Source organism: Candoia aspera, chromosome 8 (assembly GCF_035149785.1).
Source record: "Candoia aspera isolate rCanAsp1 chromosome 8, rCanAsp1.hap2, whole genome shotgun sequence".
NCBI classification, from domain to species: Eukaryota; Metazoa; Chordata; class Lepidosauria; order Squamata; family Boidae; genus Candoia; species Candoia aspera.
Window position 1 is genome coordinate 13,749,277 of NC_086160.1, and position 71,241 is coordinate 13,820,517.

At 42.3% G+C, this 71,241-nt stretch overlaps 3 protein-coding genes across 4 annotated transcripts in view; 2 read left to right on the forward strand and 1 right to left on the reverse strand.

Moving 5' to 3' along the window:
* The first annotated feature begins 12,136 nt into the window (after positions 1–12,136).
* TMEM33 (transmembrane protein 33) lies at positions 12,137–20,212 on the forward strand. Its single transcript, XM_063309789.1, has 7 exons — positions 12,137–12,339; positions 13,847–13,941; positions 14,614–14,801; positions 15,519–15,586; positions 16,252–16,385; positions 17,698–17,781; positions 19,350–20,212. Exons 1-7 carry the CDS (start codon positions 12,283–12,285, stop codon positions 19,477–19,479), a joined length of 756 nt encoding a protein of 251 aa, XP_063165859.1. The 5' UTR covers positions 12,137–12,282; the 3' UTR covers positions 19,480–20,212.
* Positions 20,213–29,729: 9,517 nt separating this feature from the next.
* On the forward strand, positions 29,730–54,496 carry SLC30A9 (solute carrier family 30 member 9). Of its 2 annotated transcripts, XM_063310612.1 has the most exons (18): positions 29,730–29,995; positions 30,694–30,867; positions 33,998–34,051; positions 34,933–35,032; positions 36,860–36,952; positions 37,845–37,927; positions 40,088–40,146; positions 41,310–41,377; positions 42,258–42,360; positions 43,264–43,319; positions 44,176–44,311; positions 45,623–45,662; positions 47,464–47,535; positions 47,797–47,904; positions 49,697–49,862; positions 50,073–50,202; positions 52,197–52,310; positions 53,361–54,496. In XM_063310612.1, exons 1-18 carry the CDS (start codon positions 29,899–29,901, stop codon positions 53,403–53,405), a joined length of 1,698 nt encoding a protein of 565 aa, XP_063166682.1. In that variant the 5' UTR covers positions 29,730–29,898; the 3' UTR covers positions 53,406–54,496. The 2 variants fall into 2 exon arrangements, with proteins under 2 accessions (XP_063166682.1, XP_063166683.1); XM_063310613.1 differs by lacking the exons at positions 33,998–34,051; positions 34,933–35,032; positions 36,860–36,952; positions 37,845–37,927 and having other exon boundaries at positions 29,733–29,995.
* A 13,578-nt stretch (positions 54,497–68,074) lies between these two features.
* Positions 68,075–71,241, reverse strand: part of BEND4 (BEN domain containing 4) — a 26,827-nt gene continuing 23,660 nt past the window's right edge. The window contains exon 5 of the mRNA XM_063310526.1: positions 68,075–68,292. Within this exon, the coding sequence (XP_063166596.1) occupies positions 68,075–68,292 (218 nt within the window). The remainder of the gene's footprint in view (positions 68,293–71,241) is intronic.

Below are 71,241 nucleotides of genomic sequence, written 5' to 3' on the forward strand. Positions count from 1 at the left end.
CTGCTTCTCAAAGGGAAAGCCATTTTTGCCACCTACTGATCTTCTCACATTCACACAACCTCTTCCTCACCCCTTCCTTTATCTGGCTGAGAAGCCACGCGGAGGCTTCTGCCTCGTTGCGCCCTTCGTCCCTGCGACAGTTCCTTCCATCCACCTTTCCTTCGGAAGCTGAGAGCTGAGCTAAATGGAGACTCTTAATCTGGTTTCTAAATTAACAGGCTTTCTGGGATAGCAAGATAACTAGGATGTACCCACTGCGCTGGGTTCACAACCGCTAAGCCATCAAAAAACTAACCAACCAAGGTTAGAACTACCAATCTTAGGGGGTCTGCATATTCAGCTGCTAGTCTGGTTAAACGCCATCGTGTCTGGCTGTCTCCAGGCATCTTGGATTTCAAGTCCCATAAATCCCAGCCAGCAAGGCCACAGCTGTGGCTTAGACTTCATCTCCCCGTTATCTGGGAACGTTGGGAGTTGGAAGCCCAGAGGTCATGCTGGTTGGGGGTTAATAGAATCCAAGACGCTTGAAGAACATCCGGCTGGGGTGGACTTCGAAGATTTTTCTTGGGTTGGCATACACGGGGGGTCGTGGAAAAGCGACATCAACATTTCCGGCTACGGCTGTCTCATCCTAACACCGTACGCTTCTTCACGGGCAGGACGTACTCCGCTATGTGAGCGCGCACACACACACCTTTGCATTGCGGCGAATTGGACCGTGTAGGCGTTCTTTTGGGGCGGAAGGTGGGGAGAGATGCGTGTGCCTGTGAACAGGCCCTTGCGTTACGTCTCCCACCCATCATCCTCGGTGGGACCTCGCGTTAAGTCCTTGCCGGGGTGGGGGACGCCTTTCTGACCGCCACGCCGGAGGACTTCGGAACCCCCCCGGGGGGGGCGGAGGGGAGCGGCCGGGAGGGAGCGCGGATCGTTGTTGCGCGTAGGGTGAGGCCCGGAAAGGCCCAAGGAAGGAGCTTGGCGCCCCGCCGGAGCGCAGATGAGCGCGGTTGGATTGCCCGGTCGGGAGCCTCCTGCCAGCCTGCACATCTTCCGACGGTCGGCGAGTCCCATAGTCCTCGGCTAGCGGGTGCCTGGCCGGCGAAGGAGGCTGGTGGGGAGGTTTGGTTTGTCGCGGAGGCAAAGCGACAGGCTCGGCGGAGCCGGGAGGGGCGGCCTGAAGACAACCACCAGTGGCCTTGCCCATAAGGCTGGGCAAGCCCGAGGCGGCCGCTTCGGAGGAACGAGCTGGGGCTTGCGGGGAGAGCCGGCCGGGAGAGCCTTCCGGAAGAAGCAGGGAAGCGGGAGGCGGGGGCGGCAGGGCGGATGGGTCTCTCCGGCCGGTCGGGTTTGGCTGCGGGAGCGCGTGCATTGCAGCCTCATTCGGGACTAGTCGCTTTACACCTCAGCGCGAACACGGAGCGGGCAATCGGAATCCTCAGCTCTCCTTTGATGCTAAGGAAGATTCTCAGCCGCTGGCAGAAAGTTGGCCTTGGAAGAGCAGCCGGCTCTTCCTGGCCATAGATAAATAAATAAGGTCCCCGCCCAGGGGTGGTCAGAGGTCAGAAAAGTCAAGGTAATGGCGGGTTTTTATTTATGTGTGATGCCGTCCGGCGGCGGTTCCTTGAAACAGGCGGGCTTCGATCACTCCCTCGTTGCCGCCACCTTGACTTTTTTGACCAGACCCTGCGAACGTCCTTGCCCTCATCGATAAGTTAACCTCTGAAGTGGAAGATCCGCCGGAGGGTGGCCTTGCCTCCAGCGCTCGGGCGGGCAGTTGGCCTGGTTCGGGGGCGGCGTCCCTGGCTGAGATTTGCACCCTGGGCCGGGCTGCCTTCCTCGGAAGGGAAGGGAGCCAAGCGGCTCGGCGAGGGACTGAAGGGGAAGGAGAGGAAAAGGGGAGGAAGAGGGGAAAAGAAAAGTCGGGGTGGCCTGCGAACGTGCCCATCTTGCGCCGGCTTCACCCCGGCTCGCTCTCTTGCGCCTTCGCGGGCTCTGCGGGCCCTGCTGCCGCGCTGCCTGGACGGGCTCCACTTCTGAGCCACCGGGAGGCCGCCAAGGGGCCGAGGCCGCACTCGAGGCTTCCGGGCGACCGCCGCCCGTCCTTTCCTTCAGGCGGGCGGCGGCCAATTTCCACCGGGCGCTCCCGAAGTCCCCTTTGGCCTAGGGGCCCCTCCGCCGGTCTCTCGTCGACCCCCAAACTTCGACTAGCCCCATTGCAGAGCTTGCGGGAAATGGGTTGCAACTTCCCCGAAAAACGGTCGGGGTCCTCTGGGCAGCCGAGGAGCCCCGTCCTCCTCGCCAGAAACGCGGAGATCTCCGCAGTGCCGGTGCCCAGCTGCAGAGCCAGATTTTTCTCTTTCCTTCCCCCCTCCTCAATATTTGACTTCCCGTGGGAATGGTGATTTAGGGTCTTTTTTCTATTCTTCCGAAACTGGGGAGGGGGTGCGTTTTTTCTTTCAATACCTGTTTTCCAGAATGGGGAAAGCCGAGTAGCTTAATACTTTGCTGATATTTGGGAGAAAGGAGATGGTAGAAAGAGGAGGCGAGACTCTTAACTAGGATACTGAATCAACCAAATTTCTGGGTTTCTGTAATTGAGGCTACACCGCCGGGAAGAACCCCAAACGAATCCTAACGAAGCTTAGCTGTCGTTCGAGAGCATCCGCTCAATTGCATAGCCAGACCTGGATAAACGCGTTGTGTGAACGCAGCCGCGTAATCCTCCGTTTCTCCCTGATGCTCTTTCCCTTTACGCGTCCCGCGGCCGTTTCTTTTCACGGGGATCCGCCCGAAGACATTTTTCCCCTGCGACCGTGCGAAAACACATCGAAAGCCCGCACCTGCCCACCTTTTCTTTTTTAGCCCGGGTTTTAAAAGCAAGAACAAGTCGCGGGAGGTGAACGAGGTTGCTCCTCGCTGATTTCTTGGGGGATTAAAAACTGCAAAGCCGCGAGACGTGTAGAATCCGTGTGGAAGGGTGCTCGCTGCGTTTTGCACAAATGCCGGCAACTCAGAAGGGCGAAATAAACGGGGAGGATACAAAACTCAGCGACCGGCCGAGTCCCCTGAGCTGAGTTCCTGCCCTGCAAGAAGCTTAGGGCCGGAACAAGCTGGAGCTTCGGGCGGACCGGCTTCGTTGAGCCTGGGCAAAATTGGCCACAGATTAGAATTAGCGCCAGAAAGGAGTCAGAGGGGATATTTCTCCGTATTTCCAAGGAAAGCCGCCTTTTTGAATATACCCGGAGACGCCTCTCTTTAAAATAAACCCATTTGTTTCCTTCCTTCGGGCGGTCAATCCAGCCTACGCTCGATTTGGGAGAGAAATTTTGTTTTGTTTTTTGTAATTGTTATAATGTACGACTCGGGATCTTGCGGGGGGGAGGTGAAAAATGCGGAAATGGGAACGGGTGGAGAGAGAGAGAGAAAGGAAAAAAGATGGGGGAGGAGATGCCGGCTCCAAAGAAGGGATGGGGTCGGGTCGCTTTGGGGTGCCTCGAAACTAATGGCGATTTCAACCAGCGCCCATCCCGCCTTGACCGAGGTCGGACCACTCTCTGCCCGTCTGAAAAAAAGACCCCCCCGGGTGGTCTCTAGGTCCCTTCCAACGAACTTCCGAAAAGGAACTAAGTGCCAACGGATAGCCGGAGCCCCAAACTCTCGGGAGCCCTTCACGTTGATCCGCCCTTGACCGACTGTAATCTGGGAGGGACGAAGTGGAGGGGGGGAGGGAGAGAGTCAGGAAGGATCTCCTAGATCCCCGCTTGGTCGGTCTTTTTCCCTCCCGGGGGAGAGAAGGCGAGAAGCTTAGGTCCAGCCCGCTGGAATCTCTCAGACTTCAGATCTGTTTGCGACGGGGTTTGCTCCCGAGTCGCCCTGCAAAAGACCCCCGGCGCCCAATTCTCCAAAGCGGGGGCTCTTTGCTTGGCAGGGAAGTCGGAAACGACTCGGATTCCTGCCTCGCCGTCGTGGGAAGCGAAATCCGGCGCGACTTACCCCGAGAAGCGCCCGGGCGGCGGCGGGCTTGGAAGAACGCGAGCGGCGGGACCCGAACAGCCTGAGCGCCGCGCCCTCGCTGCTGCCTGCGCTTAGACATTTCTTCCCCAACCAAACAAGTGGAACATTTTGCATCCTACCGCACCATTTTATACATGATGAGCCGTCAGTAATAGGATTATTAAACAAAAACCGTCTCAGGCGCTGGCGTTAACCTTTTTTTTTTAAATGGCTAATTAGGTTTTGCACAGGAAAAAATTAGATTTAACGTTGCTTACACTGCCTGCATTTTCAGTGGATGCTACAATAATTTGGGGGGCCAGGACTGGTAAAGCCAATTCCGAGAGATAATAAAAAAAATTAACCGTTTTAACATATATTACGGGATCCCTATCCTAGGATAAGGCAAAAGAATATTTTCATGATCGAATATTATATACATAAAACTAATTATCCGGAGCTTCTGCCTTGATCAATTTACAGGCCAGAAGGGAGGCGAGCGGTGCCCTCTAGCGGTTGAACGGATGGAATCAGCCTGGAATCTAGTAAGCGGTTTTGCAGAAGCGAAGTTCAAACGAAAAGACTCGGTTGTTGGCAGGACAGGAGTCTGCAATGGACAGAATCGAACCCTTTTCTTATTATTTCATACCGAGAGGGCAAAATACTCCAATGATCCTTGCGTTCACAACATAGGGACATATGGAAAGAGATCTTGTCAATACCGCTTCCATTTGGAGGCGTCTTAACCAGCTACAGAGCATGGATCGATAGAAATGTGGCTAATTTATTACCGGCCTTTGGGGCTGTTATATATGGGAGCTGCTACAAAAACGCACAGAAGAAAGGGGAAAAAATCCTATTAAAACCAAAACAAATCTCGGGGGAAAATAATGTTAAACTTGTGCATGTCAAATCCAGAACTTCCTGGAGACTTTGACATGAATTTGTAGCCTTGAAAAAATACAAATTTGAAAAAACAAATAAAATAAATATGGGAGGAATCCAACCAACTCAACCCCAACAATGCATGTCTAAAATTTCTATTTTTAATAGCATTAAGAAACCCCTCTCCATTTATACATCAATTTTAAAATAAATGCAATTGAAGTAGATGGAATTTATTTTCAGGGAAATAGGCTGTTGGTTGGAATCTTACACATTTTTACCTGGAAGCACATTATATTAAATACAATATGATTACTTATTCATACAGTAAATTAATAAATTAAGGAGAGACTACCTTGCATGCTCACATCCCTGCTGGGAAACCCAAAGCAGGTTTACTCTGAAGTAAGACCTGTTGAATTCAAAACGATTTTGCTCTGCCCCAATTGGGTGTGGTTTGCTTTAAAAAATCAGAATCGTTTGGGAGTAAAGCCCTTTCAACTCAGGGCGTGCACCTGAGAAAGCCGCACCATGAAGAACTGGTATGTTTGTTCTGTAATGAGATTGTTGGATTGCTAAAGATTATAAGAAAGATATTAAAAATACAGGATGAATGCAAAATCCTAATGCAAAATTAGGACTGCTATAAGCCCAATAAGATGTGGTGTGCGAGGAAAGGAGCATCTGGGCTTTTTTCAGTTTAAATAAATGGCATTCTGCTGCAGGAAGGGTTCTTTTAGGATTTAAACCAGATTTTCAAGTTGGAGCTGGGTACACCTGCTGTCTGTTGTCACTGGTAGATGGCAAGGATGGGAAGAGAAAAGGTGTGGTGTGCATTTCCTAGGCAGCAGGATGCCTCTTGGAATGGGAGGACCACAATTACATTTCACTGGGTGTGCCTTGATCTTTAAAGGTCTAAAGACAGATCAAAATGGCAAGCATCTGTCTGCGCAGGAGTCAAAGTGACTTAATGGTGCATCAGTAATTTAATACGGGTTTTAGATTGCCTTTTCCTTTTTTGTGATCAACGGGACTGCCGTTCCTTCTAGAGCCAAATACTGTTCTTTGTTTGTTGATAGAGATAAAGATAAATAGAGAGATAGTCTCTGTGTTTAATATATATACATGGATGCACAGCTACTGACCACTGTCTCATCCTGAATTAACCTTCATTATAAATGCAGCTGATAGAGACAGCCAACAGCGAATCTGTCTTGCTTATTATTGTCTCATCTGATTTTAGGCCACCTTGAGTGTCCTCTGTATAGACAGGTGGGGCATAAATCAAATCAATAAGTAATAACAATAAACACCCATCACTATTTTTCTGTTTTCTGTTTTGGCCTGGTGGAATTAAATTCCTTTGAAAAACAGACATGCTGCTTGGTGAGTATGGGTTCTCCCATTATAAATATGGATGTTAAATTTCTTTCTTTCTCATGACTGACATGCTTTCTATTTGAGGTTTCAGCTTTTTGCCAGACTGGCTCCATAAACCTTTTATCTCACTAGCATGTTAGGGATCAAATGGGAGGTCAGGTATACACAGTGCTAAGCTCCATCATGTTTAGTATTGGCTGCATACAAACCAGCCCTTTTGACTGGAACTATCACTTGAATATCCTGATCATTTAAAGCATATTATTTTTAGAGGCTTTTCTACTGAATTATTTGCTTTATTTATTTACTATAAATTGTTTGTGTTGTTTCCTACCTTGGGGTTTACCCTGAGAAGACTATTTAATTTATATTTGAAATATATTTAAATATGCACTTTAAAAATCATATAAAATAAATAACAATATCAATCATATTTTAAATGAGTGGGTATATCAGAGCATAGTTATTTTGAGGGGGATTGTCTAATCCACCCCAATGTAATAATTACCTCCTAGTATTCATTTTCCAACCTCTCCCATTCCAGCCTGGATTTTTCATTTAATCCCTTCCCTTCCCTTTCTTCTTAAAAGGGTTTAGATCTATGTGGACCCACTGAAACAAAAACTGCCAGGAGACAAAGCATTGCTGTTTTCCTTCTCTTCAAGTTTGAGATGCCAACATTTGCCCACTTTTGATTTCCTTGATCTGCCCATGCAACTAGCAAAACCAGGTTGAATGCTTAGTTTTTTAAATCGGGGCCAGGGGCGGGGGGATTCACACCCCTTTGGAGGTTATGCAAAAAGAGCTGCTTTATCATTTGTGCAACTTTCTGCCTATTCTCAATGAATGTGGGCAACACCTGTGACCCTAAGATAGGGCTGAATGAGAATTCCCAGCCAATCCAACCAGTAAGGGGCGGTGGGGGGACAGAAGCTGGCAGTTTTGGTCTGAAAAGCTATCAATTTCCCAGACCTGCTTTAGATATTTTCAGGAAATCTTTAATTGTAATTTAAGCTTGGTATTACTTGGAACCTGCGAAGTATCCACACTTTTCATAGGATGCAAATAAAAGGATGTTGGCTTTTTAGATTGCTGGAGCAGTGAAGTCATTGGAGGTGACAGTGGATGTAGGCGGGCAAAGGAGCAGTTGCAATTCCCACTTCCAGAGGCTAAGAAATAATCCTTACAGGATTTTACCTTGACTCAAAAACCTCTTTATCTTGTAAATTTGTTTGTTTAAATAATATGTAGTATTATATATTGAAATAGTAATCTGCCTATCTATGAAAGTCAATACGGTGTGGTGGTTAAGGTTCCGGACTAAGAGTGGGGAAACCCAAGTAAGTCCTTCCTTCGGCATGGAAGCCACATTCATTAAGCTCCGCCTCATTTTTTGACATATGTGAGGAGAGGTGGGGCTTCAGTGGCATGGTTGTAGCCCCCATCTTGACTTTTTCGACCTTCTCCTGCCAACACCCTGGTTTCGCCTGTGGTTGCATGAACAGAACCATCAGCTTAGTGGGAACCCAGCCGGCTGTGACTTTCTCAAGAGATGAAGGTTAAAACACATCACAGTTTTGGGCAATGTGTAAACCCAGTTAGTATGTCAGTGTGATCTCCCTCCTGCAACAGTGATATCCAGGGAGTGGTTAACAGGGACAACAGTGATATCCTGAAAGGAGAAGCAGAAATCTCACTGTCCTGTATGGGCAGCACAAACTTGAGAGCCTTTGGAGGATTATTTTTTTTAAGTGGCTATTTTCAGAGGTGCAGTCCACCTAAAAAAAATAGGTGGGGCTTTGATTACACCGTCGTGGTCACCATCTTGACTTTTTTGTGGACACCTGTGCCCTTTCCCATCAAACCTGCGACTAGGTAGTGCACCTTTCCCTAACTTTGCAACCTCCAGGTGTCTGGGAACTACACCTCCCAGAATCCCCACCCCCTCTCCCATGGATTGGGTCCTATGGGTGCGTTAGTCCCGACACACCTCAAGGGGTTGCGTTGGGGCAGGCTGTCAAAAGGCTGTTCTGCAGTTTGAAGAAATGGGGTGTTGGGAGTCCAGGCCTGTAAAAGCAGCACTGACTTTTTGCCTTCAGCAGCAAGAGACTGCTTTTTTGGGGGGGGGTCTGTTTTGTTCCAGGCAGGAGCACGTGCACCCCAAGCTTTAGCTGCACATCACTGTCCACCCCTTTGTGTTGTGTCCCCGGCTCTTTTCTCCCCTTATTTCATCTCTTCTGGCAGGGGAGCCATTAGCTTCAGCTTCACTTCCTCTAATTGACAGGCAGCTTTGTTTGTGCCTTGAAGCCTCTTCTTGGCCTTTCTCCCGGGGTTTGACATGAACCTCTGAGAGTTTTCTTGAGGTTGTTCCCCGCTGCTTTTGTTTCCCTTTTCTCTCTCTGCCCCAACCCCCATCCACCTCAAACAGAAGGGTGCATCAGGACTTTTGCAGGCCACTCCGAATGGGAAGTTCCTGACCTTGCCCAGGAGGGCCAAGGGGGGCATCCAGATGCCAAGGAGAAGAGCGACCCTGGCACTCCAGTGGCTGGGCAGGTGGAGAGTTCGCCAGGGGCAGCCTTTTCTCTCCCCGGCATGACAAATTGCACTACCCCAGATCCCATCTTCACGCTGCAATTAAAACATCCAGGCTGCTATGACCTGGGTTAACCTGCTGAGTTAAGTGACATTCATTCTACCTGCTTTTTTTAAAAATTGGGGATGAAAAAAGGGGCACGCAGAAGCAATGTCGTTGGCCTGAGATGTGGCGTTTGACAGGACAGCTGGTTGTCTGGGATGGTCTGAAGATTCCTGCACTGGGCGGCGGGGTGGACTAGAAGACCTTCCAGCGCTATGATGCTATGACCATTCTGAGGTGTCAGACTCCAATTCTGCAGTGTTGCATCAGAAGCCACGCTACGTAGGTTTGCTTTGGGGGGAAGAGAACTGACCCCAGAAAGATGGAATCACAAAAATATATACAGGCCCTCTGGCTGCCCAGTCAAGCCAATATGTTGTATACGAACATTTTAGACCAGTGCTTCTCAACGTTGGCATCTTTAAGATGCGTGGACTTCAACTCCCAGAATTCCCCAGCCAGCCATGCTGGCTGGGGAATTCTGGGAGTTGAAGTCCACGCATCTTAAAGATGCCAACGTTGAGAAACACTGCTTTATACCCACTCAGGGAGGAGACACCAGACAGAAAAAAGTTGCTGTGCTAAAGTTCTACTTGTACCACTGGAACTGAAACTAAAAATGCTTATTTTTGGCCTTAAGAACAAGAGGAGGGCTGGTGTCTAGTAGATTAAGTAAATAGCACATACACGTCATGTTAGTAGAAGCCAGAAACAATGCATTTATTTATTTATGAGGCTTATAGGCTGCTGCAGTCATCTGAGTGGCACACAACTCCACAAAGCCTAATTTGGGAGTAAAAACAAACAGATAATCAAATGTAACACTCAAACTCTACATTGTAAATAACTCTATAAAACCAGGAAACAGCATTCAGTACCATAAACCAGTTCATCATCCAGAGGAATAGTCAAAGCAGCCGAGCCCCAAAGATTTGCTGGAATAACCGAGTGTTCTGCAAACCAGGACGGAGAGGACTGTCATTCCAGTACAGTATCTTCTGGAAATTGCAAGGCTAGAATTCCCTGGCTTTTATCCACATCCCTTCCTTTTGTTGTGACTTCTCCTAACCCAGTGTCAGAATTGTACTAGTGAAGGCAGCATGGCTTAGAAACCTAGATGGGGGAAAAGGCCTGGAACAGCCGTGGTAGAAATAGAAGCAGAAAAATGTCAGGCAGGAGAAAAATAACCCTTTTCCCCCCCTATCCATTGCCTCTCAGCTGCAAACGGACCTTCCTGGTGCTGTTTGGTAGAGGTGTGACATGAAGCAAGTGCGATTTGAAGCGCTCAATCTCATGAAGCGAAATGCTGAGCTGCAACTGAAAGCTGATTCATACTGTTGCCTCCTGGTTGGAGGAATCACTAACATGGCCCCCCTTTGTGGTTTCAGCAGGTACTGCTCGCAATCCTGCATGGGGGTCCTTCATTCTCCTTATCCTGTATTCTTGGTAAACAGAAATCTCTCACAACCCACTCCCCTCCCAGCAACATGGGCTGCCTTTGCCAGAGCAAACAAATCCTGCTGTTCTTTATGCCCTTTCCCTGGGCAGAGAATGGTGCATTTGGCTATGTATCTGGCTGGAAGTAGGAACTTCGGTTCACATGCAGAGCTATTAAGGCATTTACACTGATCCTCTACCCCATTACCTTGGAGGAACCCCACAACATTATCAGACATGTAGTATACAACTGTGAGAGTCAGTCTGGTGTAGTGGTTAAGGCATCAGGCTAGAAACCGGGAGACCGGGAGTTCTAGTTCCGCCTCAGGCACAAAGCCAGCTGGGTGACCTTGGACCAGTCACTTTCTCTCAGCCCTAGGAAGGAGGCAATGGCAAACCACTTCTGAAAAACCTTGCCAAGAAAACTGCAGGGGCTTTTCCAGGCAGTCTCTGAAAATCGGACATGATTGGACAGATTAAAAAAAATACAATTACAGTAGTAAGAGTTTAAGTGGTTTTTTTTAATGGATTCCTCTTTTATTTATTCAATTGTTAAGATTTCTGTCCTCTAGCCCAGTGTTTCTCAACCTTGAAAACTTTAAGATGGGTGGACTTCAACCGCTGCCATTGCAATCCTTTTCCTGCCTCTATTATCACTGTTAGTCATGATTTCCTTCCAACATAATGGGTCAGAGATTTTGCACACCTTGTTGCCCTTTGATAATGTTGGAAGAATGGGGAAAATACCACTTTTAACACTAAAATAGTTATGGATAACTTAAACCTTTCACACTCATGGGCTGAGGATGAATGAAGGCAACAGCATGGAGCAACAGAGAGAAAAAAAAAAAGATTGCCAGAGCATATTTGTGCCATAATTAGGGGCAAGTGGGGATACGTCCTGAGTTAGCCTTCTCCAACCAGTCCTGTGTCTTTTTCTTCTTATTCAGTCTGTCTACCTACCTACCTGTCTACCTACCATCACATTTATATAGCCGCTCAGCTCATGTGACTCTGGGCACTATACACTATAAAACAATCCAAATATATAAAAAACAATTAGAAATACAACAAAACAAATTAAAACGATAAAAAGTGGCACAGACAAAAAATACAGAGAACACATTCCAAATAACCAACATGTAACCATTTAGCAATTCAAAATATTTCTGCTTTAAAGCAGTTTCATTATTAGAAAAACAGCCACCTTCAGCATTTACAGTCACAGGGGAAAGAGAATATAGGAATTTACAGAAATTACCCTGGCTGTGTCCCCAGAATATGTTTACTAGTGGTTCATGTAATCATGGTTTGCCTAACCCAACATTCAAGGTTTGCAAATCACACCAAACCCTGAATTAACCACTTAGGTGGGGTTGTAAGATTGCAATATGGTTGGCTAGTTCAGAGGTCATTCATTGAGTCAGATCCAGACGGTCTATAGTCGGGGTTCTGAGTTTGCTCGCGGACTGCTTGAAAAGGGGACCTAACCCGTTCCCCGCCACCTCGGGTGCCATGTCTGCAAAAGCCTGGTGACAAGGCTGGAGAAAAGAGCGTGCGGACGGCCAGTAAAATCACGTTGAAATTACACACGTGCAGCCCACAACGAAAAAGCGGTGGGTGCCCCGCCCACAGAGCAGCCCCGCCCACCGGCGAGAACGACGCGCATTCTGAGACGGCTTAAAAGCCGCGCCTCAGGAACTACGTTGCCCGGCATGTCCGCCAGCGGCAGGCTGACCCGGAAAAGGCCAGCCGGCACATGCGCAATACGAGCCGTTGGGCGGCGAGGTTGCTGCGGCGGTCCTCTTCTCTCCCCGCTGTCGGGCCTCCCTCCCCCTGCGGGTGGGTCACGCGCCTGCGCAGAGCCGGCCTCCTTCACCTCCGCGTCGCTCCTGCTTCCTCTGCGGTCGCCCCCGGGTACCTTTCCCCTCGAGCGAAGCCAGGCGGCGGCGGCCATGGCGGACACGGCGCAGAACGGGCCCATGCAAGGCGGCGCGGGCGGCGGAGCGGTGGTGAGTGAGGCGAGCCCTCGGGGGCATCTGCGCAAACCTTCCCCGAACCGGGCCGCTTCGGAGGCGCCGGACTACACGCCCCATCGTCCCGACGTGTGGGCTGGGGGTGATGGGGGAGGTAGTTGCCGCCCCACGTTGTTCTCTTGAGGCCATGGCGTTTGGGGGAGCCGCTTCTTCTTCCTCAGTCGGAGGCAGCTGATTTTGCTACGGGGTGAATGGTTTTTCCCTCGGGCCCCGCGTGGAAGGGCCTCGCCGTGCGTGGGAGTGCGGCTTTAAACCCAAAATAAGCTCTCCGTTCGTTGGGCCCGGAGAGGTGGCTCTCCTGTCGGCCTCACCCTTTTTTTCCGGGTTGCCCTTTGATTTCTCAGCCTAATCAAGCCCAGGAATTTCCTCGTGGTCTCCCATTCAATGGTTAGCCAGGCGCTGCCATGGAAGATACTGGAGGCCGTTCATCCCCGGCGTTGGTTGCCCACTGTGGGCTCTTTAAAATGAATTAAGGAAAGAGTGCTTCCTTTCTCTAAAACAGAATTTATTAAGTGTTGCTCCTGCTAGAACACCGTATGATGGGTGGACTTCAACTCCCAGAATTCCCTAGCCAGCATGCTGGCTGGGGAATTCTGGGAGTTGAAGTCCACCCATGCTGGCTGGGGAATTCTGGGAGTTGAAGTCCACCCATGCTGGCTGGGGAATTCTGGGAGTTGAATTCTGAAGTCCACCCATGCTGGCTGGGGAATTCTGGGAGTTGAAGTCCACCCATCACAAAGTGACCAACTTGGAAAAACTCTGCTATAGCCTCTTTTTCTTTCCGTTGCTGGCAGCATTTCTCTGCCCTGTTGCTGGGGTTGAATGTGATATTTTCTGCTCCCTGGACTGCCCAATAGCAAATGTATAGATTGTCCCTGGGTCTGGTAGGCTTGACTAACAGACATTGATTTGTACTATCTCCTATCCAGTCAGGCTGGTGGTTGATCAAGATGGAAATGTTAGGAATTGACCTGAGGCCTTTTGCACTCAAAGAACAACTCTACAGTCGAGCTGCTCTTCAAAGTTGTTGGCCTGATTTGAAACAAGCCTTTAGGGTTGTATGTTGGCTTTTTCATAATGCCTTCAAAGATGGGAGATAGGTGCTGGATTATTCTCCTGAGAAAACATTGAATTTTAGCAATTTTCTTCTCTTTGGTAGATTTCTAGACTGGGTTTTTAGTGGGTGACTATCAGTGGAATTTCTAAAGGAATGGCCTCTCTTTTTTTATCCTTCTCCAGTGAATCTCATAAATCATGTCTTAGAATATAGAATGTATTCCTACAACTTTTATAGCTCTGAAAGGGCTGCTGTATTAAAAGGCCTTAATGCTGCTTTTGCTTTTTAACTTACATTGTTGTGCATATATAAAGTACACAGTTCTCGATGTTGTCTGCTGTCTTTATTTACACAACTGGCAAATATTTGCTTATTTAATGGCAGGCATTAAATGTGTTTTGTATGAACTTTTTTCTTTCATTATAGCAATTTCTGATGACTAACAAGTTGGACACAGCAATGTGGCTTTCTCGTATATTCACAGTTTATTGTTCAGCTTTATTTGTCCTTCCTCTTCTAGGGTATGTATAATAATTTCTTAAAAGTTATGATGCCCCTGATATTGGGGTCTTTAGATAGTATAAGTTTTAGAATCACAGCAGAAAGATATACATGGTTTTTAAGTTCTGTTTTATATTATATTGTGTCTACATGTATATTAGACATCCAGTCAGGGTTTAGCAGTTTGATGTCTCATTGATTTCAGTGGTAAAGATCAAATTTTCGATTTAATTTTCCATCTGAAGTCAGTAGAATATCTCAGTGCTCTTTGATTGTGGCCAATATTTTATAAATATTGCTGCTTCTGATTTTGTGCTATTTAATCATTTAATTTAGCCTGGACAGTAATGTGGACATACTGTAACCGATTTAGTTCGAGTCAGTGGAGGCAATAATTCAGATTTCAGTATTCCCTGTAATTTAAAACTCTTGAAATATTGTTGATCTACCTAAATCTTTTTCATTCTTTTCTGGGAGAGGAACAGTGTGCTTGAAAACCATCATCATGAGGCTTTACTGTTCATGGAGCATATCCATTGTATTTAAGGGAAGGAATAATGATGTCTTGGCTGTGGGTGAGCAGGGCAGGTTTCAGAAACGCTGCAGTGGTTATGATGCAATGCTCGTGGGAGGATAGCTTGAAACAGTGGCTTGTTTGTATGGTAACTTCTCCTTTGGTAATTAATTCTCAGGTTGCACGAAGCAGCTAGCTTTTATCAGCGGGCTTTGCTGGCAAACGCGCTCACGAGCGCCCTTCGACTCCACCAAAGGCTGCCGCATTTCCAGTTAAGCCGGGCATTCTTGTCTCAGGCCTTGCTGGAGGACAGCTGCCACTATCTTTTGTATTCTCTCATCTTTGTTAATTCCTACCCCATTACAAGTATCCTTTTCTTTAAGAGTATTCTGTGTCAGGGTAGCCCTTCCCTAAATAGTTGGATTTGTACATTTGTTGTAGGGCTGGAATGAGAGAAAGGCAATCCAGATTAAAGTCCCTATCCTGGGCCGAGGTAGCTATGAACTTTACAGGAATGGTGAAAAGATAAAAGGGAGAAATAACTATTTATGTTGCCCTGAGCTCTTTGGAAAAGGGTTGTAATAATTTTTTTTAAATGCAACAAGCTCTTAACTATGTTCAATTAACTGTCAAATTAGCCATGTCTTTTCACAAGTCTGTTCTGTTCACATTTAGGAATGTGAGTGGTGGGTTTTTAAACCGATATCAGCTTTTAATATAAAGTAAAATCTTCCTCAGGGCTAATCTGAATCCTGGCAATGATAGGGATATGTACATGTTCTTTTCTTAGCAATATTACCATGGTTTATCATTCCCCAATTCCAGGATTATTTTTTTTTAAATTGTCAGATCTAATCTACACTCCTGGTGCCGCTCCATCCAAATACTAAGCAGGTCCAGCCCTGCTTAGTTTTCTAAAATCAGTCAAGATTGGATAGGGATGTGGCAATAAATCTCAGGGAAGATTTTTTGCAACATCTAAGGTTTTATTCTGACAAGGTCAGGGGGGGCGATATTTCTGATTAGTCAGCTTAGAGGGTAGGTGTGTGCTATTCTCTACATTTTCTTTAACTTTCATCTCAGTGAGCATTTTCCCAGTTTTGCTGTTTTCGTTGCTTCATGCTGTGACCTACACGAAGAAAGTTCTTGATGTAAGTATGATGCTGACATCTAACTCTCCCTGGTTTGAGATCGGTGCTGGTTACAGAGGCTTTACTTCTACAATTAAGGAGGCCAGTGGCAGAAGAGCACATCCCTCCATCTTTCCTCTGCAGCCTGCTGTCTTTTTGTGCACTTTAGAGAAGCAATAAATCCTCTTCCTCGGCTGATGGCAGTGAAACTCTTCTAGGCCCATCTGTTTCATTTCCTGCATCTCTACGGCGTCCAGACAAGTTTTCTGACGTTTATCTTAACTATTTCTAGTGGCAAGAAATGACAGCAACACTTGAATGAACATACTTGTCAGCAGGCAGTTATGGGGGATACATACTATGTATGTGTTAACATGGAATGGGTAAAGCAGTTGTGAGATACTATTACATGCACATTAGTGATATTTTTGTCATCTTGGGGCTATGAAATATGCTTTCCGTACTTACAGACTTCTTTAGTGGTATTCAAAGTTAATTGTAGATTTGCAGGGATTAGCATGTTGGGGAACTGGTTTAGCTCTTAGGTGGTTAATTAGTGCCTTTCATGGTTTATGAATATTAGAGCTGAAAATATCCTCATAGTTCGACCTTGGATAAATTAGCATAAACTGAAGCAAGTAATTTACAGGGACATCTATTTATTTGTTTTTCTAACTTCCTTTAAGGCACGAGGGTCGAATAGTCTTCCTTTCCTAAGAAATTTATTGGACAAGTTAAATGCTAATCAACAAAACATCTTAAAATTTATAGCCTGCAATGAAATCTTCTTGATGCCAGCTACCGTGTTTATGCTTTTCAGGTATGTGTTTTCACTTTTAGTCCTTTATTTTTTTTTCTTAAGTTATTTCAGTTGCACTGGAGGATGGAATTCTGTACCTCCTGTCCCTGTGGGGAATCTGATTTACTGGTTGAAGATTAAGGCTCAGAGTAGTGACTTATTCAAGGACTGTGGTTGACTGCCATAAGAATCTAAAAGCCCTAGGCTCAGACTGCAGAAGGTTTGCTCTGGAATTGTTTAGTCTGTCTGTATAAATCTAGTGGAGGACCTGTATTGACCATTAATTTTTAGATAAATTTGAGTTTCAAGTTAATAAAGTCTTCACCCAAACCAAACCAAACCTAAATTTTGTTTCAAGCATCTATTTTTTAAATTTCCTACCGTGTCTTAATGTCATATTTCATCTGCCGTTCAGACCCCTGTAGGTCTGAAAGGCAGGCTGTAAATCATAATAAGTTTAATTGTTGCTTAAGTTAACAGTAGGTCTGTGGATTCTTAGGGGAAGAAGGCCTGTATACAGAATATTACTGTAAACAGGTGGATATTGCTCAAATACATTTTACTGAAGATTATGCATAATTAGTAATCGATAACCGTTACTGTTGTGAATGAATATGAGGTTTTTGCAGTTCTTGCCATAGGCACATACACAAAGAGACAGATACTGGCCTTATAAGTTGCTCTTCTCCCGTTAAGTATTGGAGAGGGTGGGATAAAATGGGTTTTTGTTTTGGTATCTTAAATGGGATTCAGATGGTAAACATACATATTTCTTTTATAGGGTCAGAACTTTTAAGAGGTGTGGGCAAATGTCTCTTTTTTTGCTTCAGACTATCAGATTGTCGCAATTAAGGTCATTACGTGTGCTGGTTGGAGGTAATGCAGTTACAGTCAGACTAACATATGGCACCATATTGCCAAAGGCTGTCCTAGGCACAGTTTCTTGGAAACGAGCCCAATTGAACCCATTGAGGTTTATTTTTAAATAAGGAGGGCCTGTAAGGGAGTCGCTTTCAGACAAGCCTACATAGAAAATAAGTTCCATTAAACACACCGGGGCCTGTTCCTGAGTGAAGCTGCACAGGGTTGGCAGTGCTTCCTCTTCCTTGCTCTGTTTTTTTAATATTTCAATTCTTTTGGCTACTGAAGCATGTTACTCAATGAGCTATAGATCTGTTTGCCTGTGTGTATATATACAATGTTAAAACATTTATATAAGATTTTTAGTTCAAAATGTAGCATATAAACATTTAATTGTAAATCCTGTAACTGTATCTTGATTAAGAAACTGTTTTCCCCTACCCACCACCCTTACTTCTTTTGTCCTCTTCAGTGGCCAGGGAAGCTTGTTGCAGCCTTTTATTTACTACAGATTTCTTACGCTCCGTTACTCCTCCCACAGAAATCCCTACTGTCGGTAAGAAGCCATTTAAGACTACTCACACCTATAATTACTGTTGCAGCACTTAAGCAGCTAGCTGCTGGGTTTCTCTCCCTCTGTCTCTCTCTTATGGCTATAATTACATTTTTTTTCGCAAAATGCTTTCACCTTTTCTGCCAGAAGTGTTACAAATTATGGGAAGGAGATCCAGGGCTCAGTGATGGAATTTATGCTTTGAAGGTCAAAGGTCCAAAGTTTAATCTCCTGTCACTTTCTAGTTCACTGGGTTTTGGGGACCGGTAATCAGCCTTCAAGATCCGCAGCTGTGCTACTGAGCAGAAGCTCTGAAAGTACTGCCTTTTGAATTTCTGAAATCACAGACTTTGCATTCCTACTCAGATATTTTAGAACTTGGAAACCTGACGACCTAACAGAAATATATTCCGGTTTGGTAGATGAAATTTGTGGCTTGTTTTGTACTTACCCTGTTATATTTCTGTGGGTTTGTTAGAGCAGAGGTTCTCAATGTGGGCTATATGGCCCCTCTGAGGGCCATGCAGTATTTCCAGGAGGACTTCTGCTGCTGCTGCTAAGCACTTTGTGTTTCTAAAAATTTTGTTTGCTATTACACAGTTATGTCTGCTTAGAAGTAATTGCTTTTTGTTAGCTACTACAAATGGTTTGATTTTGTAATATAAAGACAGTTATACTAATGATAGTTTAGACTAATAAACAGTGCAGATGGTAAAGCCCCTTTTTTCAGCTAACAGCAACCGGGGTGTGTGTCAGAGGGGTAATTGAGGCTTAGGAGGGGGCCATGAGCAAAATTAGGTTGCAAACACCTGTGTTAGAGGCTTTTCTGTAAGTGAAGTCTATAATCCTGAAATCTTTTTAGTTGATTCTACTGCTTTATTTAGTGGCACTTATCTTAATTTTTTAGCTTCACTTTTAACCGTATTATATTACTCTGACTCATTAGTCTTAAGGTTTTCTAATATTTTCTTTAGTTAAAACTCCTTGTTTGTACCCCTTTTAGTTACTTATTTTAATCCCACTGGTCTAGCCTCTAGATCTGTAGTTATATTTGCTTCATGATTTGCTTTGTGCTGGCTAATGACTCTAATAAAGATTGATGTTCACGATGATACTCAGATTTGGGGATCTGTTCATCCATGTACCTCATTCCATCTCTCTCTCCTTCATTTGCTCCCTCCCTTCAGATACTTGAGACTGAATATGTCATGACTGTTGAGTATGCTTAAGCCTTTTTTTCTTCCTTTTCCTCTTAAGATTGTCTTGAACGTTGTGACACCTTTTTATACTTCAGGTACCTCAGTCTGGCTCTAATTTGGTTAGCACTTACGATCTTGGTTTCCTATTAGAACTGAGGATTGGCTGTTCTTCAAAATGCTTTCCTGCAGATGATTGACAGCATAGTCTGGCGCACACACATTAAAACCAGTGAAATTTATGTATCGATTAGTGTGAATGGGATCGCAGCCTTGTTCTCTTTAAGAGTTTTTTTTTTTTAAATCAAGGCCAATTTTAAGAATGATAGAGCAGCTTCTGTTTCACATGTGTTTGAAAATATATTTTATTTTCAGGACTCTCTTCACAGAATTGAGGATTGTTGTTGAGCATCTCATAATGAAGCCTTCCTGCCCTGTATTTGTACGAAGACTCTGCATCAGCAGCATTTCTTTTATAAGCAGACTGGCACCAACACTGGCATAGCCAATGCTGGAAACCTGCGTACGCCTCTCTAATGAACATTCTGAGCAGCTGGTATTTCTGCTGGTGATTTATAAATTCAGGATCTCGGTCAAGGTTGTATAGAAATGTTTCCTTCCAAGAGTCTGTTTTGTGGATTGCATCTATGTTTTTTTTAAAGGTCTGTTTTTCTTTCCAAACTGATGTTTTGTGGAAGATGAACGCTTGTCATCTTAGGCAAAATACTTTTTAGGCAATCATTTATCTGTGTTGTACGATATGGTTTATGTGTTGTCGTGATTTCATTAATACTGAATGCAAAATACTTCTTCAAAACAAGAAACCATGTCAGGCAATACTAGCTGGATTGTGTCTAGCAAATATGAAATGTTGCTGTAGTGTACCTGATAGCTCTCGGGGTTCGCATTTGAAATACCTTTCTATGCGGTACATTTGAGTCAGTATTCCTTCAGTGAGTAAATGGAAGAAACTCAGTCAACTGAATCATAATTAACACAAACCAGTTGGTGTCTGTTCTGAATATGAACAATAGGTCTAAACATCTAATTTTGTTGTTCTGATTTATTTAATGCTTTTGAAATGGAAAGCCCCCCATCCTTCTCCAGCTGTATCTTTCTTGATCAATACTTCTTTACGCTATCTGAATGCCCTATTACTTTTGCTGTCTTCTGAAACTGGGATTCGTAAAATGCCAATCTGTGAAACGTTTGAATAATAAAGATGGATGTTATGTTTATTCCCAAGAAAACTCATGGTGTTTGTGCCCTTTTGGGGTAAACATTGCTCAACTAGGTGGCTTCAGTTTATCCTCTAACAAGATGTGAAGCAACCTAAGCCACAGTAGAAATCCCATCCATAGGTGCTCATTATACTGTGAAAGCATCAGAATTCATTTCCGGGTGGTGAGGAATGACGTCCCTATAAGGCAGAAGCAGAGGTGGTCTTTAAGATATGAAATGTGCCCCGTCTTTCCCTTCAGCCTGTGGGTCTGTCTGTGTTGGCAGCCACTGGTATAACTCGAACTGAAAATGGGGATGAGTCTTTCCTTCCTGTCTCCTGGCCTTAATCAGATGATCCTGTGTGGAAACCTGAAGGATTCTCTCTGCATGGCTGCTGTAGCTGTACAAGGAAATCCCACTGATTGTGATGGCCACAGGGTGTGTGTGTGTGCTATTGTTTAAAATAACTTAGCAAATCACCACCTAGGGCATAGTGGGGAATCAGCGGCCATCCAGACATAGGCCTACCTTTCTCAGGAGTCTCTGTGAATGTGACTGGTACTGGGGGATGTTGGGAGTAGCCATGCATCAACATGGGAAGGGTTCACAGGTTCTCCACCCATCATTAAGAAAAAAATGGCTCCCCCCACCCATGGGAGTCATGTTGAAATTGCTGAACAGTGTCTGTTTTCTTCCAAGTAGAAGTGCCATAATGCCATGAAGTCTATATTGCCTCAGCCAACCAATCTGCACTAGTATCCAGGCGGCCAAGGCTCATCCTGCTTGTTCTTCATAGGCATCTATTTGACTGCTGTAGGAATTAAATACTGTCCCAGCACTGTTCTTAGGTTCTCATTTTAGAACTTGTCTTGATACACTTTTTCGGTGTGCTGTGCATTTCTTGTGAATCTTTGGGCTGATTTCGATAGGGCATTTCTCCAAGGTATATATTCTAGGCCTGAATTTGTCTTAAGCTGATGGTTTACTCATTGGGATTCGATACAGCTGATGCATGTTTTCTTGGGAATCATTCAGTTTATGGGGTGTATTCCCAAGCAAGTGTACGGGTAACGGTACACGGGGGGGGGGAACCCAGGTGAAAGCAGGGCTTTAGCAGAAGAGCTGAGAGAATGTTGTGCAAACCCCAAAGCCTTAGCCACCGCTCCCAGTGCTTCTCAAAAAATTGCTGCCATATTGTAACTTTAATGTGATAGAAAGGATAAATTATTTAATATATAAGGACAATCATGTTCGCTGTTTAATGAATCATTTAGTTTTAATCTTGGCCATTCAGTGAGCAAGAAAGCATCAGTGATCTAAAGGAGTAGGGAGATCTGAATTGGGGACCAGTTTTATCCTATCTTCCATTATGGTATCTGAAAGGGAACAGGTCCATAAACGTTCTGTTTGTTTCTTTGCTACCGTGGATAGCACTGAGCCATCTGCTGACCATTGTTCCCGACGTCCAAATCTCTGCCTCTTTCTGAGGACCTGCATTTTAGGATCGAGGAATTATTTGCTTAGGTATTGCTTACACACTGATTCTTGTGGGCTGTTTCATAATTCAGTGTCTTAACTTTGCATTAATTGATGCACTAAATAATTACGTTTGATTCAATTGCTTTAAAACAGATATTTCTGTTTATATGTTTTTTGGGGATCCTAGTATGAACGCCATTTTGATTAAACTCATTCATTAGCTTGTCATAGCCAATTTTGTACGCTGGTTATTCATCTTCCTGCCCCAGCGAAATACTCTTAAGTTCCAACTGAGGCTGAGATCATTCTACTTGAGGTCTCCCTCAGTGATTTATAGAGAAGCTTCTTAGAAGTGTGCATGAATGCTGAGATTCCCTTCCATACTCTCTATCCTGTTTTGACTTTTGTAAAAACTAAAATGGCTACAGCAATAAAGTGAATGTTTTAGCAATAGGCCGGCATGGAACGTCTGAGCCTATTTCCACCTGATTTGCATCTGTACAAGCTGAATTTCGTGATTCTGGAATTCTGAAACAGATCATTAAAAGATTAAAGGAGTCTAGCATTGTGCAAGTACTACTGAGGCATTCATTCAGCCATCACTCACAGTGCATGCATTCCTTTGCTAGATGTTAGTGAGAAAAACTTTGTTTGGGGACTAAGCTTCATATACCTTACAGGTTTGCTTCTGAGAGACCTTGGGATTTCTTTTTCTTAAATCGACCGTGGATGCTTGGCCTGCACCCAAACTTCTGCATTAAGGAAACTGAATATTTGGTGCAGCATGGCTGAGATAAATTAATACATTTGCATATCTGCAGAATTCTCTGATTTCGGTTGGCTACAGTAATAATGGCATGTAACTCCCCACCATATAAGGCCTTCTTTAGATGTCCCTCGGCCTTCTGAAATTGCAGTAGTCCTATTATTGGAATCATAATGCTTAGAAGTCTGGGTAAAAGCAGACAGGAGATATTTGGGAAGGTAGTTTCTACCGTGTGGGTTTTGGCCAGCATGCAAACTGCCATTAAAGGCCAAGTGTGGCTCTAGGCTTCAAAACAGCGAGGCAGATGAACAGCAAGGCCTGAAAGAGGGCTCACCAGGAGTCACTGATGGCTCTGCAAAGTCAGTCAGTCAGTCCCGTCCTGTTCATAATCCATCATGTTGTGCATACAGCCTCAGGTGTGAGGCATTTATTCCTCGTTGCTCGAAAGTTACTAGATGAATGCAGAAATATCTCTAGGATAGTCACATCAGGGCATATAGTACTTTACAGTGCGTCATAGCAGAAAAACCTGTTAAATAACCTATAATACAACCATTTGTCTTAGGAAAAAGTAATGAATTAACATCAACAGCTGCATGCGTGCTGCTTTCTTTGGGTGAGGCATGGGATAGTAGGAAGCACGGGATGTGCTAGCAGGCCACTGTTAAAATACCTTGGAGGCTTGTTCAGTAAGCCACTCGTGCACCTGGATCTGATTTTTTCACACATGAAGAGCATCCAGGAATAACGGGAGAAAATCCTGATTAAAAGTCTCACTTTCCATTTGTTGGGCAAGGAATGGGGAATATTGGGCTCAGAAAGGAAGCCATTTCAGAAGATGATGGGCAGGAATGTGGAATTCTGGGAGTTGGAATCCACACATCTTAAAGTTGCCAAGGTTGAGAAACCCTGGTATACATTTTATATTTCCTTGTGTGTGTGCGTGCGCAGAGAGGCTTGTCCTTCCTTAGTAACAGTCATTTTTAGGTAGCAGATTGTTGCTGCCTCTCAGGTGCAATGGGCTGAGCATAAATTAGAAAAAATAAATTGAAAAATTCATCATTTTCCCTGTCTTCAAGGACTGGAGCGCAAAATGCTAATGCTGTCCTCAGAGGGGAAATAGTTCTCCTGCATATTTGAGAAAATGTGAAACCCTTTCAAAGAAATCTAATAAACATAATCATCACAGCCTGCTGACACGAAGGAAAAAGGGCCTCATTCGCTCTTTCTTTTTTCTGCCGCAATTTAGTGGCCCCTACTGATTTACAAATTGGATCACAACAGTAAATTATCCATGCCGGTACCTGTGAAAGTAAGTGCTGAGATCCATATTTGTTTGGAGTTCTGCTTAAATCAGCAAAAATGATAAATTTGATGGTCTGAAATTGGAAATACCAAGGGCTTTCGGCAATGATTGAGCAAAATGTCTCCTGTTGTAATTTATTGTGACCCTCTTTCATTCTAGACACTTTGTATATCTAATATTTATTTCAACACAAATTAAATTGCTCCCTCCTAGATTGTCGCATCTCTGGTTTTATTGATGTTGTCAAAATCAGATTGCAATCCCTTCTTCTGCCTGTTCCCTTGGATTCAAAAGTGCTCCAGTCACAGCAGTTTATACAGCAAAGGGATAGCCATTACTTTTGCGTTCAAGACATGAGGATCTTTGTGCTGACTTTTTAAAAATGATGTTGTGAAATGTATTAAGCAAAATAATTTTGATGAGATAAATTGATTGATTCTGTGTCATCAAGTTGGTGCTAATTCTTAGCAACTACACCGATAGATTTTCTCCAGGAGGATCTTTTTCCAACCTGGCTCTTCAGGTCTTCCAGTGATACACTCAGCATTGCTATAAGTGAGTCTATCCACCTTGCTGCTGGTTGTTGTCGTCATCTCTTTCACCTTTCCCAGTATTAATAGATTTCTCATGAGAACTAATATTGTGCATAACGTGCAGATGTATCAGTATGGTAATTTGAGTCTGGTCATTTGGGCCTCAGTGAGAACTCTGGATTGATTTGTTTGATGATCCATTTGTTTATTTCCTTGGCAATCCATGGTATTCTCAGGAGTCTTTTCTAACACCAAAGTTCAAAAGCATCAATGTTACTTCTATTTTGCTTCTTCAAAGTCCAACGTTCACTTCCATAGAATGTCACAGAGAAAACCCTTGTCTGCATGATTCTGACCTTTGTAGGTATAGACACAACCTGGCATCTGAACATTGTTAGGATGACATATTCAAACTTATATTTATTACAGTACAGTATATAGATTTATCTCATCCCATATTCTGTAATCATTTCATGTTAGAAGATCTCTTCATGCTTTTGTTAGAAGATTTGCCCCCCCCTATTTTTACCACTGCTTTATCTGGAATGGTTAGATATGGTTGTTTGCTTTTCACTTTTGTCTGCTCTTAAAAGTGTAAGAGCTGAACAAAAGGAAGGAAGGAAAAACCTGCTGGTATTTGGTGACCTACTTAAAAAGCTGCTTGTGTTTTTCCTGTAAGAAAGTGGAGAAGGGAAACATTTGAGAGAGAAAAAGACTGGTAGTGATGCTGAGAGAAAGACCATGAAGTAGATCCAGATGAGTTAAAGGTAAAAATACTTTATAAAGTGGATGTAGTGAATGGTCCCCTCATGTTGCAGGTTTAAAAGTAAGCCGAGTAACAGGGCAGTTGATAATAATTGGAAGACACACACACACACGCACACACATACATGCCCTACACAACTTTAGAGTTCCAAAACTTGCCATGGCCTTTAGGCCTGCCCTGCTAGGTTCACATGCATGCACACACCCATCCACCATATTAGGCACTGTATTTGCAGATGCATAAGGCAGACACTTTTATGTTACACTATCATTTTAGCTTTTTATCTCAGTTCTCGTTTCAGTGGCTCATTTGAATGCCATTTTTGCTGCAGTGGTAGAGTGTAAGTTCTGTGTATGTTTGCTGTGCCTTTACTATTTTGCAGGACCTTGCATTAGATCCTCAGCTAGATTCCCTCTTGACTTCTCATCCATTTTTACACATGTTCAGTGGTTGCAAATAGTGTTGCTATATGTTGCAAGACCACTGGAGTATCAAGCAGCATAATGAATTCCAAGTTCCACTGGATCTTTGCCTTAACAACAAGACAAAGTACTGGAATTAGTTAAACTTCGTTGGTTCAGGTATTCTGCACATACCTGAATATCAAATTAATTCAGGGTGAGAGAGACATGGATTGGCATCCTGTTTGCATTTTCTTTCTGAAATGCTGCCCTCTGGTGGAATATTATATGTAATTCTCCCTCTGTGAGGTGCGTATGTGGTTTTATCACCCATCACCCTCTGTCTGTCTGTCTGTCATATACTAATGGGTCTCAGCATGGAAGAGAATATCTGACATTATCCATGTTCAGCAAATGCCATGCTTTGGGATATTCCATTTTAAAAGATTCTATAGACGTTGTTTTGATAAATTGCATCTTATTTTAGGGCAGATGAAAATGGTGGAAGCAAAACATTTGGCTTTTAGCTTATCACTTCTATTTGTTAAGCACTGTAATAAACATACAGCTTTGAAATTTTTTAACACATCTTTGGGGGATCCAGCTCAAACTTGACTGAAGTAGTGTCTGATGCTTTAAAAATTAAGAGAAAGATGCAGTGTCGGGCTTCACATTTTGATGCTTTAAAAATGCATGTGTATCTGTGCAATAAAACTTATGGAGATGCCACGTATAATGCAACTTTCCCTGGTCATGTTGCAAAATGTGATTTTCTACCATTTGGTAATATTCCTCAGCATGTCCAAAAGTCCTCCTGTTTGTCACAGGAGGTGGGAATTAAATGGCAAGTCTCAAAACAGCGTAATTTCAAGATTATTCTAAATTAGTCTCATGGAGCAAAAGCTAACTCAGACACAGTAAAAGCAGTCGAGAAACTCTTTAAAAGAGGAAAGAATTTTGAGGAGTAATATTCCTTTTTTCCTTCCCACCTTTTTTATGGGGATTTGGCCTGGTCGCAACTGGCCTTGTGCAGTCATCACAATGAATTTGACTCTGAGAGGAACAAGAAATGCACAGTTGTTGCATTTGTGGTACTAACTGTACAGAATGGTAGCAGCTGTTAGTTGAGACATTTCTCAAAATCGGCTAATGTGGGCTAAGATGCTTCAAATGGCTAGTAAGAAATTCTCCAATTCTGCAATTGGACAAGTTGGTATAAAGTACTGTGCAGAGGCTCCTGTTATGTCAGATACAGTATTTGCATATATGCAAGCATTTTTCTTGCCAATCTTATATTCCACCTCTTAAAACCCTTATGGTTTGCAGCCTCCATGGACTTAATCTCATCTATTCAAATTGACAACCTGAATGGGGAAGAAGCATTTTGTGGTACCTCTTTTAAGGTCACCATGGCTAATTTAGGGCTTGAATCCATGAATGTTCATCTGCCACTTAAAGTAGAAGCATCTGCTGCACTATTAGCAATGAATTCAGTACCCAGTGGACAACTTGATGGATGCATGTTGAAAATGATCACTGACGCCTGACAGTCCGGTTGGCAGCCTAGTTGTACTATGAGGTTTGGATTTCTGCAGATTTATTGCATCAAGTTACATATTTTTTGATGATGGTAAAATATTTTTTAGTTCTGTAATATCCCTGTTTATAATCTGAATGTTGCTTCCCACAACATCAATCTTTCAACACTTTGAAACTATTTAAAGCAGACATTGCATGACCTCTATATCTTCTGGAGCAAAATTCTATGCATTTTTCTTTGCAAATAAGACACGCACACCCTAATTTTGTTTGTGTTTAAGCAAAATTTGTGTTTTGCTTAAACAAGGCTTTTCAATTAACCCTGTTGGATGAGTTTGTACAACTCACTAAACCAAAGTAGCCAACCACTTTTTAATCTGGTATAGAGTAAATTCATTTGCTGAGCTCATCCAGGGCAAATAATAAATGGGATTACAGCCTCAATACTATCTATTTCACCATGCTGTGTATCATCTGGCACTTATGCAGCATCTTGTACTTTATAAACACAGGGAAACCAGAATTAAATGTTAATTAAATTATTCATTGTTCTAGGAAATTTTAGAGTTTCGTAATAGATTTATGAAACTATGACCGTATCACTTCAGACTTTAGGCAAGGAAATAAGAGTTTATGAATAACCCCCACCCCACTATTAAAAAATAACTTCTTATGCCTACACAATCAAGTCTCCCAGAGGAAAGAGTTTTGGGTTAACAAATCATCAGATGATGGTTTTACTGAAAACTGAGAAATTATCTTCCTGTTTGGAATAACCCAACATGGAACACTACCTAACATGGAATCTCTAGAGCTTATATGACTCCATCTTGGGTGTTTAGCAATGTTAAAAGAAGGTGGTAGTAATAAATACATTTCCCAGATAAATAGAAAAAATGTATTTTCATTTACCCACCATTTTAAATATGGTGTAATTTAAACACTGATGGGAACGCAAGAGGTATTAAAGCCATTAAACCACTCAGACTACAACCAAGTTCAACAAAACAATGAACCCTTACAATGTTAATTTCTGTTTAATACTAATTAATAGCAGCTAAACATGTAGAGATGATCCAATGCAGATAAATGAAAGAATAGAAATGATTATAGGTTGGTGATTATGAAATAAAGTATCAAGTCATAGTTAAACCAAATACATACATCTAGTGAACAGAAATTAAAGTGGGGTAGGAAGCTACATAATCCATTCTGAGTGCATCCTGGTCTTCCTGGAATGCTTTTCTCTGCAGAGCATTGATCTGGTGAATCTAGGGTGGTTTCTGAAACACCACAAATGACTTCCTGTTCTGTACTTTTGCTTCCAAAGAGACAAACCACTCTTGAAGAAGTGGGTTCCAGGAGGAAAATCAACAATCCTGGGAACAGACCACACCACTGGAGTTTGGATAATAAGTTCAAACTATAATAGTAGTAGTAGTAGTAGTATATTGGTAATGATGATGCTCTGGGACTTTAGATTTCAAACAGACAAGCACCTGCCACACAATACCCCAGACTTAACAATTGTTGATAAGGAAGACAAAAGTCTGGATAGTGGACATTGCAATACCTCGAAACAGCAGAAGAGAAGAGAAACAATTGAAGAAAATCACAAAATACAAAGATCTGCAAACAGAAGTAGAACAACTGGCAAAAGAAAGCAAAGATAGTACCAATAGTAAGAGACACCTTGGGTGCAATTCCAAAATATCTGGAGCACCATTTGAACACCATTGGCATTGACAGAATAATCATCGGTCAATTTCAAAAGCCAGCTTTACATGGAACAGCTTATCTCCTGTGACAACAGTTTATCTCCTGTGACAATACCTTAACATCTGCCCATCCTAGGTCCTTGGGAAGGATAAAAATGCCAAATCCAGTCTAAACATCTGGCTGACAGTTTGAAAAAGAATACTTTTGAGAATCTAAGCCTTATGCCTTGCAATTGCCAATGAAATTCTGGGTGGGTTTCAGCTGCCAAAACTGAAGCCTGTTTCAATTCGACCATCTTGCTGAATTAAGGTGTTGGATTAGGTTCATGCCACCTTTAGCTGGGTGGTTTTGGGCGGTGACGCATGCCCAGCCCAACTTCCGAAGGCCGTGGTTTGGGGAAGAACTGAAAGACGGATGCTATACAGCCTTGAGCTGTGGAAAGAAAGAAACGTGTGCTGCGCAGGAGTAACAACCAGACGTCCCAAGGCGTTCACTTTAGGTTACCTACTAAAACGCAGGAGGAACTTACTTCCAAGTAAGTACGCAGGATCCTGGGCTTGGGCCAGGCCAAGAGGGAAGATCTGCTCCCCTCGTGGATCTCAGAACCAACGTTAGTTTTGGGGGATTTGAGCTGAGCTCGGCCGGTGACTTCATGGATGCGCTGTTTTCCGGGCAACACTGCGAAGATGGCTCGCCGTTGCTTTCCACAGGGATTTTTCCCCCTTTCCCGGTCAAGCCACAGCCCGGCTTCGTTCCTGGGGCCAGAACGAGCCAGGACTAACCTCGTTTTTCGAGGTCAGCCGAGCTGCTCCCACCTGGGTGCAGGTAAAATGGGCTGTCCCATTTCAGGCAGTTGGGGGGAGAGCGCTCCCCCTACGTGAGACGGAGGGAGCTGGTCACGCCCCCAAAGTCACTACCGCTCTTCGCTCACGCAAACAGGAAGTGACGAAGGCGGGAAGACAAACAGCCCCCCCCACTTCGCTCGTAGCGCCCTGCGCTCACAGCCTCAAGGCAGACCATAGATAGGGGGAGGACAGAGCGGCCCAGGCTCTCCTTCAGATCCGGCTTCTGAGGCTCCGCCTTCTCACGATGGCGGCCGTTCGGCTGCGGAGGGCCGGCCGGGGCAGGAGACACCCATGAGCCGCGTCCCCCGCCGCCCTCCTTTCCTTTCGCCGGAGGCTCGAGCGTGGGAGGATGCTGCCGGCTCTGGCCGCTCAGCGGAAGGGGTGGCGCTGCGTTTACCAGCTCCGTCTGCTGCGGCGGCGGGGCCGGTGCCCGCCGGTCTGCCCCGGTGAGTGGGCCCGGCAGGGCCGCTCTGGGGCCTGGCAGGCCTGGCTGCGTTTTCTGTCCGATGGGGTGCGGGGCTAGCGGGTGGTTATCCCCCCAGCCCCAAATCTGAGGGGCTGCAGGCGGTCTGAGAGGAGCTCAAAGCCCAGAGGGCCCCGTTCTTGCCAGTCGCTCTTTAGCAAGTCATCCCGGAGGCAGGGATGCGGTGACCGATTTGGTGGGTTATTAAGAGTGGGCCCCTTATGGTCCAGTTGAGATCCGACGGCCGATTACTGTATTTCCAGGTTTAAACCCAGCAAGTCCTAGTTCGCTCTCTCTTGTTTTCTTAAGAATGTATTTTGTTTGCTGATTAGCAGAGGTGACACGCATGTGCAACCGTCTTGACGATACGTTGTCATATTAGAATTAATAAGGATTTTAATCAGTGTTTGATCTGTGGGTCTGACTGCTTATTTTGCTGTTGGCAAGGCCCACAGCTCCAGAGCTTTGTAAGAAGAGTTGAAGTGTAATTTTTTGCAATATTTTCCCGCTGTCAACTTTTACCTGTTCTCCACAACATCCCACTGTCCTTTGCTAAACCCATATAGTAAACATTTCAATTATCATAACTGTGTGATATCTTCTCATCTGGTTTTTAGTATTCCCCAAGGTGGGAATTTTGCTGCCTTCTAAAACTATCATCAACTTTCTTGTTTCCATCAGGGTGGCAAATACCTATTAAACCTGGAAGTCTCTTGGCCATTCTGCCAGGTAGTCGTCTGCCTCATGCCTCAAGTCAATTAAGAGTTTATTCCTCCAGTGATCAGAAGAACAGCACAAGAGCACAAGATGCAAGTTCTTCAGCCTCAGAAGGCAGTGCACAGAAAACAGCAACTGGTACGTTCATCTTGTTCAGATCCTGTATTTAAGGGGTCAGTATAGTTGCTAATAAAAGGGACGCAGTGGCGCTGCGGGTTAAACCGCTGAGCTGCTGAGCTTGCCGATGGGAAGGTCGGTGGTTCGAATCCGCGTGACGGGGTGAGCTCCCGTTGCTAGTCCCAGCTCCTGCCAACCTAGCAGTTCGAAAACATGCAAATGTGAGTAGATTAATAGGTACCGCTTCGGTGGGCAGGTAACAGCGTTCCGTGTAATCATGCTGGCCATGTGACCATGGAAGTGTCTACGGACAAACGCCGGCTCTTCGGCTTTGAAACGGAGATGAGCACCGCCCCCTAGAGTCGGACACGACTGGACTTAATGTCAAGGGAAACCTTTACCTTTACCTATAGTTGCTAATATTCACTCCAGAGATTTCTTTGATGGCAACATTGTAGTGAAGTGATTAGAATTACCAGCTTTAAACCCAGTGATTTCTCTTGTTGTGACTTTGAATCATCCTACTGTGATGGGGGATGGTACTTCTGCTTCAGAATTTCTCTAGGTCTCTTAGTTTTCTAGTGAACAGTTTGCTCAGATCAAATCTTTATTTCAGTCATTGACTAGCACAAGCCTAGTTTGATGATGCCAAGTTATGTTTCTGAAGGTTAAATATCTTTTGGGGAGATCTGAAGGACAGTATTACGGGACATAGCTTGTATACTTGCTGTTTTCATGAAATCATTTGGTCATACAGGAAAGTAACTGGCTGTTTCAAATCTGTTTGAGTATTCTTAAGTTGGGCAATGATTTGAAGGTATCTTCAAGGAAAGAAGATCGGTTGGTTACAAACAAGTTTCAAAGAAAACTGGAACGTGCTGGTCTTCTATTTGGGGCAGTGTTTTTCAAACTTGACAACTTTAAAATGTGTGGACTTCAAGTCCCAGAATTCTGGCTGGGGAATTCTGGGAGTTGAAGTCCACACATCTTAAAAGTTGCCAAGTTTGAAAAACATTGATTTAGGGGAATTAAATGCTTCTCCACTCCAAAGTTTAGCACTGTTAAGTATGCCACTCTGATTCATGTACTAGAGCAATGGGTGTGCAATTTTTTCAAACCACGGGGCTACACTTGACCTCTAAGAACAAATAAGTAGTCAAAACTAGAACTACCACAAAACTTATTTGAATTTATACTAATTTAATGCAATTAACTATAGCCTTGTGGGGCGCAGAGTGGTAGGCAGCAGTATTGCAACCAAAATTCTCCCGGCGACCTGAGTTCGATCCCAGTGGAAGCTGGAGTCTTGGGTAGCCGGCTCAGGTCGACTCAGCCTTCCTTCCTTCCAAGGTCGGTAAAATGAGCACCCAGCTTGCTAGGGAAGGTGATGACTGGGGAAGGCAATGGCAAACTACCCCGCTATAGTCTGCCAAGAAAACGCCACAAAAGCGGCATCCCCCCAAAGGGTCAGACATGACTCGGTGCTTGCACAGGGGACCTTTCACCTTCAATGCAGTTAACACCAATGTATTTAATTTTTTTTCCCTTCTGTAACAGTAGCAATCATCATCAGTAGTTAAGCATGCAGGTGCTCGAGAACCACATTCGTGGGTTTCAAATGACTGAAATTACACTTCATGCCAGACTGTGGCTATCTTTTCAGTCTAATTTGCTTTTTTGTATGCTTGTTACAATGAAAAATATCTCAAATGTTCTCTTCCTGGAGATGCTGAGAACTGGGCACCTTTTGCTTATTCATTCAGTGATAAAGCATGTGCTTAATCACTGAGTGATTGTCCTTCCCCTAAAGTTCTCCATTGCTTTTGATTTCCATATGACATATCAATATTGTGAAATATAATTTATTTTGGGCTTCACCCCCCGAGATCAGCTATCCTTTATTTGAATAAGTCAGACTTTCCTTCTTTTAAGCGGTATGTTTTTGTCAAAGCTTGAGATATAGAGAGAGGGAGGTGTGTAATACTGCCTGAATGATCAGTAATCAGTCTCAACATTTGATAAGTGACTGTTTTTTCTGATCAAAGTTTATGGGTTAATCTTTCAATCCCCCTGTCCATTTTACAAGGGGAAAATATTGTCTAAGTAGATCCTGCTGGCAAATGTGAAAGAAACTGAAATCAGCTTTTAGCTCTGGTCTCCCAGTAGAAAACCTGTTAGTGTAGTGCTGTAAAGATAAGACTATAGGGACAGGAAATAACTTTTAGCCAGTTTTTGATGTTGTTTCTATTGGGAAAGACTCTGTTTTCAAAGTGTGGCCCAAAAGTTGCCACTGTGTATTGGGACAAATTAAAACTTCTACATTTCCTGGTCTATTCTAAGGGAAAACCATTATCGTGATATTTTTGTCTTATCTACCCTATTTTCTCTAAGTTCAGGGAGAAATTAATTCTTGCCTTAAAATCAAGATTTTTTTAAATTAATTCATGCTGTGGGTCATGCTTGTTATTAACAAAACCAGATTTTCTTGCTATGTTCTTGCAATCAGAAGGTCAATCCTAATGTCTTTAGTTTCACTAGAATTAATTTCAACTTACTGGTAGCTGTTATATGGCAGGTGTCCAACTCTAGAGAATAAAGCAGCAGTATATCAACTTTGTTACTGAGGTAATAACTTAATTCAGGACTGTTGATGCTGGTAGTTAAAGATGTATGACCATGTATCTGTGCTACATTTTACTCCTAGTGAAATCAGTGGTGTTCTCTAGTGTTGAGCTTGGGTCAATGGTGCCCTAGAATGCAACAGAATATTTCAGAGCTGGAAGAGTTCTCATTTTCTTTCTTTCTTTCTTTCTTTCTTTCTTTCTTTCTTTCTTTCTGATACTGACGGCTGTTGCGTATATAGGCAAAATAGCACAATCTATTCATAAGAGGGGAGCTACTAGTTTCTTTGTTGTGTCTTTACAGTATAAAGGGCTTCTTTGGTATGAAGTAGTGAGAACCAGTTAAAATTGGAATTATGGATAGAGAGGCTGTGGAGGGAAAAAAATCATTGGAAGATTTATGTAGAAGATTTGAAATTGCCTTCTGTCTTGTCCACTCTATTTACCAAATGACGTTATCCCAATGTTTTTCTGTTTTATTCCTATAATGATGCAAGCACAACATAACAATGATTTCTTTATTTTTCCAGCCCGAGATGCTATCAATCAGATTCCTTTCCCACAGCAACCAATTCAAGTAAAAGGTAATTGATGAGCATGCACAGGTGTTTAAGCTTGTCTTAGAATCCTTTTTGATGAAGCTACTGAAGATGCATAGCAAAAGCATAGTTGCTGCTTGAAACAGCAAGCTTGTTTGAGGATTGTCTCCTGTTATGCTTAAGGGGGAAATGTGATATCCCATCATCATGCCTGCTCACATTCATTGGCTTTCATTTGTGGAGGCATGTCCGCTTAAAGCCTTTGATATGTCAGTTAAAGAGGCTTTCTTTATAGTAACATAAATCATAAATTTCAACCACCAGACCATTGTTTCTCAACCTTGGCCAGTTGAAGATGTGTGGACATCAACTCCCAGAATTCCCCACCCACACGTCTTCCAGTGGCTGAGGTTGAGAAACACTGCAGTTCTTACTAAACAAACCAGAGATGGCATTGCTCAGATACGTTATGTCTGAACCTAAGATTCTGACATATCACTTGCAAACAAGCCATGATTATATTTAAGGGCTTACTCTTATAAAGCATAGCTTGATTGGGAGTTACAAACCAGGATGTTTTGGTTCAAAAGACATATTATACAAACCATTTCTGGTTTACTTAGCTACTAATGGGAGGATCCAAACAGAATAGTCTGTATTTACCAACAAGGGTCAGACTAGAATCCAACTCACTCTTAAATAAACCCATTCTTAATTGATAATAACCTATCATTCCTAATAACCTATCATTCCTCCAGCAACAAGTTGGCCACATTTAATTTCAGTGACAAATGCGAATAAATTTTGGTGGGTTCAGTTCAGTAAGTGAATATGTACAAATCTGTTGCATTGGTGTCTTCCAAGCTAGAGACACTTTGCTGACTTCAGAAAGTGAATGTAATGCTTTTTCCCCCTCTCTTTTCAAGTGAAAGCTGTGCTTAAAAAGAGGGAATATGGACCAAAGTACACAAAGAATAACTTCATCACTGGCGTCAGAGCAATAAGTGAATTTTGCCTGAAGTCCAGGTATGATCATCTCTCAGATTTTAAATTTGAATGAAATTCTCCCTAATGCATTTTTCGAAGTTGCAGCTTTACAAGTACCAATGGATGATGAAAAATACCACAAAGAAGAGGTACCAGATTTTCATCTCAGGATTGCTGTTATTTATCAATTCAGGAAGTTGCCAGACTGATGTTGCCAAGCATAAAGAGCTGCACCACTAAAAGAGAAGATTGTTCGGGTGTAATTCTTACGTAGGAAATCTAAACAAGGTTTCTTGAAAACCCGTAATTGTTTAACACGCTGCTGTATTGCTGGAGCTCTCAGACCTGTGATAGGTAATCATAATTTAGAACTTGAATACAGGCATCTTCTTGTTGCCTAATATTCTGGCACCAGTCTGTCCTGATCCCATCAACACTTCATCTGGATCATGCAATAGTGGCTTGATACAGTACCAGTGGTGCTGAAAGGGCTGAGAAGGCCTTAGACAAGAAGTTTTCTGAAATCGCTTGATTCCCATTCCGTTTTCTCTCCCCAGTCCCCTGTTCCAAGGTTGTTTCTCCTTTCAGTCATAGTAGACATTCATACAGGTTTTCCTTTCATGCACTTAGTTTGTAGAAGAAATTGGGTACTCACTGCAGGGCAAAACTGCCGTTTTGACTTCATCTTTATTTCCCAAACTCTGCTTGGCTTAGAGGCCTGGGGGAATAATGAACATCTGGGCTTGGCTTCAAGTTTGCTCAGCATATGCCTGCTCTTTTCAAGATTGTGAAAGGGGGAGAGAAGAACCAAGTGCTAAAACATGATGTCATGGAGGGTAGTGAGGAAATCTGGGTAGGGACTGTAGAGTTATTAGTTGTCATGTTCGCCGTTTCAATGTCTTTGATACATCGTAACGTTTCGCATGTCATTAGCTGGATGCGTGTTTCATCTTTTTCGGGAGGATGGGAGTAGTTATCTTTTGGCTTTGCTCTGGAATGTATTCACATTATCTACTGCGCTCAAGGTTACTTTCCCAGGCTAGCAACTCTGACGATTGCTAGCACCTGTGCCGGGCGGGGCTGTTACGAGGGAGGCGGGATACGTTTGCACCAAGGGTTTAAGTTTGTATTTGGCGCGCTTTTGCTCATTTTCAGCTTTCTCTGTATTTGCCTTTAGTTCCTTAATAAATCAGATTTCATATAGCAGCCTCTTATGAGTCTGAGTATTTGGGCTAGGGCAATCATTACATTAGTGCTGCAAAGTGAATCTGCCCAGTCTATAAGATCTAGGAGGGAGGTCCCCATTTCTGACGAAGTCCCACCACAAAGATTCTGTAGCGGGGCCTTCTCAGAAAAAAGTTGCCGTATATTATTTCCTCGCTAGTGAGTTTCTGTACTGTAAAGAAGTAAAAAACTAGACTCCAGGAGAGAAGATTTGGGGGGATGTTAGTTTTTTTAGGATCTATCTCTACTAGTTAGTGCTATTGTAACCTATATTAGTTATCACTGCTGAGTTGTCTTTAACCCTCGTTTTCTGTTGTAGTGTTCCCTGCTCAGAGCCATTTGGAGTAGAGTAGCATAGAAATATCATTGTTAAAGAAATAAACAGGGTAATGCAATTCGGCAAGTTGAGCAGGGTTGCATTCTTCACAGTTTGGTCAAAATATTTTTTTAAAATGTCCCAGTAAATGGCAAAGTACTTGGACACCAGTCCTTTCTTGTTCTTAATAGAAGAGTAACCTGCTTGTCATAATTGGGATCCTGTAAAATGGGTGCATGTCCCAGATGATGAACTTTGGCCGTCTTTATTTTCAGTGAATCTCTTTGTTTTTCTCTCTTTAAGAATTCTTTTCTGTCCTTCAACAGTGATCTTGACCAGCTTAGGAAAATCAAACGGCGAAGCCCTCATGATGATACCGAAGCTTTCACTGTGTTTTTGAGATCAGAAGTAGAAGCTAAGTAAGAGCTTCTTTGAAAAGGTTATCTTAAATAGAGATTTAATTTCTAATGCTTTCCTGTAGATTTCACAAGGTTTGCTAATTAAATAGTTAATTGGTTTTGACTTAATGTGATATACTAACAGAGTCAGTTAATCATGGTTTCTTCAGGTAAAAAAACTAGAGTTTAGAATCCAGGGTGCGGACCTATTGTTTTCACTTGTGGCTTAGTGGGAATGGGGCAATGTTTAATTTGTGTTTTCCCAGCTCTCTAACCAGTCACCAGATTAGGCAAGAATACTAAAAATAGAGGGGAAACAAATAGAAAAATCGCCAGAGAACTTCAGATAAACCATATAAACAATGCTTTTCTTGTTTGTTTGTTTTTTGACATGGTGCAATTAAGAGACAGCATGGCTCATGTTGTGACACAGCAGATTATACATCTGTTGTAGTCAGTAGGTACATTCTTGCTGTGTTGATGAAGGTATCCAAGGGGGGATGTTGAAGGTTTAATTGTCTTAAATCTGCCATGGTCCAGATATATTGCATTACAACTCCCAGCATTCTGAGAGATGCCATTTAAGACATCTGGATAGCAGCCTGTTGTAGAAGGCCTGCTTTAATCATAATGTGAGCTTGATTCAGGAGGACTAAAAATTTCTTTCAAAATCAGCAGGCTCTTCCTCTTCCTTTCTTTAGCTTGGATAATGTCATATTTCATTAACTCAGGTTAATGTCATATTTCTACATCCGTGTATTTAAAATTTCCAGAGAGTATGTCACATATTCCCCTTTTTCATAGTCAGAAGTATTGGTAAGTCTATTGACTGATGTATTACTTAGTAAAGTATCTGCTTTATCTATGAAAATAAATATTTATTTATTTGGCCCCCCTCCCGCTGGTAAAACAGATCTTTAGAAGTCTGGGGAAGCCCAGAGGCTCTTGCTCGAGAGAGAAAAAGGCGCAAAGAAGCTGAAAGAGAATACATGGAAAGTAAGTGTAAAATGCTTTTGGAAGTGCTTAATAGTTTTGATTGTGAAGGACATCCAGTGGTATATTTAATTAAGTTGTGTTTTTATCATGATTCTTTCTCTTGAACTGAAATTAGTCTTGTGTTGCCATCCTGAAGAATGTAATATGTAAGGTTTTTAAAAATGTTTCTACTTGTTATAGGGTGCAGAAACCCTGATACTGATTTTGACTGAACTATTTGCCAAATATATTTTTTGTGGAAAGAATCACTTTATTTTTAGATACACAACTTGGAGGTTGTAAAGAGATTGCTTACAAATCTGTAGATGACATGAATCTGGGAAGGATAAAAAGACAGAATCAAGATTGAAAAGCTGCTTTCCTCAATATGGTTGCTGCCCCCAGATGATCATGCTGGTTGGAGACTTCTGGAAGTCCACAGATTTGGAGGGTACCTTGGTTAGGAAAGGTTGCTCAAAATTATCTTAGCAGGTTGGCATGTGGAGCCTCAGCCAACAAGATGAAACTCAATGGAGATAAATGCAACATTTTTGCATTGATGTAAAATAAATCAAAGACAAAACTATAAGAAGTGGTGAAGCTTTGTTGGCAATGGTACATGTGAAAAAAGATCAAGTTGTCCAAGATCAGAAGTTCAGTTTGAGCCATCAAGACAATTGTAAGTTGTATTAGGAGAAAATAACACCCAGTTTGGAGTGTGGTATTACTAGTATGCTGAGGATACCAATTTTTACATTTCCATCCTGGGCTATGCTGGAAGTGCCACGGAGGCCTTGATCTGGTGCTTGAAGACTGGGAGGGACTTGATGGGATGGAATGGGTTCAGGACAAATCCCAAGTTGGAACTACTGTTTACTGAGAAGTCTTTTAGTTCTAGGACAGTTCCATCTTCAGCTATGGAAAAGGTGCCCCCTGAAGGAACAGGTATAGACTCACCACTCCTGCTAGATCAGCAAGTGTAGGCCTAGCCAGGAAAGCTTTTGTCCAGCTTTGCCCAGTGTACCAGTTGCAACCTTTCCTGGATTACCAGTTGCAACCTTTCCAGGCACCAGCTACCCTATCTCATACCCTTATCTTTCAGATTGCTGCTATTTGTTCTCCTTAGGGCTATCCTTGAAGGTGATTCAAAACTGCAACTGGCACAGAATGCAGTGACCCATGTTCTGACCAGAAAGAACTGGTTTATGGACTATCAGTAATTTTGCAGCAGCAGCACTGCTTACCAGTACGCTTCCAGATCCAATTTAAGGGGCTGGCTGTTATCTATAAAGCTCTCAATGGCTTGGAAACTTGTTCCATTAAGTACCAGCTGTTCCAGGTAGAATCTGCCTATCCAATATGTTCAGGCCAAGAGTTCATGCTGTAGATCAGGAGGCAAAGTGGCTGGGAGCTCAACAGCAAGCTTCCTTCATTGTAGCATGCACCCTCTGGAATAGCCTCTCCCCAGAAGTCAGGCTGGCCCCCTCCCTGTCTTCAGAAGACTAAAAACAGTGCTCTTCCAAAGATCCTTTGGTACAGGAGATGCCATGTAATTGGAAGCAGTTGCTTGGGGTGGGGTGGGGTGGAGTGGGGTTGGGTTGAGAAGATAGTAAGTAATTATGAGTGTTCTGAATTTGTATTTCATTAGCTATAAGCCTCTTAGAATCAGTTGGGTGGTATCCAATTATAAATAATAGTTCTTTTGTATTCTGCTCTGGTCTGGCTGCGTCTGAAGGATTGTGAGCTATCCTGTGCCAAAAAGTTCAAAAGGGACAGTTATGAAGTAGAGTGCATCCAGAACAGAGGGCCTCGGGTGGACATGGGGCTGTAACTCAAGGGAGGAAAACCTTGAACAATTGGGGTATTTAGCTTGGGACGGATAAGATTAAAAGAAGTCATGACAACTTCCTCCAATTTTTTGATGCCAGACTCCTCTTGTAACCCCAAGTCCAACATTGCAAGGGGAAGGATGCAGGGAATTTGATTAAACATTATAAGAACTGTAGAACTCTGCTACATGAATGCTGCTTCTCCTTAACTGAAGGTATTTAAGTTGATTTAAGTGGGATGGTCACTTTTCTCATCAGCAAAGATTTTGATTTTCCAGTTTACTTGACCATAGCAGCAGCAGCTGTGGTTGTAATTGTTGTTATTATTTCCATCTTTATGTGTTTTTTACAGAATTATTTAGAAGCCAGAAGTTGTTGAGGGAATACAGAAATTTCCAAGGAGAAACTAAGGTGAAAAAATATATTTTTATACATTGGTTGTGAGGGTCTATTTATGGCCCATTTCTAAGTGCTAGTAGTGATGTGTGCACCCTGGATAATTTTTATTGTTTCCACTGAGAATGTTTGTGGAATTTATTTTCTATCTCCAAATGATCACCCCTGCTTTTTCTTCCCCTGTTTGGCAAAAGTCATTTCCTCCCGTAGTTCTGATTTCAAAATTCCCAGAACAATTTTCTCCCTAGCTAGGGGGCAAGGTGGGTTACTTTCAGTTTAAATGATCTAAATCGCTAAATGCAGGCCTGGGCTCTGAAGTGAGGGGGTGTGTGTCAGATAGGCAACTTTTTCGACCTTTGCAGCATTAGATGTGAGGCAGTGGCCACACATGCCTACGTGAGATCATTGTCTGCATGCAGATGATTGATCCTCTGGGCTGCAGGGAAAAGCAGGCAGGGCTGCTTGGGGCTTTGCAAGTAGGACCACATGTGGTCTTACCTAAATCAAGCAGTGTTTTATACGGTCTCTTTTCCCAACGGAGTGTGTACTTTCCAGTCTTTCGGACTGATCTTAAGTTCAGCTCTCACCCTCTTTCTGTAGAAGTACGGTCATCCATTATGGACCTTTCTCCATTTGCTGTGGTTCCTTTCCATTTCTTTTGCATGGAATGACAAGCTTGTGTGTGGTGGAAAGAAAGACCTAGCAGAGTTTCCTTCCAGTGCTGTAAATAGTTGGGACTCGCCCATTGTAAATCATTGCTACTGTGCCTGTTAATCAGTTCATCTTCTAGGCTGATTTATTGAAAAAGAAACAGATGGTAGTATAGGCGTGGAGAACATTTAAGATGACTGGATGCAAAGTTTCATTGTTGGCGGTCAGGGAGAGTCATAGATTCTCCATCTTTGCTTGGTTGAGCTGGCAGAATCCATCTTAGAAGATCTATTCCTTGTAAGAAAGAATGTTTCTTCTAAGATGCTGGCTGCTGCTGTTTCTTCAGAACCATTGTCTTCAGATAATTATCTGATTTATTTTAATTGCTAATTAATTCACACTTGTTCAAACACTCTTGCTTAAAATAGGCAGTATCTGAAATCATATTTGTATAACGTTGCATTGTTTATAAAATGGAGAGAAGCGTGTAGTTTATTTTAAACTACATGCTTATGTCTTTAATTCAGCCACGCTCCCGCACATCAGCTATATTTCTGAGTGGACCAGGAAAAGTGGTGATGGTTGCTATTTGCATGTAAGTTTTCTTTTTTTCTCTAGGTGTATGTCTCTTAAACATAGACATTGAAAAGCTTAATTTATATGGGTGAAGACTGTTTTTACTGGGTTGTGACATATTGTGTAATTCTGTATTGAAAAGCAGAATTTTACTTTACAGAGAAAGCCCAGTGGTAAGATAGCAGTATTTATTTGTAAGTAAAAGGGATCAGAAAGCACCAAAGAATGGAGGACAGGTATATTTTCTGCAAATTATTGAGCCATTTTTTCATTGCTTTCATCTTATTCATTAAGAAAGTGCTTTCAGATATAGTCCGCACATGCTTGCAATCTTCTGATTACAAATCAGAGAAAGATCCAGTGCAGATGGAGACTTCCCAATTTCTGAACGCAAGGATTTTGGAAATCAGGAACAACTGTTGGCCGGTGCATTTCATGCTTCCTTCTCACATACAGTTTTGTTCTTTCCCTCACATAGTGTTGTCACGATGGTGCCCAGATATCTTTTCTTTTAACCTTATTCTGAAACCAATCTTGTGGTTATCTGGTTAAGACTGATGCAGACATAATGCCAAACTTGATAAACTATGGCAGATAGAAGGGAATTTGCACTCAGGAGGGAAATGGAAGCTGCAGTATATTTTCAGTCCCTAACTATGATTCAGAGGCTTTCACATGTGCACTGGACCCAGTCAAGATCTTGGTGCTTCTCACACTTATCTGCATCACCCCCACCTGCGTGGCTTTCTGAATCTCTTGGGTAGCTTGTCAATCCTATTCATCGGTTGTAAATCTAAGAGCAAGGATTGCAATGTTTATTTAAGCTTTGTGGAGTCTCGAAAAAAACTCTGGGTGTGTTGTTATCTCCTTGTGATGATTTTTTTCCCTTCCTTCCACAGAAATGGCTTGAATTTTTTCTTCAAACTTCTTGCTTGGGTTTACACAGGTTCTGCGAGCATGTTCTCTGAAGCCATACATTCCTTAGCAGATACTTGCAATCAAGTAAGTATGAGTTGCAGTTTTGTATTTCTCAGGTAGCTGATACGACGCAGTGAGTGGTTTACTTCCAAACTTTTGGACTTTTCAGTAGAAGAGAATATCCGTAGCTCGGGGTTGAACTGTGGAGTTCTTGGTGCTCTCTGAGCTGGGTTGTTGGCTTGCAGATGTTTCATTACCCAACTAGGTGGTGGTATCATTATCATCACTACTTTTGAACTTTTCATTTTTACGCCGGCTGAGCTTGGCATGGTATAAACTGAAAAGTGTGAGGCATACACTAGATGTATATTGTTGAACATGCAGGGATCACTTGCAAGGATCCACCAAAGGTAGAACTGCATCTTTGGACTGTAGCTCCATTCTGTGTCCCACGGTATATTCTTTTATTGTATTTATAGGCCGCAGATATGCCGGCTTGAGATTTGCCTCTAAGTTTCATTGGTAGGCAAAGTGGTACAATATGCTGATGAAGCAGGGGAAAAAGTGAGAGGAAGTGTGTAATTTTGGAGATCAGAGTCAGAAATGGCAGCATATCACAAAATGGTTTTGGTAGCACTGCATCAGGAAGAATCATAACACCCACAGTGCTCCTGATGCTACCTTGAGGACCTTAAAATTAAATCTTTGCCCAGAGTCTTGTGATATTATGGCTAACTTAGTATTCTTGCCCCAACTCTTACGATAATTTGATGATATTTTTTTTTGAGATTTTGACTGTTTTTCAAAGTAAGGTGGGTATGGCATCTGCATGACTGCTAGAAATTGGTAGACATTCGTGCAATTGCTTTGCTTCAGTGAAACTTTCTAAAATTAAACACTGAGTTGACACATTTTTGTTTGTAGCAAACTGAAATACAAGACGCTGAATAATTGGAGGTCTCTGCCCCATTTTATTTTCACATACAGGCCTTGCTTGCATTGGGAATCAGTCAGTCTGTGAGGATACCAGATCAAAGCCATCCGTAAGGAGTTTGAACCGTTTTCTTTTTCTTCTCATTCTGAAATCGTTGTTTTGTTCAGTTGACCGTAACCTTTTAAAAGCCCAAATCTGTCTTCTGTGTTTATCTTTTGGACGTTTAGCTGAAGCTCAGATTCAATACAATAGCTAGCAGTTTGAGAAAGTGAAGTTGACAGTTCTTGGTGCTTTAAGACAATATTTGGCAAACAGCAAGTTGTCAACTCTCTTCACCATGACCTTCTCCCTACTGTTTAAAATCGTTTCCATTGGCACTTCAGGACCCTTTTTTCCCAGAAAGCCTAACTTAGCCAAAGATAATCATAACTGAAGATGGAAGATTAACTTGCCCTTCCCCACGCGCTGTGATGCCTGTCTGGCTGCATAAAAAGAACACATTTATTGGAGCCCAGTTATTGGAAGCTTTCAGTTTATGAGCAGGGTTACTGCTTGGCATTTATGGTAATGTTCATTAAATCCATGCAGGAATGAAAACATCATCTCAAAGCGTGGTGTAAATCATAGGTAGATGACTAATCTGATGAAGCTAAAGCAGGATTAGAAAAGATTTGCTGTGTGTAAAATTGCATTAATAAAGAATCCATTTTCTGAGACTGGATTTGTTTTGAATGCCTGTCCCTTGTTCAATCCAATTGACTTCCAAACGCGATGTCAGTTGTGCTGTCTTCTCCTTCACTGAATCTTGTATAGCTGATCTTGAGAATCCTCCCTTGGCTCCCTGCCTGAGGGCTGCATGTCACCCGAGTGGCCCGGAGACAAAGAAAAGGGGCAGCTCCGCAGCCAAACTCTGCTTTCTGAGACTCCTTCCTTTGTCAAAGCAATGTTTTTTCCTCTCCCTCCAGGTATGGCTTCACAAACATGCGCTACATTGCATCCCTGATTAGCGGTGTTGGCATTTTCATGATGGGGGCAGGGCTTTCGTGGTATCATGGGATTATAGGTTTACTCAATCCTCAACCAATAGAATCTCTCCTTTGGGTAAGTTGAATTGTAACAGATTGTTTTAGCTGGATGGTCATGTGTGATAGTCATGAGATCAAGAGAATTTCAAGACAATAATGAGGCAAGGAAGTCTGCTGAGATGAGACTGTCTATGGAGCTATTTCTCTGTTTATAGATGAATGCGCAACATTTTATACACAGAGATTCTAGTCTTTCAGGCTCTTAAGCTTCTCAAACACCACATTCATTGGTGAGGAGAGTTCATAATCTGGCAAAACTTAGAGGTCTCAGGTTTTGCCAGTGATTTCCCATTACAGACATTATTTTTAATTGATGGCATTTTGAATAGCAGTAAACAAATGTATTATATCATCAAGTCTCTCTCACACACACAAACATAAAATTAACGTGTGCGTAGATAAATAGATAAGCACATGCACATATTCATTTATCCATTCATTGTCAGCCTTAATCAAGCCACTGTAGGATAAAGACCTCTTCATTAAAGGTTGTGGACCATAATCTACCATGCTGGTCCAGTGCAGGAAGGTAGATAGTGGTTTTCGACTTCCCAGGCTAGGGCTTAAAGAGAGGGACTGGCTTGCTTGGTGGTGTACAAATCCAGCAAAGAAAATAAAGTTAATATGTTGTGGGACAGCAAACAGCGTTAACATTTTCCATGGGTGTAAGCATACATTTTTCACTTTTTCACTATTGGCTTGAAAATATACAGAGGATAGCTGAATGTTTTCTTCTGTGGGGAAATGGAAAGGTAGGGTGCAGTACCCTTACCTTTCCCTCACTGAGGTTTAGCGCCTTCCTGTGGTTGGAAGAGAAAGTGAGGGATGGCCATCAGCATCAGCAGTGGGGCGTTAGCTAGTGTGGGAGTTGCAGCAGTTGTGTGGCAGCATCAGCCTGCACATGTCATCCTTTGTTCTCCCTTGTTTCTCCCCCAGAATCCTAGATTGAACTTGTGGGCCAGATCCATGCTTGAAGAGATTGTAATCTAGGGCAGTCTCAATTTCTTTTGGAAGAAGAGAGGGAAAATACTAAAGTTCTTCTTGATCTTGAATGTAATGTAATAGTGTTTATAATGTTACGATTGACCCTCAGAACTAGGAAACCATTAGTGCTGTATTGCACTATTAGGGGAAATAGTTCTTGTTTTAGGCTGTTTGGAGCGCAGAGTGCCACTTTAGATTTCTAAAGCTTGCTGACCAGAATGCAAAAATACGCAGAAAGGATTTAACCCAGGCTCAAGATGCAGAAGGTTATTTGTATGACCTGTACAGCTGCTTATTACACACCGCTAATTTCCTTTTTCTTTCCCCTATCTGTTATTTTTAGGCTTACTGTATTTTGGCAGGATCTTTGGTGTCAGAAGGAGGTACGTTACCTAGCAGAAAGATACGCCACTTCTTACCAGTATGCCGTTGTTTTCTAGATGAACTGAACATGGCTTAAGCTCTTATGGATATAAGCATTCTAACCTGTCAGAATGCTGTTGATTAATATCTAAGGATGAAAAAACTAACCAGAAAGATTAAAGGATTGTATGAGAATACATCCCAGTGATTGCCCAGTTGATCATTGATCTGGTTCAAGAAAGCTGACTCATGGTGAAGTCACTTTTCTCACAGCCTGATTGATTAGCACAATCTGTTGGCCAGTAGGAAATGGACTGTTACTTCCTTGATGCCAGGAGACCCAGTGAATTTCTAGAAAAGAAGGGGGTGAGGTGGAAGACTTTGTGTGAAGGAGGCAAACGAAGCCCTTGCCTCCAGCCCAGTGACTTGGGTAGCTCTCAGTGCCAGAAAGCTTTCCCAGTCCAGATTATGTTCAGTTGGTGTATACATGTGAGACATTCTGCCTGCATTGGCCCTCTTTTTTTTTTCTAGGCTTAAGCTGTGAGGGGAATTGCTTATGAAGCCAAAGTGGAATTGGCAGCCATGGAGAAATCCAAGGCTTATACCAGTAGAGAAAATTAATAGTAAGAAAATTCTTAGCTCTCAAACAGGCCATCTGAAAGCTTGAGAATGCTCAGTGGTCATGGAATAATGGAAGTCCGAGGAGGAGAAATGGAGCTTAGTGGCTTAAGTTCTACACAGCATCGTACTGCAGTATCTGGTCCAGTTGAAGTCTGCTGTGTGAAGTCTGCTGTTAGTAAGTGTGAACTTACTAACGAAGTCAGTGTGATTCAGTGCCCTAGAGGTTTATTTTGCCAGGTGGTATTGAAATATGGTGCTTATAACTGCCTTAAGCTTGATGTATAAAGCAAGAAGAAAGGATTCATTGGGATCTAATCCAACTAATTTTATGAGTTGCTGTACACTTCCGGCTTGAGTTCTCTAGTGTAGCTTTTGCATGGTTGTATAACAAGCTGCTTTGGAAACTGAGTAAATTAAAAGCAAAACAAAACAGCCTGTGATTTGGTAATTGGAGGCTGTTGATGAAAGAAAAGGTCATCTCTTGATGCAAAGAAATGCCCAGCTAGTTTTAGTTTATCTGGCAAACTCTGTGGGTTTCTGAAATCAGCCAACATCATTTGAAAGACATAGATTTCAGCAGCAAACAGCCGTTCATGGGAATGGCATGAGAAAGAAAGAAGCCATTCCACCAGCTTTCCCAAATTCATGGGCAACCTCCATTGGCTCTTTCAGTTTCACCAAGAATCCCATTGGAAGACTCTCAATCCTTGTAGAAGGCAGTCTAATGGCCTTGGATGTCAGTCATCGGGATGCATCTGAACTGGACTTTTGATTCCTATAAATCTGCAAGGAAGCACTGTAGAATAAGGAGTTCTGGTTCTTGATTAATAAATAGTTTAGTGACCTTGGATTTAGTCTGGTCTCCACCCACTCCAAGGAGTGAAGGAATGATTAGACAGAAAAACGATTGTGTTTCCTTTACTATAACTTTAGAAAATTTAAGACAGACATCTCATTTTAAAACTAAGTTGTTTGGAGAAAAGGGTAAAATCTCCCTTTCAGCGAAATACAATATTTTACTCATTTCAGAGCTCTTACTTTATGTCTATCATACGCTTTATGGTTGATAAGAATGCCAAAATTCCAGTTTTCATTGGTAACTTTTCTGCTTGTTTGTTTGTTTTAAATCTGTGTGGTGGGAATTTAAGAAGTTGTCTTGTCATCTCATTTAATGAAGTAATTCTGTTGATACTGTTCCAGCTACTCTCCTTGTAGCTATAAATGAAATTCGAAGGAGTGCTCGAGCCAAAGGATTATCGTTCTACCACTATGGTATGTATGTTTTAAGATGGTATGAATTTGCTCGTTTGTCAAAGGGCAGCCGCAACAGTTATTTTTTATGTGTTTTATTAATACTATCTATAATTTTTTCTCTACTGTTCCTTGAAATGTATTGCTAAGAAGGAAATGATTATTATGAAAGCTGCAATCCAGCATTAATAAACCATGAGAGTTGGCATTTATGTAAATATATTGGCCTGCATACGGCTCTCTGAAATTGTGTCAGTGTAATAATTTCTTCTTAATGTTCAGTTATTCAGGCTTGTGATCCCAGTACAAATGTAGTGTTGTTAGAAGACATGGCAGCAGTTCTGGGCGTGACGCTAGCTGCTACTTGTATGGGGCTGACCTCCCTAACCGGTGAGTGCTTGTATTAAGGGAAGGCTGGTGTGAATAAGCCAGGCTGAATTTTCATATACCGTCATAAACTGGAATCAGTTCCTACAGTTAGCAGAATCAGTTATAGTTTCTGTTTGGTTTGGTTTTTATATATGATTTTTATTGAGAAAAGGTTTCCTGCAGGATTAAGAACTATGGAAATGTAAAAAAAGATTAGAAGAAAGGAGGAGGTATGAAAAGTAAAAGAAAAAGCAAGAAACCGTGGAAATCACGGAAAGAAGAGAAAAGGGGAAAGAAAAAGAAAAATATCTGAGGAAGCAACTTCAAGTCTTTTTTGCAGATGATGATTGTTAACATCTCCACCCTCCCAAATTACATATCATGGTTCCCTTCTTCCCATAAACAACCCTTTTTAATCAGTAAATCCCAAGAGCATCAATTTTGTTGTCTGTTTTCAGCAAAAAGTCCATAAAGGGACTTTTCCAGTCTTTTATAAAAGTAGTTATTGTTCCTTCCCTAATCAGACAAGTCAGTTTGGCCATTTATAGTTTCTGTTTTGTTGAGCACTTCAAAGAAGCTCAGTGGTGTACAGAGGTTCAGTTGATCCATTTTTCTGGGTACCATTTCAGGGTGCAGATGACAGAATCCAAGTCAGTGGGAAAATGTATGTACCAAGGAAAGTAGGGTATCTGGGATGAAGCGAACTCTTGACTTGAACTAGAATCCTGCTCAGAAAGTTTTATTTTGCATGTTTGAATGCTGCTCCACGAAGCCTTATAAAGACCCTGTAAACACAGCAGTTAGAAACGTTTTTTTCATTTCACTTCAGTCAGTTGTATAAGGTGATTTTTTTTAAAAAATAGGCTTCCTTAGAAGTTTTCCATGGAAATGATTAGTAGCAGTCTCCATATGTGCCCTGTTGCACAGAAAGTGGAGAGAGTTCAATAAGGGAAGTAGGGCCATTCCTTTCAGCAATGCTGAGATGCTGGTTCTGTTGGGAACCTTGTGCCCAGAGGGTTTCCTTGGCCTAGTGGCAGCCTTGCCTTCAGGTAAAAATAATGGAAGGAGAGCCCCTTTATTGGCTGTACTGAAAGGCCGGTCCCCAAAGACTCCTCCACTTTGGAGCTTATACTGGCCTGCCTTTATCATCACTTACTGCATGTCAACTCCATCTGACTCACTGTTTATAAAACCCTTTCCAACACCTCCACTACAAGGTTTGCCTATCTGCCTTCTCCAAGCTGGCTTCTTCCGTGAGAAGGTCCTTGGACTAAGTGAAATCGCCAGATAATTGTGAAATAATTGTCTCAGAGACCAACTGTAACAATATTTCTTTGGGTGTTGACCATTGTTCCATCCCCTTGCTCCCTGGAGGATGTCTTAGCCTGGCATTCCCCACCTCGGTGCTCTCTAGATATTTGGGGCTGCCAAGATGGGGCTAGCTGGGAGTTCCGAGTTGCAGTTCCAAGCACCAAATTGGGATGGGTGTCTGTGCACACGTGTGAGAGACAGAGTGTCTGTGTCTGTATGCATGGTAAATCCATGCACTTTCTCAGGGTACTGTTTCAAGCTTCCCACAAAGAAGATTCTAGTCCAGAAAACACACAGCTTAATAAATAAATGCATTAGCCTTTAAAATGGCACACACTTATGCTGAAGTCATTTTTTCCTGGATGTGCTTGTAGGGTTGTTTAAGGAAAACAGAAGGCATGGGATTAGCCATGGGATAATGAATATCTTCCGACAGCAGAATATGAAAGAGATACTGAAGAATTTCCACTTGGGATATTCATTGGGTGACTCTTCTTTCTAGGTAACCCCTACTATGACAGCTTGGGCTCTCTGGGCGTGGGGACTTTGTTAGGAGTTGTATCAGCGTTCCTCATCTACACTAACACAGAAGCCCTGCTGGGCCGATCCATCCAGCCCGACCGGCTTCAGAGGCTGACTGAGTTGCTGGAGTGTGACCCTGCCGTGCGGTAAGAGGACTTGGTTGAAGACCCAGGTTGCCCAACTGTGAGGTGGTAACAACAGACCAGATACAGCTGGAGCAGCCCATTGAAAACGTGGAGGGGAAATTTTAAAGGGGAGGAGTGAGAATTCTTGTCCACATTTTCACTCTTGGATAGAAAACTTCTAATGGCTAGTTGTCTTTCTGCTTCCTCTCACCACCCTAATATTTATCTTAGAGCAATCCACGATGTTAAAGCTACAGATATGGGGATGAACAAAGTGAGATTCAAGGCGGAAGTAGACTTTGATGGACGGGTGGTCACTCGGTCTTACCTGGAGAAACAAGACATTGAGCAGCTACTACAAGTATGTTAAGTCAATGCGTTGCTTTTGACACTGTGTTTCTCGCATTCAGGGGCGCTGATTTTTCTTCTGTAGTCACACCTTATATGTGCAGTTCCTCCCATGTTTCCATAAACTAGGCTTGTGGATCTTCAAGCTGAATAGTGGGATAGAGAGGTTTTCTATGAACAAGTAAAAGACAAGAAAGCTTGAAATGGTGATGTTTCTTTAGAGTTCATTTCAACCTAAGTGTGGAAGGTTGACTATTGTGGTGCCTTAGGAGGTCCATGAACATTCTTGGTGAAAAAAAAGGAACTCAACAGAAAGCAGTCAGGTGGGCAGTTTTGAGAAGATTTTTGGGTGATCAACCTTTTCTTCAGCTCTGCAAATTCACGCTATAATGGGAACTGCCTGTTGGGGTATTTCAGCAAACAGAACTTCCCATAAGAAGCTACCAAAGGTTCTGCTTGTCCTTTTTCCCAGTTTGCATGAAACGGTTTTTCTTACTCAGAGAGAAACACATCCCTCACCTTTGTGCGGTAGACAACACAAAACATTGTTAATTCTGATGGCTATAAAACTCCTAAAGAAATTCTAGGTTATCTGGCAGATCCTCAGGTATTGTAGCAGTGCAGCTGTCAGTTTACAGCTTATGGAGCAGACCTCCAGGGTCTGGGGACCATTTCTGTTGTCACAAAACAAATGTAGAAGTGATGGTACACGTTACGAGAACACGAACTTTTTCCTTTCTTTCCAGAAGTCTGGTAAAATAGTATTTACAGGTTTGACACTGCTGCATTATAGAATCACCTGTACATTTACGTAGTTTTACAGAAACTCAGTGCTTTGATGATTTGATTTACCATAAATGAATACTTCTTACCAGATTTCAGCATTCTTATTTTAGGAGCTTTATGACAAATAATGGCCCCAGTTTATAGCTTGGGTGTCCTTCAGAACTGCTTTTCTGTTTCAGAAATAATTGCTGTCCTTGGTCTGTGCCATGCCCTCTGTTAAGAGTAGCGAATAAAACTTATTTTGAAGCCGTAGCATCCACTATGGATCATTGGTCTCTCTGACCTAGAGTGGAGCCCAGCAGAGTTCATTGGGAGTTACTCCCAGTATGAGTGTATAGTAGTTATACGTTTTGGATGTTCAGGATACCAGCATCCAGAGCATGTTGTTGTTGTTGTTTGTGCCTTCAAGTCAGTGTTGACTTCTGGCAACTGCCTGGAAATGTCAAGATTTTGGAAGTGGTTTGCCCTTGCCTGCTTCCTAGGGCTGAGAGAGAGTGACTGGCCCAGGGCCACCTTGTTGGCTTCATGGTTAAAGCAGGACTAGAATTCATGGTCTCCCAGTTTCTAGCCTGGTGCCTTAACCACTACACCAAGTTGGCTCTCTAGAGCATACTCTATCAAAAATTAAGCATATCTGATTTCCAGGGGGGACAGCTAAATGTACACTTAATTTTCCTATCAAAATAAGCTGTAAAAATGGGATCCTTCAGCTGAATCAGGCTTTGTATATTTAGTTCTGGCATGTGATCTTCAGCTCTTGCCTTCATATTTTGTTTACTATTGCCATATTTGAACTTTAGAAGAAGACATGGTAACATCTAAGAGTTGACTTCCATAATAGTAATATGACCAGGAGCCTTTGTAACTTGTATTTAAAACCCAAATCTATACAGATTCTGAAGTCTTCAGCAGGCATTGCCTGCCAAAATAAAAGCTGATCATTGCAGTTTACTTGAAAAAGTGGGGGGAAAGTGTTTGGGGTTATAAATATTAATTTTATAGATTAAGTCTCTAGACTGCATTCAGCCCCATAGGTTTGCATACCATATCAATCCCAGGATACTATCATACCAATTTTTTAATGTCGCTTCAATAGCTCACATGAGAAAAAGACTGGAGAGTAGTTCAAATAGTTAAAAAAATAAAAACTTTCTTTGCTAGACAATAATTGGGCTTTATAGTTTCTTCCTTCCAATCTTTTACACTTTTATCTTGTGGCAGGAGATCCAGCAGGTGAAAACTCTTGAAGATTTAGAAGCTTTCATGCTTAAACACGGGGAAAATATAATTGATGCTTTAGGAGCAGAAGTAGACAGGCTTGAAAAGGATCTCAAGGTAAGTATCAGCTGGCTGGTCAAACGCATGAGTAAATAAATGCGTGTTTGATAGTCACATGTTAATACGTTTTCTACTACAGATTAAGGTTACTATGGTAACTAATCATTTTGGCTGGTGAAGAGGTTGAATTTAATTATCCCCTTTTCAGGTGTTAACGGTTGCATTGCCTAAGGGAGGAACTTGCCTGAACTTGTTTTAGTTTCAGTTTCCCTTCTGTGTAGGCTTGCAGAGAGTATGCAGCTGAGAGAAATCTCTCCTCTCAGCAAACAGCCTTTAAATATGTTTGTTTTCTGTAAATAAAATTATTTTTCTAGAAATGCCTGGTGTGTGACTTTTCTGATCTCTCCTGGGCCAAATGCTTTCTAGCACTCTGCCAACATCACATTGGACTGAGAAAATGTATTTTGGGGCTCCAATAAGACAGCACGCATATTTTAAGGGAAGAAATCTCTCCAGATGGCATGGATGTTTTGTGGTATAATGTATTGGAAAATCGCCTTGCACAGTTGCCACAATGCATTACAAAGAACATCACATATTTGCATACCTCTGCGTCCCTGTCCACTTCTGTGGATCGCTAGATGAGGGCTCCCAAGGAGCAGCGGTTGGATTGTTGTCCTAGAAAGGGGTTTAGATGTTGTCAGCCATGAAGCTCATTCTGTGCTGTTGGATCAGTTCTAGTCTCTCAGCCTAATAGACCTCACAGTTGCAGTAAGTATAATGTAAGTTGTGCATGAAATATGTGTACTACTGTGAGCACCATGGAGGATGGATGAAGGGAGGAGTATAAAAAATAATCCATTTTGTATAGATACATAATTGATCCTTCCCTCAAAATGCTCTGAATAGTGTACATAGTTACTCCATTTATCTTTGTGAAGGGGTTGATCATGGCTAAGCCAAATCAACGAGTTGTGAACAAACCTCTTGAGTCAGGATCTCCTGAGACCAGATTCAGCCCTTAATTGTAAACTTCGATGTTTGCAATAAATGTGCAATATTCTTTTAAGCAAAATCAGTAGTAAAACAAGATTAATTTCATTTCAGAAACTGAATCCTGAATTACGGCATGTAGATCTGGAAATACTGTAGTCTTCATGGAATCAACTTCTTCAGATCTCTTCACTGGATTGGCTTCTTTGAGGATGGAGCAGCATCTGAAACTTCAGACTCAAAACATCACACCTTTTAAGTTCCCTGATTTTCGGGCTGATTGGGTTTTTCCAGACCAGTGATGGCTTTCTTTGAACTGGCTACCTAGAACAAGTGCTTACTGCCTCTTACCATGTGAATCTGTAGAACATTTGCAACTAGACACTTTAAATAAGTTATTGAAATGTCTGTTTTTGAAAATACATCCTATGTATTTGCTGCCCTATTTCAAGTGTTTTTAATCTGGTTTGCATAACCGGTCCCATTAATAAGGATTTCTTAAGAGATCCACCTGTGTTCCTTTGAAGACTGCATTGTTCCTAGAGTCAAATTGAGGAATTCTGGTTCTGTAGCCTTTTACCTATTCTTTTTCTTGTCTGAATTTGGTGGCTGAAACGTTTCCCCTTCTAGTGTCCTCCAGATGGTTTGAGATGGTCACTCCCAACCTGTAGCTCATGTTGTACATTAGCATTATGACCAGCAAAGTCGGTAGCTTTTACCCAGATGATCAGGACAGATTTTTGGAGACCCCCCCCCCAACCATGTGCATAGAAGCTGCAGATACTGGAGCTGTACCGGAGCAATTGTTGGATGCCAGCACTTGAGATAATGCAGTGGGTGGGCTGAAGATTTGGGGTCTCCCTCTCAAGGATCACAGTCATGTTTCTTTATCTGCGTGCTAATCTTCCAGCTGTTAACTTTGTGATATCAAAAGCTGAAACACGAAAACCATTTGTTACACCGCTTGGCTTGTTCTAAATTTCCATTGTATTTTCCTTTGTGTTATGCCGGATATTATTTTTTAAGAGATGCTGGAAGGAATATGGGAAAGAACTTTCCATGTGTTCTAACTCATGTTGAGACAGTACAGCATCCTTCTCCCAGCCTGGTGCCCTCCAAGTGTGTTGGACTTCAAGTACAAGGATTCCCAGCCAGTGTGGGAGTTGTAGTGTAGCACATTTGGAGAGCACTAGATTGAGGAAGGTTGTTCTATATAAAGATATGTAATAAATGCTAGTTCTACACCCTCAGGATGACTTTGGACTTGCGCTTCTCAAAACACTGCATTGTGTTTGAGGTTGAATGGTATTTTGAAAGCAATGCCTGATAACTTAATATATCTGATGTTTAAAAAAAGATTTAAAATCATACTTAAATGGCACCAAGCACCATGTCTGGATCTCATCTCAAATGTTGAATGTACTTGTAATTGGTACAGTTTGCAAATGGCAGATGCAGCCTGATATGAAATTTTCTCCTGGGGAGTATCACGGTTATACCGAATGTACCAGCTGTTTTGGGTAATCTGAAGAAGAGAAGCCATAGTCTGGGCATCAGATGTAGTGCACGGCGGGAGCTTTGAAGAAGTTGAGATCCAAACTGCAAATGCTTCAGCTTGGCAGACCTTGAGCTAAATGGATAAATGGGGCTGGTTTACACATGCATTCACACTACTTGCTTGGTACTTGATATATGAACAGGCCGCCTGATAGGGTGAGGTGGTGTTTGTGTGCAGCATTGAAACTATAAAGCTCATTCATAGAAGAAATCACAGAGGGCTGTTGCCATGTGACAAATGTACACATGTAGGGCAGTTCCCTGTAATCGAAACATCAATGGTAAGCTTGCAAAAGAAGCTTAAATATTTTATGCACTTTATCAACATACTGGAGTTTCTTCCTGAGAAGTCTTTGGCCTGAAGCAAAGACTTCTTTGTGATGCAAAGTGCACTTGGCTCTGTGAACATAGATTTTCAACCCTGTTATAAAAAGCAGTGGCGCAAATTATGTGTGGAGACCAAAATGTGCCAGCATTGGCTTAGTATGAAAAAATGACTTCCTGAATTAATAGCATTTTGACATTTCTATGCATGACTGAATGTAGTGATGCTATTTTTTTAAGTTTCAGGAAAACAAGTTGTACATAATGTAATTAGTGTCTACCGATAAACTTTGTTCTGTACATTTAGAACTAAAGGAATATCTCCTCCTTTTTAGTCTTGATGGGGGAAATTTCAGTGTTTAATTGCAGCTGGGTTCCCACAACCATGTTCTAAGTCTCTTTTTCTTAATTCTGCTTACGTCAACCACACAACTGAGTGTGTGCACAAAGAGACATCTTTGTGCGCACACTTGGTGGACAAAGAAGATGTGTCTGGTGGGTTTGGTTTTGTGGTTCCTGATCATCCATGATGGAGAGTAGAAAGTCTGCTGAAGCTCTGTGCCATTAAGAGCCCTTGCAGAGCTCTGTCTGAAGAGCAGGACTGGAATGGTCATTTTAAGTGAGACCATTTCTATGTAAATAGGACTGCAAGCTTTCGGCTGACCAGAAATTTCCTCTTGTCAAATGGATAAGAAAACCCTTTGGTGTCCCAAGTTAGGGGATATAGGTAGGTGCGCATAGGCAGATTAGTGTGAATTCTAGGAAGTGGTGACTTTGGATACCTTTTATCTATAGCAGTGTTTCTCAGCCTTGGCAACTATAAGATGTGGGGACTTCAACTCTCAGAATTCCCCAGCCAGCCATGAAGTCCCCACATCTTAAAATTGCCAAGGTTGAGAAACTGATCTACAGGCTTGCTTTGGCTTTATCTTGGATTGATAATACAGCTGCAAACACAGTTATTACATATGTGTACCAAAAAGCTAGACTTTAAAAGCAAGATGGAAATATTTGCATAAAATTACAACTTTGGTACGTCAGGAATTCTGTCCTGGAATCAGAACTTTTTTTCTACATTATTTTCTTTCTCCCAGACTGTGAAATTTAATTCAGGTGGCTCTAAAATGCTGAGAATAGTTCTCCTTGGGGTGGGGTAGGGGCATGCCTGAAGGCTGATCTACAGAAATGCTAGGGAGGGATTCAGTTCTGAGACTGATAGAGCCACAGCCAAGCAATGAGTAGTTTTATCATCTCGTGAAAGAAAGCCTTCCCTGGTCCATGTTGGATTATGTAGGTTCAATACATTTTTTGTTGTTACCACCTCAACCTGGGAAGAAGAGCTTTGAAAGGCTTTCATTGGTCATTGTTTTGGGATTGTCTTGTTCAGTATGTTCTCTGATGTCACCGCTGGGTAAATGCTCTGATCCACAGATCCTAACTTGCAGCAGCGGTTTGCGTCCAGCTGTACTTGAGAATCTTTACAAAAAAATTATTTACTGGGAAAGATGCCTGATGCTAGATTAGAAGGACTTTAATGGAAAGTTTGTCAAACACTGGTTTGAGTGCAATATGGCTGACTCTTTCCTATTCATCACTCCTTTGACATGTACATGTAATTTTAAGGCTTTCAAATCAGCATTTCCATCTGGATTAAATTTAAACAGGTGTGGGGATAGGCATGTGGCAGTGCAAAAACTGTTCAGCCCAAAGGAATTATGTGAAAGTGAAGCATTGCTAATAAGAGCTAGGAGTCAACAATTACACGTTGCAGCCAGTTTGGTCTAGTGGTTAAGGTGTTGGCCTAGAAACCAGGAGACAGTGAGTTCTAGTCCCGCCTTAGGGATGAAAGCTGGCTGGGTGACTTTGGGCCAGTCCCTCTCTCTCAGCCCAACTCACCTCACAGGGTGGTGGTTGTGGGGAAAAGAGGAGGAGGAAGGAGTATTAGGTATGTTATTTATACAAATAATAAAGGCAGGATAAAAATAAAATAATGTTGGAAACTTGCTTTCAAAAGAAAAAGATACCCAGGAGCTGCTTTAGCTAAGATTAAACCATTTATGATTGGAGCTGGACTCAGGGTATGTCCCCACAATTTTTTGTTATGACTGCAGAAATCATATTTTGAAAAACTTTGGCTAAATGCATGAATCTTGTCTAAACATGTTTTGAATTGTCATTTAGAATACAAGTGTGTGCAGTACTAGAATCTTTGGAAGCCAATTGCAGCTGATTGTGGTCATGTAAAAGCCCTGTGTACTTACATCTTCCTTCTTTCAAGGAGCAGTGATTTAAACAAACTTCTTGAGTTGCCAAAGACCATGTATTCCTCCAGTTTAATTTTGAATATTGTGATTGTAATCAAAACCAGACTGATAAGTGTTACGTTTTTGATTTATTTCATTAGAGTTTCAAATGATGGAGATGTCTTACTGTGGAACCCCCCACCCCCAAACTATCTAGTCTTTCTTTGTCTCTTTTTATATACCAAAATAGGGCAATCGAGTCAAATTTTACAATATGCAGTACTGTTTTAGTCAAACTTCAGTTGCTCTACTAAATGAATGCACGTTGGTTTTCTTAAAATAAAATGGTTGACTTTCAGATTTCTTTTAAAAATGACATTGAGTGGCAATCCGATGTGTTTGACATTGTTTTTTTGTGGAAGTCCACTTTCCAGGTGTCTGTACTGGAGCAATATCATTCAGATATGTTTAAGCATAAATCCAGTCTGCTTTAGTTGACCTCTGGAGAGAAGCGATGCTGCTGTTTGATACTGTAGTGTTAAATATGAGCCTCCTTGACTCATACAGCTGTTTGTGTCCCATTTTTCTATCTCCTTGTCTTGTCTGAAATTATTATACCACAAACAGATGTTCTACGCCTGACTTGGGAATCTGGCTTGAAGAGATGGAAGTAAGGTTACAGTCCAGCTACCGGGGTCTCTGACTGTTGGGCCAGGCTGTCTAGGTTGGATTAGAGCTGAAATGGAAACATGCTGGGCACCAGGTTACTGACCTCAACCTGAACCATAGCAAAATTTATGGAAGGCTGAATAAATAGATTCTTTCCGTTCTAAAATGGAATGGTCCTTTATGGTAGTTTTTCATAAAATATCAAAGCCAATGGACATTTTTTGACTTCACAGGTTTAAATATTTGCCTTTATTATTTTTTGTTCTTGTCACCTTAACATTTAAGAACCCTCTGTGTTTTTATGTCTTGTTCACTTCATAAGCCCTTACAGTTTTGTTTTCTGCCCTAAGGCTACTGCTGAGTTGTAATTTCAGAGTGACAGGAGAGGAAAATTATTAAATATATAATTGAATGGAGAGGTCATTTTAAAAAATGCATTATTGCTTAAATGGCTCAGACCAGTTTATATTAAAATTTGAATCATTTAAATATTCAAAAAATAGATTTCAATCAACATAAAGCTCTTGATTAAACCATTTAAAACTCCTCCATATTGTTAAAACCATGCTGAAAAGATGGGTCTTGAAGGCTCTCTTGAAGGCCTCTAAAGATGGTGGATCTTTGCTAATCTACAAGGAACATGTTGGCAACTGAAGGGTGATTATTGAGAAGGCCCAGTCCCAAGTTTCCACCAGATGAGCTGATGATACCCAAGGATGGGCCTCTCCTAACAGTTATAATGAGCTATGGGAAATGTGCAGAGGAAGTCATTCTTTGTCAGCTGTGGAGGCTTTTAAAGGTATTAACCAGGACTTTCTATTTTGCCTGGAAAAATACGAGTTGCTAGTGTAACTATTTAGGAGCAGTATGAGATCTGGGTGCTCCATTTTGAATTACATTTCTAAACTACTTTCAAAGACAGCCCTACATAGAATTCATTGGAATGGTCTAGTCTGGAGAATACCACATGATGTACCGTTTTCAGGTGATTCTTCTCAAGAAAAGGATAGGGCAGTATTAAGCTGATGAAATATGCTTCTGAACATATCCTCAACCTGAGACACCAGCATGAAACTAAGATCCAAGAGTCCTCCCATACTGCAGACTTGCTCTTTCTGGAGGAGTGCAACCCCAACCAGACCAGGAGAATCCCCCAGATTGTAACCCCATACAATCAGCCTCTTTGCCGTGCTTGGATTCAAGTTCTACTTACTAAATCATCTTCAGCCCAATCCTGCCTGTGGGTAGGCATTTAGGCAGTTTACTCTTACCTGGGAACTATGACACAGAGAAACAGATCTGAGTGCCATCAGTACATGGATAACTTCCCAAGACTTAACCCAGCAGTGTCATGAAAAGGTTAAAAAGCATTGGACATAGAATGGGCCTCTGACGGACTTCACAACTTCACGTAATAGCTTCTCCCCTGTGGAGCAGCCACCCCCAAGCACCACCACCAGATATCTACCCAAGAAATATGAATGGAACTAGTGCCTTCTGTTGCCAAACTCCTCAGGTGATCCATAACAGAATTATAATCAATAGTGAAGAAAGCCACCCAAAACATTAAAAACAACCACTCTGACATTCAATTGGTAAAGGCCATTTTTCATATCAATGAAGGCCATCTCAACCCAAACAGCCAGTCTGAAAAAGAGTCTAGATAGTTCATTTTAGCCTGAAGCTGATCAGCCACTACTTTATCATTTTGCTTTACCATAGGAGTTGAGAGACTGACAATTATCCTCACTAAAAGATCCAGGGTAGCCCTCTTAAGAATAAGGAGACAACCCACCCTCTATGAGATATTAATGTAATTAAGTAGGCCAGTTTCAAAAATCTCTTTGCACTAGCCATGTTGTCAGCCCCACCAGATAAACCACACCAAGAATCAACCCCACAGGAAGGCTAAGACTATTATTATTGAGAGTGGTTATAGTAACAATCTTGCAAGTCTGATTGTGCTGTGCCTCCTCCCATGTGAATTAGGGAGGTGTCTCTCTCAGTCTCTTACACATACTTTCTGCTTGTTTTGGACTTAAGCTATGTGTTTCTCATAACTTTGATAAAAGATCTGGAACATCTTCCCCCTGAGATGAGGTTGGTCCCCACTCTTCTGGCCTTCAGGAAGAGCATCAAGACCTGGCTCTGCCAACTAGCTTGGGGATTGAAGAGTAGTAGGCAGCCCTGGGGATGGCTGGTGGCTTAAGATGCTCTCTCTGCCTTTTAGTTTCCCTCTTTTATCTTCTATTTTTTTGTACTTTTTCTATTTTTATAATGGTTTTATAATGTTTATTTGTAAGCTGTCCAGAGTCACACTTATTGTGAGATGGGCAGTGTATAAATTCAATAATAAATAATTAAAAAATAAATGTTTAGGAGGAGTCCAGGAAAAATCTCTGGTCTGGGTACCCACCAGGGCATCAACAAAATTATAGGTACCACCAACTGCAAAACCATCCAAGACAACTTGGAATCTCCTGGAATCAGCAGACCTTTTCAAGCAGGTCATTGGGTGACATCCCCTCCCACCCCACCAACTAAGCAACCAGCTGTGTATTTTCAAAGCACAACAGCCCAGATGTTTGCTACTCATTGCATATAAAAGTTCAGTTTAGCATCATACAATGACTTCTTGATACATAGCATTTTGTATACAAACATACACCAGATAGGCATTGCAGCAGAGACTAACTTTTTATTGTGCATTGTTATGCAACCGAACAAATGGACTGAAAGCATGTACTAATCAAAACCCACTATTTAAATAAGCACCACCACCCAAAATAGTAAATTCTAGTAACAAAGGTTTCTTTATAATTAAAAAATATCACTGTTTTAAAAAAAATTGCTTAAACTTTCTATGTTACTTCCTGAAAAGAAAGGTGTGGCTTGATGTCATTTAGGAAACCATTCACATAGGCTATAGAAATTTTCACCAAAACATACTAGGCTATATTACATTTTCACTTTGTACAGAATAAGGTTTTTGTCTACCCCTAAGTTGTGATATACCTTACACCAGACAAATTGTTAATATAATTAACTTACACTTTAACAATAAAAAATATTGGGAGGCATGAGTTCTTGGTCACAGTATCCACTAATATTTCATCCTAGAAAATGGAATGAAGGCAGGTTGGCACTGATCCGTGTGCAGTCATGGTATGTGTTGAAAAAATTGCTACAAAAATGAGAGGAAGTGTCTGTGATCAGAGAGAATAAGGCAATGGTGTCCTTCCTAAAAGGGCATTGGAACTGTAGAACAGATTTCATTGCAGTTGGTTATAAATGCACTAGAACCTGCAATTATACTGACCACCATTTTATTCTCTGGGGTTCAAACCCTCTATGGGAATTGTACTCATGGACCTTTGCCCTGGAGAGGACTACTTGCAATGCATGAGCTTTAGGAGCTACCCAGGTTCTGGTGCTCAGCAGTTGAACCCCATTGAATAATATCTGGATCCCTACATCTAATGAGTCTCAAACTGGACAAAACTGGTCACGTAGGGCCTGCCTCAGGTGCCCAGTGTAATTGTAAACACCACACAGGATATAGACTGTATAAAAACCGAGAAATCTCCCCCCTCCAAGGCGTGGTGGCAGTGGATGTTATGTAAGACCCATACACAGGGGCAGAATGTAACACAACATCCGTATCTCTGATTGTGAGAGTTTAAGGGAAGGTGGACTGTATCTACCATTCTGAAGGAACCTGCAGTATAATGCTTGGACCCTCGGGCACCTTGGTTGGGGGACATGGTGGTGGTGCCAAGAGCAGAAGAAAGAAATTGCTCCCAGGAGCTGCTTATGATATTAAGGTTCTAGTGAGACAGCCCAAAGAGGATGTGGCACCCTGAAGAGAAGGCAGCATCTGGCCCAGTTGAGGTAAACTTACTATCAGTAACATTTAAACACACAAAAACAAGCAAGGTGCTCAATCATTGTAACAATATTTGGCTGAGTCGTGAAGATCTTCACACAAGCTGCAGATGAGCGGCTTTGGCATTTGAACTGGAAACAGAAAGAACCTAGATTGTGTCTCTCCATTAGCAATTCCCTGCCCTTGGAGAATCTGAGTAGGTAGAATCTTGAGATGGTGGAGGAAAACATCTAGCCTTTCTTCTCCTGTTGTATGTTCATTGTGTATGCACACTAAACTTTTTTTCAAGGAAAGAATTCAGCCATGTTTGTCCTCTGAAGGTCACAGCTTGTCCTTGCCTTGTTATGCCCCATTCACACATTCTTGTAAACAGCCATTCTTTGAGTCAGGGCTGTCCACAGGGTATGGTCAAAAACATCAAGATAGTGGCCAGGACGCTGCAATCAAAGCTCTACCTTTTTTTTTATGTGCATGGCAGCATCTGTGATGCACATAAAAGTGGGCAGAGCTTTGATCGCAAGGTCATGGCTGCATTTGATTTTTTGACCACACCCTGTAGACACCTCTGCTCTGAGTTTTCTCTGTCTCCAAATAAATATTTTTCAGGTCGACCATGGTTACAAGAGGCTGTGTAGTAAATTATATAAAAATAGAAAAGTGTGACTAGTAATAGCAGTAGACCTATTTGTAATGTTGCCTTAAGTCCTTAACAGAGCAATACTGTATTGGGTCACTCAAAAGCAAGCCCGACTGATTTCATTTGATGAGTAGGTGTGAGACTGAAGCCAGAGTGAATACCAGTGACAGAAAATAAAATCTGGCAAGTAGAAGTAAGCATTGATTTCATGTGCCCCCCTACAACTTACGGGCTTGGGAAGCAATTTAAATTTGGAGCAAGAATTTACACCTTGGTATAGCAGAGGCTTTACACCAGATAAACCAGCCATATCACACCCTGGCCCACAGCAGGTTTAGAGAAGCTATCAAAGAGCAGTTGATATATTTAAATATTAACAATCAGGTTAACAGATCAGTTTCTAGTACTGTATTTGTGAAGAGCTGAAATTAAGTGGGTTGATGGATGTAACAGGAACTGCCTTTCATGACTAAGTTCTGAAACTACAGGTTCTAAATCTGAAGTTCTCCTGCAACTAAGGCAAAAATTTCAAACTTTCTGGAATCCCAGGCAGGCTTTGGTTTATTTGATAGGATTCCGTGGCCTTTTTTCTATAGTGGTTCTTCAACATTTAGCAATTTTATATGCCGTGTAAACACATGCAAGGGTATTGCTCAAACTTTGTAACTGCTTACTGGGAGCAACAGCATTCTAGTGTGTCCAAACTAAGGGCATAAAAGCTACTGTAGCATAGTCTCCCTGGTGCTGTACTGGCAATATTAGAAGATCCATGTTCCATATTGGGCCACAACTCCAGTTTCCAGGAAAACAAGAAAAAGGGTCTATTTTTTTTCCCCACATTGCTCAAGCCAGGTGGAGGCACATAATGCTAGGTAAGACTCAGATGTAAGGGTCAATTTTACCTTTGCCTTATCTGTTTTGCCTAGAAATAAGGTCAACCCTTGGTCATATCAATAAACAGATGGTCAAGCAATTCCACCAGGATTGTGTAAAGCAGTGGTTGCTTCCCGTGCTAGTGTTCCTTGCCCTCAGGGAAGAAGCAATTTGCTAGTAATTGATAGTCCTTCCCTTTGACCTGGAGCCATGTGGTATTCTTATAAAGGTGGCAATAAGGCTAGAACCCACAGAAGTTGTATCCATGCTATATTTTATAACCTATCATTGGAGCCAAGCTAGGAACCTGAAGTAACTTCCTATTAAATCAGAGCCAGGTTTAACCATTGCTTTAGCAAATCCCATCTGCTATTGCTTTAGTGAGGTCTTCCCTACGAAGCTTGATGGGCTTAATTCAAATGGAATGTACTTGACACTATACACAAACGTTGGAATTCACACAGCTTATACAAAAATGCATTACATGACATTGTACAGTGCATTCTATTAGACACATTTCACCAGATAGACGGGCAAGAGTCATCACAGGAAATGTACACCACTAAGGTCTACACCACAGAAGTAATGTGGTATTTGAGGTATTTGTCACATACAACACAAAACAGCTAGAACAGAAATGCTGCAACTTTGGAAGAATTGACATATTCATTTTTGTATATGGGCTTCCTTGTGGCCTTGATGTTCTACTGATTATTAGCAGCTTTGATTTAGAAACACATGAGGGGGGAAAAAAACCCCTCAAATTATATTCAGATGTAAAGATGATGTTCCAAACAAAGTTTTAAAGAATGGAGGGATTAAAAGTCAAGCTCCTTCCATTCCTAATGATTTAAATGGAAATGAGTTTGGCAGGAAGTTGCAACCAATCAGGCTTCCAAGCACAAACCTCTCCTTTAGGAGTAAGTGTCGCTATATTCAACGGGTCTGACATCCAGTGAGACATCCAGAGGATTGCACTGCAAAAATAACTCTTTTTTTCCGGTTTTGGATCATGCTCTTCCAACTTCGAAAAAAACAAAAATCCAAAACACACTTTTAAAAAACATGTTTTAATCATGTATTATTTACAGTTAGAAAGGGACTGCTACAGGGGGTGTAAGGGAGAACCATAGTGGCATAGTGGTTAAGGCACCAGGCTAGAAGCCGGGAGACTGTGAGTTCTAGTCCTGCCTTAGGCACAAAGCCAGCTGGGTGACCTTGGGCCAGTCCCTCTCTCCCAGCCCCAGGAAGGAGGCAATGGCAAACCACTTCTGAAACCTTGCCAAGAAAACTGCAGGGACAAGTCCAGGCAGTCGCCAGGAGTCAGCACTGACTCAAAGGCGCGCACACACACACAATGGGCATTAAAGCAAATTTTCTCCATTTAGGCACACCTGCAGAAGACTAGGATGCAGAGTGTCTGTAGCTGTTGCTCTTCTTGTTCTAGCCAACATGGCCAAAGAGGAGGGAGACTGAGAATCTCAGTTAGCATCTCCTGGAGGGCCACAGGCTTCCAAACTTACTAGGAGATTGTCTTAATACTCAAGAGTGATAGTGATATTGTTTCTCTCAGTCATCATACTTTCTTCCCCCAAATGAAGGGGTGAAGCTAACAGTCCCAGCTGATGCTATATGGATGATATCCCAAGGGCTTTGGGCCACTTGGCCATTTTCCTTGTGTGAATGGGCTTTTAATCTCACCTTGCTTCTTGTGCAGACTTGCTCCTCAATAAAGATCATGTCATAAAAGGGATCTACTGTACTCTCTTGAATGTGAGCTGTCTCGAGGTCTGCTAATTTGCCAAGATGGTTGTAGTTTAAATACTGCAGAGTCTCAAAGCAACTCATGCAATACTCCAGAGGATTGGAAGCTAACAGGATGTGAAATTATGTTGATCTGCACAACCCATACTTTACTGTTCGTTAGACTTCTACCCTGTCTTTTCTCCAAGAGTGCAAGGCAGCCCTGTGGGGATATCCCTGTATTCCATCCCCGTAACAGCCGATCTGTGAGGTCAAGTTGGGCTGAAAGAGCTCCAGTGGCCCAAAATCACCCAGTAGATTTCCATGGTTCAGGATGGACCTGAACCTGGGTGACTCCAGTTCTAATCCAACATCTTAATCACAAGACCACATTGTTTCTCCTAGCTAGTCTAGCCTCTCTCTTGGTCTGGCTGGCATCCACAGGCTGTTGTGATGTTGGGACAAGCCAAGGATATATTCCTTTTATGCTCTCAAGGGTAACAGATCAATTTGGTCGACTGTGCATTTCCCTACTCTCGTGTCAATGCTAGCACATGGCTGTGAGATGGATAAGCATGCCTCCAGGGCAGCCATCATCCTAATTTCCAGATCCCTATTGGCACTATATAATTAGGCTTCACATGTTTGGTGGACATTGTTTTGCCCTGGAAGACAGAAAAACTGATGGAATAAATAAAACAGTGCAATGTGGCAAAGGAAATGTTTTTCCAGTGTTGTGTCTTTCACAACAGATGGGGAAACTTGATCAGCCAGACCTCACTTAGGCTCCAAAAGGTGCCCTGTCCATTCTCTCTTTCCTGCTGCCATTCACAACCTCCACCAAAATGCCCCATTGAAGGTCTAGAAGACCCTTGAGAAGGGTGAAGGGGCTGCAGCAGCAGCAAGGAGAAGTCAGTGGTCCAGCAGAAGACGGCCTTTCTCTGAGCACAGGCCGGCAGTGAGATCCAAATCATCCCCAAAGAGGAAGAAGCTGAAAAATGCTTCTCTCAAGAGTAAGGAGATTACTCTAATTTTTAACGTGACAATTAAAGAAAAGGAATCAACTTTTTGACTTAATACTGCAAGAGCTTGTATAGCTTAAAATATGCTCATTTATTTATTCAAGAAGACAAGATTCCCCCACCCCTGCCAATGATTAATATTTAAAATAGGTGGTCATCTTAGATTCAAAGTGAATACAGTAATGGAAGTAGATGATCTTCCCCCATCTCACGTTTCTTTATAATGTTATATTCAGGATTGTTTTCCTTGTGGGTAAACGTGGACCCTTCGTTTAGCTTGCCTTTTAGCTTTAACTTGTACAGATGGTCTTTAAACGGAGTCAGTTAGTACCACAGGGATCGTATTTTCTTGTTTAGGGAAGCAGCGTAACAGCTCCGGTCTTTTAGTTTCAGCTGACAAGAAACAGGAATGAGTGACGGAAGCAAGTAAAAAGTCCTCTTTTTTTTGTTAACGATTGCTCTCCACTCAAGAGGCCTTTGCTTGGCTCTTGGTCAATGAGAAAGAGTCAATGACTTTCTTTACTCACTAAATCAGTTGTCTCCCAGGGCTGCAAGTACAACTGCATGCGGTGGTGATTGTGCAAAGAAAAAAGAATGACAAAGGGATGGTACAAGCAAAACCATGATTGCATATACAGGTAGTCCTCACTTAACGACCACAATCGGACCGGAATTTTGGTTGCTAAGTGAAGCGGTCATTAAGCAAATCTTACCCAAATTTACGATCTTTTTTTGCAGCGGTTGTTAAGCGAATCACTGCCGGTGTTAAGTAAACCATGTGATCAATAAGCAGATCATGCAGTTCCCCATTGATTTTGCTTCCCAGAAGCTGGCCAGGAAGGTTGAGAATGGCAATCACGTAACCATGGGACACTGTGGTGGTCATAAATGTGAACTGGTTGTCAAGTGCCCAAATTGTGATCACGTGACCATGGGGACGCTGCAACAGTTGTATGTGTGAGGACTGGCCGTCAGTTTTTTCAGCACGGTGGTAAATCTAAGCATCACTAAATGAAAGGTTCTTAAGTGAGGACTACCTGTAATGACATCAGGAGAGGAAGCCTGCAGCATAACGCACGCTTTCTCTTAACAATGCTTTGATTTACTAATGCAAGCCTGCTGGAATTGGGGAAAATTCAAGCTATTTTTGAAGTCAAAAATAAACACAAATGTTGACTATAGATAAGTAAATAAAACTCTCAGAACAAAACAGATTCCCCACCCCCCATCCCTGGGTCTGTACTCCTGATTTTGATATCTTTCAGTTACAGTGAGATGTAAATACCCCACATTTCTAGTCAATTGTAAAGAGCTTCTGTTGTTTGGTTTCAGAAATGCACATAACTCAAACTAAATGGAAAAGGAGAAAGATTGTGGGTTTGGCTGTCCTGGTGATGAAATGAGAGGGTTTTCAATGAGAAATCAGTTTTCAACATTCAGGCTAGTTCATCCAAGCAGCAAGTGAGATGCAGACCCCTGAAGGAACTGCTGCAGACTTGCAGAACCAATAATATGAATAACTGAGAAAAAGGAAGAATAGATTCTTCCATGTTTAAAAAAACCTGAGGGTGGGAATACAGTAAAAAATGCTACTGCTCATAAACAGGTTACCTCCTTATTTGCTTGCAAGACTAGATTTTAGACCAGCTTTCCACAGTCTGGTGTCCATGACAGCAAAACCACACTCTCTGGAAGATGATGGGAATTGTCGCTCAGCACATTTGGCTGGGGAAGGCTACTTTACACACACTGCCTTGGACAAAACTGAACCTTCAACATGCTTTGGATTCTTAAGTCACATTAAAACAGAACACTGAACACACTGTCTCTGTCTTTTGCTTGTATATCTGTGTGGCTCTCCTTCTTTCCTGCCTTCAGTCTCCAGAGCCATCATGGATGCCTCTACTGAAGAGGTCGTCATGGGAACTATGTTGATCAATCCCATCATAGTATGAGTTCCCGTTGTGGAGGAATGTCCCCACTGCCCGCCCTTGCCGAGCATGTCCCACGGCATCACTGAACACCTTGTTGATCTGTTCTTCGGAAGGCATCCACCAATCCGGATTAGAGGTACAATGCATCCTAATGAATTCTGCAGGGAAATTAGCAAATTAGCTCCAATGGCATAGAACTTTATCTTGCTAACTGGGCCAGTGACACAAGGATGTACAGTGGTCATACAGCTCTTAGCAGGTAGAAACCCTTGCAGGTGCCACCTACAAGTTTGATTTTCAGTTGGCTGCCTTTAGGGGATTGTAATACAATACCCAAATTAGAGCAAACTGTGTAAGATGGCTGAACAACTTGGATTTCCAGATGGTTAGCAAATGGGTTGTTGGAGGGAAAGGAATGATGGGATGTAATGCATGGAATGTGAAGGAATAACAACAGCCAAGGAGCCAAGAGAGGAACACAAGAAGAGTTTGGAAACTTAGATATGAACTATTGAGTAGGATGGTTTTTATCTTATATTAAAAAAATAAAAATAAATCTCAGCACCCAAAAAAGAGGTAGAACAACCCAATATTACTTTTCTTGTTTTGTAAAACTGGCTCTTTAGCTCATACATTTTGTGCAATTTATCCTGGTGTTTTTTTTTGGGGGGGGGGGGAAATGGAGAAAAGATGCTACCGAAGTCTCAAAAATGCTTTTGAGATAGCTCCAGACCCAGCCCAGCTGCTTGCAAATGCGTGGTTGAAATCACTACAACCAGAAAAAAAAAAAGGCTCTTTGGTAGCTAAATTCTGCCTTTCTATTTCACATGTTGTGCTTTTCCTATATTCCTGCAAATTTGCAGTGTGGAGGCAACCTAGTTCCTTAACAGATGATATGGTCTTGGAGAGAAGTTTGATTTTTAAGCACTGTGAAGAACCTCTTATGTAAATTCACTGCCATGACGAATTCATTTCTCTTTTAACTGAAAGCTTAAATTTCCAGAATGTCAGTCGTGTGTCATACAACTGGACTCAATCTCTTTGGCAAAAATGTCATGTTTTGAAAGCTTGAGTGTACTTTTTTGAAAGCTGGAAAGCAGAAGCTTCTGCTTCCTTTCCTCCTTAGCATTTATTCAGAATTATATGAGGATCTAACACAGTGTTTCTCAACCTTGACACTTTTAAGATGTGTGGACTTCAACTCCCAGAATTCTGCATGCAGCCATGCTGGCTGGAGGAATTCTGGGAGTTGAAGTCCACACATCTTAAAGGTGTCAAGGTTGAGAAACATTGATCTAACACAAGAGTTCTGTGGCAATATAAAGACCAAGCTTTTATAAACTTTGATCGAAGATATTTCCATCAAAGACCATGTGACCTTTGAAAATTTAAACAGTGATTTTGTCTTTAAGATGTCACAAGACTCATACCATTTTTTGTTACAGAAGGCAAAATGGGCAATTGCTTTGGAAGACCAAGGCAACCTTCTTCTACCCAGTGCCCTCCAGACCTGATGCACTGCAACTCACATACTCCTCAGCCAATATGGCTCTTGAGTTGAAGCCCAGCAGCTTTGGAGATCAAAATATAGAGAAAGGGTGGTCTACAGAGTCCTTCTCAGGGAAAAAAGAATGGAATGCCAAAACATATATAGTTGGGTTGGACACAACTGCTCAAAAATATTTTGGTTAGTCCAACTGATTTCTCACATAGACATTCAGCAATGAACAAATGGATTCCGACAGTCAGACTTCTCAACCAAAGTTGGGAGGACAAATATCTTCTACCACATGAGAACTCAATGGAGATGGCTCCCATCCTGTCACAAGAAAAAGTGTAGCTACGAATGGAAATGGATTTAGTTGCCAAGACCAGGAAGTGGGCATATGATATGGAGTGCCCAGCCCAATGGAGATACAGATTTTCTTCTTGCCTGCATAATATTGTTCCAATTGGGCAAGAAAAGTCTTGGGCAAAAGGTGATTCTTCCCATTTACAATCCTTACTGCCTGGACACATCTGCATAACAAAGTGTGGGCTAAGAGTGTGATTCGGCTGAGGTTTCACGCTCACCTTTTAGATACTTATTATGTTTTTCCATTTAACAATATTTATGTATCTAACATTCTCTCTGCATGTGCATGGATGCCTTATGTCAACATTTTTATTTTTATTTGATTTCTTAACAATGGCTGAAGATCTCAACAGCTGGACATGGCCCAACTTCTCTTGATCTCTATGGCAGGAGAACCAAGGTTTAATCAAATGCATCCATCTCAGGAGAAACAACAAATTGGGCTTGAGTAAGTTGGGGAGCCAGGCATCTCCTTAGTTCCTGCCCATTTCCCTCTGCTGCAGGGTAAATCCAAGAGTGGGAAATTAACTGCCAGCTTCTGGATCATAAGCGGGCTTATCAAGCAGGCACAGTGACTCTGTAATGACAAGGGGGTGGACAGCAGAGTCCTTTCATCTCCCCAAGCACTGCAGTGCTGCAATATTGGGGTTAACTGTAGCTAACCCAGCTTGTGACCAGAATGAAAGGGAAACTAATGGCTATGGTGGTAGCACAGCTGTGGGGATGGATTGGGCAGTCACGGGATCTGCCTAATTGTGTTTCAAGGGCATGTTGACCTCAAGCCTGCCAGAGCTATTAGCAGTATGGTTACATCCAGCTCAAGATGGGCAAACGTCAACGTCTCGGTCTAAATGCTATTGCATCTCACCAGACCAAAGTTAGTATACAGTAAGGCAGCACAGGGGAAACATCTGCTTTTTGTCTGGCTGCTTTACAGGGAGTTAGCATTTCATATCTCACAACTCTGATACAAACCATTCAGACAAACCAAAGAGGAAGTGGCCACACCATCGCAGTTTAACACTTCCGCATGGAACAGGATAGGAAAGTAAAACAGTGCCTTTGCACCAATTGCACCCTGTTTCTCCAGCCTGCATCAATATTGTCAGATGCATCTTTTAAGCAGAGGATGCTCAAGGCAGGGGATGACTAGTTATGTACAACTATGCCTGGCCTGAGTCTTTAAGATTTTATTTATTCATTGGCTAATGTCTGGCTTGTTGAAATACATAACAACACAACCTATGTAAAG

Excerpts from the sequence above, each read along its gene's own strand:
- TMEM33 (XM_063309789.1), top strand. The coding sequence starts at position 12,283 with ATGGCGGACACGGCGCAGAACGGGCCCATGCAAGGCGGCGCGGGCGGC. Across the intron at positions 15,587-16,251 it reads ACACGAAGAAAGTTCTTGAT|GCACGAGGGTCGAATAGTCT; the intron begins GTAAGTATGATG and ends ACTTCCTTTAAG. Across the intron at positions 16,386-17,697 it reads ACCGTGTTTATGCTTTTCAG|TGGCCAGGGAAGCTTGTTGC; the intron begins GTATGTGTTTTC and ends TGTCCTCTTCAG.
- SLC30A9 (XM_063310612.1), top strand. The coding sequence starts at position 29,899 with ATGCTGCCGGCTCTGGCCGCTCAGCGGAAGGGGTGGCGCTGCGTTTAC. Across the intron at positions 41,378-42,257 it reads GTGATGGTTGCTATTTGCAT|AAATGGCTTGAATTTTTTCT; the intron begins GTAAGTTTTCTT and ends TTCCTTCCACAG. Across the intron at positions 42,361-43,263 it reads TAGCAGATACTTGCAATCAA|GCCTTGCTTGCATTGGGAAT; the intron begins GTAAGTATGAGT and ends TTTCACATACAG.